Raw genomic sequence first — 72,089 nt, forward strand, 5'->3', positions numbered from 1 at the left:
CCACCCGAAAGCCGATCCTGTGAGGGACTGTGCGAAGAACCTCACACGCAGCTCATCTGATGCCGAGATCGTGCCCAGCTGTGCCAAATATCGGCTCACATGCTCGATGGAGCTGGAACCATCTGATCCATTAAACTTGGAGAAATCAGGGAGCCGATATTTGGGTGGTAGCGGGATCAACTCGTACTCGTTGGGGTACGGCTTGGAATAGCCGATTGTCCTCCTTTTCGGCACCATGCCGAACTGGTCTCTCAGGATGGTACTGATCTGATCCGCGGTGCTGGCTGCAGGAGTCGAACTCTGAAGATTCACCGGAGTGGCATACTTAGCCAGCCATGCTTGCTTTTCCAGCTCTGAGCCAACTGCAGGAGCTGAGCTCTGGAGGTTTGTCGGAGTGGCATACTTAGCTAGCCACGTCTGCTTCTCAAGATCTGTTCCCGAAGTTCCTCCTGTTGTTCCAGAAGTCCCTGCTGTTGCAGTCTGGTTTGTGAGTACCCAGTTACTGCAGTCTGGCACGTATGTGCACGTGTATCCGTGAGGGATCTCCTTGGGCGCCTCGTGCAAGAACTGGTAGTCACTAGGGTCACCACCGATCTTGTAGACGACGTATGCCGGTGAATTCGGCACTTCTCGTGCTGCCAACGCGAATGGCAGCGGTGGACGGGACTGGAGTGGCATCTCTCCTTGGTAAGTCCCGAGAGCTGGTCCTGACGGAGAGTACTGATGCCTTATGATTTCCTGGATCACCCGAAGAGCGACACGCTCCAAAGTGTTCACCAGGCTCTCAGAATGGCGGTGCAGCGAGTGAGCTACCATGAAGTTAATCTCCTGATGCAGGGACCTGGTGTGTTCTTCTGACGGGGCGGACAGGTCCACACCATCGAGCGCGCCTTCAGGTGAGAACCCTTTCCACCTGATGCCATGTGAGCGGGTTCTGTGAAAAGAGCCGATGAGGTCGGCTTCGAGGATTGCTTTGACCTCGTCATACTTCTTCTTGAGCTCCTCGGTCAGATCCTCGTACGTGACTGGAGTGCCTTCCACCATCTCAGATGTAGATGGCGATGCGGTTGATGTCGAAGATCGTCCCACCGGGCGTGCCAGAATGTGTTGCGGTCAGAAACCCACCGGCGAGCAGCGACGGGCAACACAAGTAGAGCCGGGAGGCTCCCAGGACTGCGGCTGGCCCTGGTCCCTCCGAGCGACGGCCCGCAAAGACTCGGCACGCACGTCCGATGCTGGTGCAAGGGCGTGCCACCTGACCTATACCTGGTCAGGAAGGTGATGGATGTGCCTCGCTTAGTTTCCTGCATGGAATACACGTAAACATTAAATACGAGCCTCGATCGGCTCTCAGGTTGTCCTGTGAATCGGCTCAAAGAGCCGATCCACCCATGATCCGTACGAGGTGTACGAATATATGGTGGTCCTGCTTGATCAAAATAAAGCTAAAACGACCTACTACGATTTAGGGTTTTCACCACATAATCGGAACATCCTACTCGTGATTGAGCCTGGCGGCCACGCACGGTGATCGTAAACCGACCCTAGACAAGGCCTAAAAACCAACACGAGGTTGATCCCCGAAACATCCTGTCTAGGGCTAGCAAACTACACCCTACGCGCCACTGGATCCTTCAACCCGTTTGTAAGGCCTAACTATGCGGATATTAAACTAATCCTTGAAGAACAAGGAGCAATCATAACGGATCGGATCTACTAAATAATGATCAAGCGGGGTGCCGCCCTTACACCTAAGATAAGCGTAAGGGCGGCTAGACGTATAAGGGTTGCACGACGACGGCATATGATACGAGGAACAATGCTAACCCTAACACGTCTAAGATAACTACGTTGCTCGCCATCAAAAAGGCTTCAGTACGAGCAACGCATGAACAGCGGATAAACGTGTACTGCCTAGATCGCAAGATGCGATCTAGGCAGCATGATGCTTACCCGGAAGAAACCCTCGAGACAAGGGAGTTGGCGATGCGCCTAGATTGGTTTGTGGTGAACGTGATTGTTGTTTATTTCATAAACCCTAGATACATATTTATAGTCCGTAGACTTTCTAACGTGGGAATAATCCCAATCGGGCACGAGCCAAACTCTATCTAATCGATACGTATCCTACTATATTACAAATACACGGGCGAACTAGCCCAAACTTTGCATATAAGGCCGATTCATGTATTCCTTCCATGTATATTCTTCAAGCCCATCTTGATCGCGGCCCACCTCTGACTCGGTCAAATTCTGGTGATAACAGCATCCCCAAGCTTAGAGCTTTCACTCTTCTTGATCATATTGTATCATCCTCCTCTCTTGACCCTTGAAAACTTCCTCCACACCAAACTCAAAACAACTCATTAGAGGGTTAGTGCATAATCAAAATTTACATGTTCAGAGGTGACACAATCATTCTTAACACTTCTGGACATTGCCTAAAGCTACTGGAAGTTAATGGAACAAAGAAATCCATCCCACATAGCAAAAGAGGCAATGCGAAATAAAATGCAGAATCTGTCAAAACAGAACAGTCCGTAAAGATGAATTTTATTGAGGCACCAGACTTGCTCAAATGAAAATGCTCAAATTGAATGAAAGTTTTGTACATATCTGAGGATCACTCACGTAAATTGGCAGAATTTTCTGAGTTACTTACAGAGAATTCAGCCCAGATTCGTGACAGCAAGAAATCTGTTTCTGCGCAGTAATCCAAATCTAGTATGAACCTTACTATCAAAGACTTTACTTGGCACAACAATGCAACAAAACTAAGATAAGGTGAGGTTGCTACAGTAGTAACAACTTCCAAGACACAAATATAAAACCAAGTACTGTAGTAAAATAAACGCATGGGTTATCTCCCAAGAAGTGCTTTCTTTATAGCCATTAAGATGGGCTCAGCAATTTTAATGATGCACTCGCAAGAAATAAGAGTTGAAGCAAAAGAGAGCATCAAGAAGCAAATTCAAAACACATTTAAGCCTAACATGCTTCCTATGCATAGGAATCTTGTAAATAAACAAGTTCATGAAGAGCAAAGTAACAAGCATAGGAAGATAGAACAAGTGTAGCTTCAAAAATTTCAGCACATAGAGAGGTGTTTTAGTAACATGAAAATTTCTACAACTATATTTCCCTCTCTCATAATAACTTTCAGTAGCATCATGAGCAAACTCAACAATATAACTATCACATAAAGCATTCTTATCATGAGTCTCATGCATAAAATTATTACTCTCCACATAAGCATAATCAATTTTATTAGTTGTAGTGGGAGAAAATTCAACAAAGTAGCTATCATTATTATTCTCATCATCAAATATAGGAGGCATATTGTAATCATAGTCAAATTTATCCTCCATAACAGGTGGCACCAAAAGACCAATATCATTATAATCATCATAAATAGGAGATAAAGTATCATCAAAGAAAATTTTCTCCTCAATGCTTGGGGGACTAAAAATATCATGCTCATCAAAACTAGCTTCCCCAAGCTTAGAATTTTCCATATCATTAGCAACAATGGTATTCAAAGTATTCATACTAATATGTTCCATGGGTTTTTTAATTTTTGCATCAAACCATCCATGTCTTAACTCAGGAAATAGCTTAAAAAGCTCCATGTCATTGTCCATTATGCCTAACTAGTGTAAAACAAGAAACAAAAACATGCAATTGCAGGATCTAAAGGAAATAGCTTGGAGTACTTACAACGGAGCCGGAAAATAGCTTAGTAGCCGAGATCCGGAGTGTGAGTACCTTTTACCTTTCCTCCCCGGCAATGGCGCCAGAAAAGTGCTGGATGTCTACTCACGCTTCTTTTCCTGTAGACAGTGTTGGGCCTCCAAGAGCAGAGGTTTGTAGAACAGCAGCAAGTTTTCCCTTAAGTGGATCACCGAAGGTTTATCGGACTCAGGGAGGAAGAGGTCAAAGATATCCCTCTCATGCAACCCTGCAACCACAAAGCAAGAAGTCTCTTGTGTCCCCAACACACCTAATACACTTGTCAGATGTATAGGTGCACTAGTTCGGCGAAGAGATAGTGAAATATAGGTGGTATGAATGAATATGAGCAGTAGTAACGGCACCAGAATATAGCTTGATGCTACAACTGGCGTGTGGTTGATGGTGGAAATATTGCAGGCAGTACAGATGCAGTAAAACAGTAAACAAGCAGCGATAGCAGTATTTGGGAACAAGGCCTAGGGATTATACTTTCACTAGTGGACACTCTCAACATTGATCACATAACAGAATAAATAGATAAATGCTCTACTCTACACTCTCTTGTTGGATGATGAACACCACTAATTGTGTAGGATTACACGAACCCTCAATGCCGGAGTTAACAAGCTCCACAATATTCGATATTCATATTTAAATAACCTTAGAGTGCATGATAGATCAACACGACTACACCACGTACTAACATAGCATGCACACTGTCACCATCACACTATGAAGGAGGCATAGATCACATCAATACTATCATAGCAATAATTAACTTCATAATCTACAAGAGATTACAATCATAACCTACGCCAAGTACTACACGATGCACACACTGTCACCATTACACCGTACAGGAGGAATAGAGTACTTTAATAACATCACTAGAGTAGCACATAGATGAATAGCAATACAAAACACATATGAATCTCAATCATGTAAGGCAGCTCATGAGATTATTGTATTGAAGTACATAGGAGAGAGATTAACCACATAGCTACCGGTACAGCCCTTAGCCTCGATGGAGAACTACTCCCTCCTCATGGGAGACAGCAGCGATGATGAAGATGGCGGTGGTGTCGATGGAGAAGCCTTCCGGGGGCACTTCCCCGTCCCGGCGGCGTGCCGGAACAGAGACTCCTGTCCCCCAGATCTTGGCTTCGCCATGGTGGCGGCTCTGGATGGTTTCTCGTACCGTGGCTTTTCCGTATCGATGTTTTAGGTCAGGGACCTTTATATAGGCGAAGAGGCGGAGTCGGAAGGTCGACGAGGCGGTGACACACTAGGGGGCGCGGCCCACACCCTGGCCGCGCCGGCCTGTCATCTGGTGGGCCTGTGGCCCCCCTCTGGCGGCTCTCGGGTGTTCTGGAAGCTTCATGCAATTCTAAGATGCTGGGCGTTGATTTCGTCTAATTCCGAGAATATTTCCTTACTAGGATTTCTGAAACCAAAAACAGCAGAAAACAGGAACTGGCACTTCGGCATCTCGTCAATAGGTTAGTTCCGGAAAACGCATAAAATCATCATAAAGTATGTATAAAACATGTAGGTATTGTCATAAAACAAGCATGGAACATAAGAAATTATCGATACGTCGGAGACGTATCAGTGCCTTCCAACAATCACATACCATGAAGGAGTGTCTATTTTATTTTAGTTTTATTTAGTGATGACACTCCTCCCCACCTTTGCTTTCTCAAGCCATGGCTAACCGAATCCTCAGGTGCCTACCAATCATTCACATACCATGGAGGAGTGTCTATTTGTGATTAATTGGGGCTGGGAACCCCGTTGCCAGCTCTTTTTGCAAAATTATTGGATAAGCGGATGAAGCCACTAGTCCATTGGTGAAAGTTGCCCAACAAGATTGAAAGATAAAACACCACATACTTCCTCATGAGCTATAAAACATTGACACAAATTGAGAAGCATTTTGAATTGTTTAAAGGTAGCACATGAAGTATTTACTTGGAATGGCAGGAAATACCACATAGTAGGTAGGTATGGTGGACACACATGGCATAGGTTTTGGCTCAAGGTTTTGGATGCACGAGAAGCATTCCCTCTCAGTACAAGGCTTTGGCTAGCAAGGTTATTTGAAGCAAACACAAGTATGAACCGGTACAGCAAAACTTACATAAGAACATATTGCAAGCATTATAATACTCTACACTGTCTTCCTTGTTGCTCAAACACTTTTACCAGAAAATATCTAGACCTTAAGAGAGACCAATCATGCAAACCAATTTCAACAAGCTCTACGGTAGTTCTCCACTAATAGGTTTAAACTACATGGTGCAAGAACTTAATCATGATCTACTTGAGAGCTCAAAACAATTGCCAAGTGTAAAATTATCCAAGACAATATGAGGCATTTTTTGTTTCCAACCAAATAACAATAAGTATTGTAGCTTCCAACTTTTATCATTGAACATTAAAAGTAAAACGAAGAACAAGTGTTCATATGAAAAAGCGGAGCGTGTCTCTCTCCCAAACAAGGATTGCTAGGATCAGAATTTATTCAAACAAAAACAAAAATAAAACATACAGACACTCCAAGTAAAGCACATATGATGTGACTGAATAAAAATATAGTTTCAATAGAAGAAACCTGATAAGTTGATGAAGAAGGGGATGCCTTGGGCATCCCCAAGCTTAGACGCTTGAGTCTTCTTGAAATATGCAGGGATGAACCACGGGGGCATCCCCAAGCTTACACTTTTCACTCTTCTTGATCATATATCATCCTCCTCTCTTGACCCTTGAAAACTTCCTTCACACCAAACTTCTCATAAACTTCATTAGAGGGGTTAGTACTCAAAAACCTTGAATCCACTTTTAGTCCTGTAGTGACACATTGCAAGAACTCAATAAAATATTAGCTACAGCTCTCCACGTCTAGAAAGCCTTGCTTAAAGTCCACAAGAGACAATGCAAAAAACAGAGACAGAATCTGCCAAAACAGAACAGCCAGTAAAGACGAATTTTAAAGAGGTACTTCCGTTGCTCAAATCAGAAAACTCAAAACTAATGAAAGTTGCGTACATATCTGAGGAACACGCACGTAAATTGGCAGATTTTTCTGAGTTACCTAAAGAGAACACAGCCCAGATTCGTGACAGATAGAAATCTGTTTCTGCGCAGAAATCCAAATCTAGTATCAACCTTCTACTAGAGACTTCACTTGGCACAACATTGCAATAAAATAGAGATAAGGAGAGGTTGCTACAGTATTAACAACTTCCAAAACACAACAAAACAGTAGAAAAATAAACACATGGGTTATCTCCCAAGAAGTTCTTTCTTTATAGCCATTAAGATGGGCTCAGCAGTTTTAATGATGCACTCGCAAGAAATAAGAGTTGAAGCAAAAGAGAGCATCAAAAAGCAAATTCAAACCACATTTAAGTCTAACCCACTTCCTATGCATAGGAATCTTGTACACAAATAAATTCATGAAGAACAAAGTGACAAGCATACGAAGATAAAACAAGAGTAACTTCAACAATTTCAGCATATAGAGAGGTGTATTAGTACCATGAAAATTTCTACTACCATATTTTCCTCTCTCATAATGATTTTCAGTAGCTTCATGAATAAACTCAACAATATAACTATCACATAAAGCATTCTTTTCATGATCCATAAACACATAATTTTTATCAAGCTCAAAAATAGTGCGATTAATAAAACTTTCAAACCCACTTTTATCAATAATATAACAAGATGATTGATCAATCTCAAGAGATATGGGACTCATAGATAAAGTCAAGAACTCAATCCCATTTTCATTAGTAGTACAATTAATATTATCAAGTAACATAGGACCATCATCTAGAGCTTTATCATAAACATTTGCTACGCAAAACTCTTTAGTACCATGCATTTCGACATCAGGCACAAACAAAGCATTATCATACGATTTATCAAAGTAGCATGGATTATCATAAATAACAGTAGCATAATTATTATCATTAGTTTTACTCATAGGTACTATTTCAAGAGAATCCACAGGAACATAACATTCATCCACCTTCGGTAAGCATGGAGGACAATCAAATAGTGTAAGAGATAAAGAGTTACTCTCATTAGAAGGTTGGCATGGGTAGCTAATCCATTCTTCCTCCTTTTGTTCATCACTCTCCTCTTCTTTTTCATCCAATGAGCTTTCAGGTTCATCAATTTCCTCCTCTTTTTCATCCAATGAGCTTTCAGGTTCATCAACTTCTTCTTCCACAGGTTCCTGCAAATTGTGAGTGCATTCTTGTGCATTAATGAGTCTCTCTTTATAATCAATGATATAAGGATTATCACTGTAGCTTTCTATGCAAAAATTAAGGATAGAAGAGACATAATCTTTAAGTTCCTTACAAACAACACAAGTTTCATAATTTTTAACAATGAAGGATTCGATCTCAGAGGCTCCCATAAATAAAACAAATTGTTCTACCTCTTCGAACCCAAGATGAATATAGTTATTCCAATTGTAGTTCTTAATTAAAACTTCTTCACTAAAGCCACATTGAAATTTCAGATGTTTAGTATCCTCTTTAGAGCAACAATTTATATCATGGCGTTTAAGCAAAATTTTAGCAATTGTATTCAATTTTTCTATCATAGCACTCATTACTTTACCAGTTCTTGATTCTCTATAATTATTATAATATTCTATAAGCTCCAAGTAGGTTGTTGGTTCTCCCATAACAGCAGTTTTTAATTTTTAGGTTTTTCAATTTTTTATGGATTTTTGGGTATAAAATAAAACAAGACAAAAAGAAACTAAGCAAAAGTAAACTAAGAAAAATAATACTAGACAGAAATAAACTAAGCACAAATAAACTAGACAAAAGTAAACTAAGCAAAACAAAATAAAAGAAAATAAAAACAGAGAGAGATGTAGAGTGTACTCCCCAGGTGAACTTATGAGTAGAGCTATGCCTCCCCGGCAACGGCGCCAGAAAACAGTCTTGATAACCCACAAGTATAGGGGATCGCGATAGTCTTCGAGGGAAGTAAAACCCAAATTTATTGATTCGACACAAGGGGAGGTAAAGAATACTTATAAGCCTTAACAACTGAGTTGTCAATTCAGCTGCACCTGAAAAAGCACTAGTAACAGGGGTGATGTGAAAGCAGCAGTAATATGAGAGCAATAGTAATAGTAACACAGCAGCGGTGCCAGTAACACCGGAGCAATGGCACCGGAAAATAGTTGATACTACTTCCAATGACATATAGAACAAGTATATGATGATGAGAGATGGACCGGGGTTCCCAGCGATCTACACTAGTGGTAACTCTCCAATAACAAGTGACAAGTGTTGGGTCAACAAATTACAGTTGGGCAATTGATAGGATTGAAAGCATTAAGATAGAACATCAAGATTATTAATTATGTAGGCATGTTTTCCATATATAGTCATACGTGCTCGCAATGAGAAACTTGTACAACATCTTTTGTCCTACCAGCCGGTGGCAGCTGGGCCTCTAGGGAATCTACTGGATATTAAGGTACTCCTTTTAATAGAGTACCGGAGCAAAGCATTAACACTCCGTGAAAACATGTGATCCTCACACCTACGCCTTCCCCTCCAGTTGTCCCAATTTCTGTCACTTTGGGGCCTTTGGTTCCGGACATAGACATGTGCATACAACTTGTAGATACAATCTAAGCAATAAGTATAGATCTTAAATCTAAGATCATGTCACTCGGGCCCTAGTGACAAGCATTAAACACAACAAGATTGCTGCAACAATAACTTCACAAACTTTATAGATAGACTAATCATAATGTATCATCCATCGGATCCCAACAAACACAACACCGATTACATCAGATGGATCTCAATCATGTAAGGCAGCTCATGAGATCATTGTATTGAAGTACATGGAGGAGAGAACACCAACTAGCTACTGCTAGAACCCGTAGTCCATGGGGGAACTACTCGCGGAGCATGATGGAGGCGATGGCGTTGATGGAGATGGCTTCCGGGGGCACTTCCCCGTCCCGGCAGGGTGCCGGAACAGAGACTTCTGTCCCCCGAATTGGAGTTTCGCGATGGCGGTGGCGCCCCTGGAGTCTTTCTGGAGTTTCGTCAAAAGGTATCGAGGATTTAGGTCGCGAGGGGTTAAATAGGCGAAGAGGCGGCGCAAAAGGGTTTCTGGGGGGGCCCACACAGTAGGGGGCGCGCCCCCCCCTTTGGCCGCGCCGCCCTGTGGGGTGGGGCCCCCTGGCTCCCCTCCGACTCTCCTTCGGTGTTCTGGATGCTTCCGGGAAAAATAAGATGTTTGGCGTTGATTTCGTCTAATTCCGAGAATATTGCCCGAACAGCCTTTCTGGAACCAAAAACAGCAGAAAACAGGAACTGGCACTGTGGCATCTTGTTAATAGGTTAGTTCCGGAAAATGCATAAAAACATTATAAATTGCGAGCAAAAAATGTAAGTATTGTCATAAAACAAGCATGGAACATCAGAAATTATGGATACGTTGGAGACGTATCACGGGGCGGAGAACACCAGAGAGAAAAGAGCTCTCCGGCAGGCTGAGATCCGCCGGGGAAATTCCCTCCCGGAGGGGGAAATCATCGCCATCGTCACTGTCATCAAGCTGGACATCATCTCCATCACCATCGTCATCATCTACATCATCATCACCGCCGTCTCCACCGCTGCACATCGTCACCGCTGTAACAATTTGGGTTTGATCTTGATTATTTGATAGGGGAAACTCTCCCGGTGTTGATTTCTACTTGTTATTGATGCTATTGAGTGAAACCGTTGAACCAAAGTTTATGTTCAGATTGTTATTCACCATCATATCACCTCTGATCATGTTCCATATGATGTCTCGTGAGTAGTTCGTTTAGTTCTTGAGGACATGGGTGAAGTCTAAATGTTAGTAGTGAAGTATGGTTGAGTAATATTCAATGTTATGATATTTAAGTTGTGGTGTTATTCTTCTAGTGGTGTCATGTGAACGTCGACTACATGATACTTCACCTTTATGGGCCTAGGGGAATGCATCTTGTACTCGTTTGCCAATTGCGGGGTTGCCGGAGTGACAGAAACCTGAACCCCCGTTGGTATATCGATGCAGGAGGGATAGCAGGATCTCAGAGTTTAAGGCTATGGTTAGATTTATCTTAATTACATTCTTGTAGTTGCGGATGCTTGCAAGGGGTATAATCACAAGTATGTATTAGTCCTAGGAAGGGCGGTGCATTAGCATAGGTTCACCCACACAACACTTATCAAAACAATGAAGATTAATTAGCCATATGTAGCGAAAGCACTAGACTAAAATCCAGTGTGTCCTCAAGAACGTTTGGTCATTATAAGTAAACAAATCGGCTTGTCCTTTGTGCTAAAAAGGATTGGGCCACTCGCTGCAATTTTTACTCTCGCACTTTACTTACTCGTACTTTATTCAACTGCTACATCAAAACCCCCTGAATACTTGTCTGTGAGCATTTACAGTGAATCCTTCATCGAAACTGCTTGTCAACACCTTCTGCTCCTCGTTGGGATCGACATTCTTACTTATCGAAAATACTACGATACACCCCCTATACTTGTGGGTCATCAGTCCACAGTTCACTAGTGGTGTCTCTCCAATAAGAAATAGCATGTTGGGTGAACAAATTACAGTTGGGCAATTGGCAAATAAAGAGGGCATAACAATGCACGTACATATCATGATGACTACTATGAGATTTAATTGGGCATTACGACAAAGTACATAGACCGCTATCCAGCATGCATCTATGCCTAAAAAGTCCACCTTCGGGTTAGCATCCGCACCCATTCCAGTATTAAGTTGCAAACAACAGACAATTGCATTAAGTATGGTGCGTCATGTAATCAACACAAATATCCTTAGACAAAGCATTGATGTTTTATCCCTAGTGGCAACAGCACATCCACAACCTTAGAACTTTACATCCTTGTCCTGCATTTAATGGAGGCATGAACCCACTATCGAGCATAAATACTCCCTGTTGGAGTTACAAGTATCAACTTGGCCAGAGCCTCTACTAGCAACGGAGAGCATGCAAGAACATAAACAACACATATATGATAGATTGATAATCAACTTGACATAGTATTCCATATTCATCGGATCCCAACAAACACAACATGTAGCATTACAAATAGATTGTCTTGATCATGATAGGCAGCTCACAAGATCTAACATGATGGCACAATGAGGAGAAGATAACCATCTAGCTACTGCTATGGACCCATAGTCCAGGGGTGAACTACTCACACATCAGTCCGGAGGCGATCATGGTGATGGAGATTCCTCCGGGAGATGATTCCCCTCTCCGGCAGGGTGCCGGAGGCGATCTCCTGAATCCCCAAGATGGGATTGGCGGCGGCGGCGTCTCTAAAAGGTTTTCCGTATCGTGGCTCTCGGTACTGGGGTTTTCGCGACGAAGGCTTTAAGTAGGCGGAAGGGTAGGGTTGGAGGCGGCGCGAGGGCCCCACACCATAGGGCGGCGCGGGGCCCACCCTGGCCGCGTGGCCCTGTGGTGTTGGCGCCTCGTCTCCCCACTTCGTATCCCCTTCGGTCTTCTGGAAGCTCCGTGGAAAAATAAGACCCTGGGCGTTGATTTCGTCCAATTTCGAGAATATTTCCTTTGTAGGATTTCTGAAACCAAAAGCAATGAGAAAACAACTAGCTCTTCGGCATCTTGTCAATAGGTTAGTGCCGTAAAATGCATAATAATGACATAAAGTGTGTATAAAACATGTGAGTATCATCACAAAAGTAGCATGGAACATAAGAAATTATAGATACGTTTGAGGCGTATCACTGGCCCACTTACTTATTGGGCTAGCCCACTTGATACAAGAGGGACCCCACTCACTAATTGGGCCGGCCCTCTTACTTTAAGGTGGACCCCACCAACTAACTGGGCCGGCCCTGTAACAGAAAAGTGGGCCTACGTGCTTATTGGGCCAGCCCATTTGGTAAATGGGCCGGCATGTTAGCAGGAAAGTGGGCCCCACAAGCTTATTGGGCCGGCCCGCTAACTCGTTGGGCCAGCCCACCTGATTTGCGGTGGACCCCACATACTAACTGGGCCGGCCCGTTAGCGCGATAGTGGCCCCCACAAGCTTATTGGGCCGGCACACTAACTTGTTGGGCCAGCCCAATTGCTTTTGTGGTGGACCCCACTTACTAACTGGGTCGGCCTGTCAGCAGGAAATTGGGCCCCACATTTTTATTGGGCCGGCCCGCCAACCTGTTGGGCCAGCCCACTTGCTCTATGGTGGACCCCACTTACTAAATGGGTCGACCCGGTTACATGAAAGTGGGCCCCACCTGCTTATTGGGCCAGCCCCGGTCCAAACTAAGTTAGCTGGCCCGGCCCGGAAACTAAATGGGCCGGCCCGCTTAAGGCGTGGCAGGCCTCGTGTGGGCCTACCATCTACCATGGGGTTTCTGCCGATTAACGCCGTTAACTGCCAGTTAACGGCGTCTGCCACATGTCAGTTTGCATGACGTCAGCAGTCAACGGGCTCCCGAAAACGCATCTGCAACGGTCCGATTTTCCGTGGTGGAAGGGCGCCCGAACGCGACAGAACGACAAAAATGTGGTAGGACTTTGCCTGACGCAGTTTGGACCACAGAACCCATATCGTCCGGTTAGGCCCATAGGCGACGAAAAATGGCCCTTAGTGGACGATTTTGGGACGTTGTCTATTTGAATTTTTCTTGTAGTGGTCTTCGATACGCAATAACTCCAAATTCTGAAATAGCATCATCGTCCGGTAAGGATGATGTTTAAAAGATTGGCAAGGATGCAATAATTCATAAGTACTAGATGATTCCCCGCGCGTTGCAGCGAAATATTCAGTGAATAAAATTCAAGTGTTAACTTAGATTTCCAAATATCCATGAAAAACTTCTATTTTTTATCGAAAAGGTAAATCAAAGAAAAAATTGGAATGACCCTCTCAAGTTATTATGTAAATAACTATATTGGTTTTAATAAAAATGGCTGAATGCCTTGTTTACTAATTTTGAACCATAGTGCTAGATAGAAATATGCATCTTTCACAAACAAATAATGATCTTACCTACTAATTCAAATGGATTTTCTGAAGAGATGGAACTATATTACTTTAAACAAACTCGAACAACTTTGACACAGAGGAGCACTGGTGACAATATAGTGTACACATCAGTGTGAAAATACTTCTAATATGTCAGCAACAAATTAATTTTATACTTTATAGGCAGAGAGACGTTTCACCTTAAGTTAATATTATTTGAGCCCATATATAAAGCGCTAGCTTTAAAATGTTTGGCGAATGCTCTGATCTTCAAGGTTAAAATGAATTCATCCTTCTCAACTGTAAATAAATGTATTACAATTTTTTGTTGTTGGAAGACTGATCTAATACGCAAAGAACCTAGTACCTGCAATACAGAACAACAAAAGGAGAATTGAAAATCATCTTCAGTTTGGAGATGAAGTTAACAACGAATAGCAGTATTACTCTGTAGTGGATTGTCTAAAAAAAGAAACGCTTTCAATAGCTACTTACTCACTTCTTGTGAAATGAAATTTGTTTACAACTTGCCCACACCTGAAAATTTTCTGAACATTGTACTATTAAAGTATCCAGCACATGGAAAAGCAAAGATGAAGTTCAACAGCTACTTACCCACTTCTTGTGGAATGATGATTTGGTTTAGTACTTTACTGCATCTGATTGCTAAACGTGGTAGTATCCAATATGTACAAAAGCCAACTCACTTATTTATAGTTCCAGGAACTCTGAAATTTGGGTTCACCATACCATATGTGGTAGAAGTATAGCCACCTAGAGAGATATAGTGATTGACGGTCACCAGTGAACAAACGGGATAGGATGAAGCAAATTGGGAGACGGGCTGGAGTAAGGAAACGAAGTAGACAAAGAAGCATGGAAAAAGGTGAGATATATAAGAGAGAGAATACAGAAGGTCTAAGTAGGAGGGCAGACTTGTCGACTTCATCTCCGTGACGTTTCCAGAATATGAGCCACTCAAACCATTTACTCAAAGAAAGTGGATATATAAAAGTAAATAATTAAATTGGAAGACACGAAAAATAATACAAAGCAGGCTGATGTGGAAAAATATGTGACATGGAGCTCTTGGTGAGGTGGATGTCTTGCATGTTAAGAGGCCCACCTAATGACTTGGATAGCTTGCATGTTGAGGGAATTCCTTCAGTGGGTTGCTCCAATTTAGATATTATAGATGAGATGCAATCATTCTAAGCGCGACCTAACCCCGATGATTTAGGATTAGTGAGTTGTGATGATTAGTTTCGGGTGTGTTGCACTTTTAGATTGATTCACAAACAAGATTCTTATTAAGGTTTTGTTGTCTTAGAATCACAAGCAAGTGGTAGAATGCATAGTAACAATCATATACATTAAAGGATAGTAGTTGTATAATAAGTAGAAGACAGTTGTTAATTTTAAGTCCTATAGTGTATGGTTAATGATTACTTGTTATATACTTCAAAAGAATAACTTTTGAAGAACATGTTCTTTAATAGAGAACAAGTATGATAATTGGGTTTGTGGGTTCTATGGTTTACTATGGTTCCAAGTAGTTTCTGGAGTAAGGATTAGATGGATCTCAACAAAGTTGGATTCATCAACAACTAGGGCTTGTATGGTTTTAGTGAAGCATGAGTATCTTAAGCAATTAATTGCATATGGGTGCTATCAAGGTAGGTATACCTTGTTGTAATAGCTAGCTAGGGTTTATAGGCCCTATTAGGTAAAGTTGATGACTATTCTTTATTTTCTTCAAAAGAATAACTTTTGAAGAACATACTTCTTAAGTATTAAGAAGTATTTCAATTAAGGGTGAGGTTGTGTAGGTTTGCTATTGGATCCACTAAGTAATGAATAATTGGCTCCTAAATAGGATGGTTCATAATTATGAAGTACTTGTAGGGTTTAGTGGACTATGGTTATGTAATGATAAATATTGGTCATAGATGCAATTGGAGTTCATCACAATGGTGTGATGCTAATTAAGGTGGATTAAGGATGAGATCCTTGGTGATAGGGACTAGGTTTGATCCTACTAGATCATCTAGAATCTATTAGGATGTACACATGGAATACCATTTTATTAGTGATAGGTCTCTATTATTTTATGAAGACATGACAAGTATTTGATTGCTACTATGGATCTATGAATGTCAATAAAGTATCATGATCCCATATCCTAACCTAGGTTTAGGGTTAGAAGCAAATTAGGGTTCACATGTAATAATGGAGCTAGGGTTCCTAATGGCATTAGGGTCTTAGGGTTCACATGAAATTATGAAACTATAAATTTATTTATAATGGAACTAGGGTTTCATATTGGTGATAAATTCTTAAATTTATAACTTGACGATGAAGTTGAATTATAAACAACTTTGGTATAAAAATAATAGTGGATTTGGCATTCTATTATTTTTAGAAGATTGATAATTAGGATAAATTCCATTTAGGGTTTAAATCCCACTATTAAGGATTTAACAAGATAACAAATAAAGAAAATTAGTTTTAATGTTTTATTTATTTATTTACAGGTGTTTTTTACTTTATAAATTTTCTTAATTATTGAATTTTGATTGTATTTAGAATTAATAAAAAAGGCTTAATTAATAAGTATTAAGTAATTAAATTTTTATTTAAAAAAATAATTTCATATTAAATTTTATTGGATAGAGTTTTCCTTTATAAGAATTTTGATATCTTGTTCATATTTTTATGAGTTAAAATGAATTTTCTAAATTCATTCAAAGTTACAGATATTTTCTTGATTTAAATTAGAAATGTAAAAAACTAAAGTCACCCAGGCTACTGCTACCCGCATCCACTGACCGGTGGGACTATGGTCATGTCAGATGCCACACAAGCATTGACCAGGTCAAGGTCTACGGTGGGGTCACTCGCCACGTCACCCCGCCGGTCAACCACCGTCGGCCGGGTCAGCGGACGACGATGACGATGATTTAGACCACGGGAGGACGGTCTGGTGGTTCCTTTCGACGCGTCTTGACGTGTTCAGCATGACGGTGGTCTCGCCGCCAAGAAATGGTCATCCGAGAGACTCCGGCGAACCCTACTGCGGTGGCGCTCGCCGGCTAAGTTGCTAGATTGAGCTACGATTGATTAAATGACGAGATAAAAGATGCTACGGACGCGCAATCTTTCCAGGGTGGCGTTGGTGTGGTCGCTGAAGGCAGGGGTGGTAGGAGATGAGCTCACGGACATGATTTCCGAACACCGGCGAAAGGGAACGGGCGAATTCGCCCAATTGAGCACGGTGTTTCCCTATTCCTTCTACCAGGATGATCCCCACACTCGTGCGCTTCTCACGGACTACCTCTCGGTCCCTGGGGTGGCCTCCTCCGACGGGTCGTTCTTGACACCGGCGAGACAGTACGGGGGCTTGGGAAGAAATAGGAAGCGACGGAGAGAACGAGAGCGAGATGGAGACGGCGCAAAGATTATGGGCGTCTTTGTGCTCCTCTACGTGCTTTTTATAGGACGACGCGAGCTCGGCATCACTGTCACGGCATCGACGACGGCGCAGATGCGTCGATGACAGCGAGCTTGTTCCAGCGCGAATCTGGATGCTTTCGGATGAGGATGGGTGCTTCGAGGATAAGGGCAAAGCCTCGGTGGCAGTCAACAATGTTCGGGAGGTCCACATCGACGGCCGGCGACGTGGAGACGTCGTGGTGTCGAGCATGCCTGCGAGGAAGAAGACGAGTTCGTCTCGTCGCTCCTTTTAACGTGAAACGGTACTCGGGCTTTTTTGGGTTGGTTTGGTGGGCTGCTGCTGGGTCAGTTGCTGGGCTGCTGCGGTCTGGTAAGCTCCCTCTCCATTTTTTCCTATTTTCTTTTTCTTCCTTATTTTCTGTTTTTTTAATTTCTCTTTTGAATTCAGATTTGCATTCAATTCTGTTTTTAATTCAATTTTGAATGTTTTTCTATTTTGCAGGTATTGCTTGTTTGAATTGTACAAGGATCAGCCCCAAAATTCCTCAAACACTATAGTGGTGTATTAGAAAATTAATATGGGTACTATTACATTGGTTTAATTAATATTATTGGTATTTGAATTTCAATACCCCTATGGACCTGAATTTGAATATTATCTTTGGAAATATTCAAATTGTTTTCCAAATGATAGTTTTCTTACTTAGTGATATATAGAGTTTTATTTGGTATTACCTTGCAAGAAACGATCTCAAGGTAATACTTATTTTATGGATTTCAAATAAGAAAGTGATTTAATGACATGATTTCATGTGCTAAAATGTCTCTAAGTATTTGACCTCATATTTAAGAATGTTGTCACTTGCCTATTATTTTATGTGCATAACTATGTGCTAAAGATTTGGAAACTCTGCTTGAACTCCTTCCAAGTTTAGCATTAATTATGTAGTTTAGTAACACCTTAAAATGGCTAGAGTAGGTATTCCTCTCATCATGGTTTGGTCTTGATCTATAATGATAAGTGGTTGATCCCACATATGGTTTAGCACTAGGTTATTCTTAAGTTCCATATTTAAGCATAAGCTTTAACTAGTGAGCAATTCTAGGGTTCTAATCATGTTCACCTAATGGCACATGGTTTGGAACTTAAATGTGGTCTAGGTTTTAATCTCTCCTATGTATGATGATATAATTACTTAGGATTTAGTCTCCACTATCCATGACAAGACAGTTTACTTACTTAATAGTTGTGGTTCTCCTTTATTTACTAAGGACTTGAGAATTGATTTTATCTTCTACCAAAAGACTTCTAGTATTATCCTTAATCTATCATTAAAGTAGCTAAATTGGCTATGGTACTTTTTATAGTTAACTTTGGTTCTAATGATGAATGGTTTCTCACCATATAAAGTATAGATTTTTACTCTAAGGTTTTCTTATGTACTTTAATTGAGGAATAAGTGGAATATAGATGTGGTAGGATTATACTTATGATCACCAAGTAATTCATAGGTTAAGATTGGGATATAATCCTAGGGTTGGTTACTTGTGATCTCCCTATAATTTCATGTGGTGAATGATATCTACTTATCATGTAGGGTTTAACTTATGGCTTATTCTTCTATTTCTCCATAGCATGGTCATGAAATATACATGATCAACTTGTTCTTAATATCTCTACCTCAAGTTCTTAAGGTTTATGATCATTACTCAGTTTGTAATGATCAAGGGTTTGGCTTTTTAAGGTATCTCTCAAGAATTAGGTTTCTCACTTCCAGGATCAAGTGTTGTCTTGATCAACTAAGTATGATACCTTTCTTATACTATCTTGGATGGACATGGCTATGGTTGCCTCAATAGATTATATCCCAGGAGAATTCCTGAGATAATAACTTAAAGTTCTATTTAAGTTATGAGGGTATAATCATCTGGATATATGGATAGTTCTCTCCCTCAAATCAAGTGTTGGCTCATTAGCTTGGGTGTATCATCATAGCTTGAGCTCTCTTATATAGGAATGGATTATTCTAGGGTTTATGGTGTACTCCTAATATCTCCTTAGGTATCTAGGCTAAGACTCCACTTGGCTATCTTGGTTGGATTAGTCTTATCCTTATTTCATCGACTCATGGATATGGTATTCCATTTGATATTTGGTTATTTCACCACTCCAAGATGAAATGGTTTATCTCCTAATCCTTTAGTTCCAGGTTGTCCTTGATTCTTAATTAGGTAAAGTTAGGATTGGTATGCATGGTCTCTCATTTGGGAAGGACTTTAATACTAACCTAAGGTTAGACTCCATATATAATGATGTGATCATCAATCTCTATGTTTAACATAAATGGGTTCTCTCCCTAGGGAATGTCTTGAATAACATCCTAGGGTTTCTCTTAAAGATGATGGTTTGATTACATGAATGTATATCCAAGGTTTAGCTCAAGGTTTATCATTGCTTCTCTAATAATATAGATTCTCACTTTTCTAGGTTTGATGTATAATAAATTGTAATAGAGAAGAATAGATACTTATAGAGTTGATCTCCTTGTCATGTTTCCCAAAACTAGGTGGAATGAATATCATGAGATTCATGGTAGGAACATAGATTGGTTTAAGACATGGAAAAGATAAGTGAAGAATGGTTTCTCCAATTATTGTTACTTGATTTCCAATTAAATGGATGTTCAAAAGTGATGGCAAGGGATACCATGTTATGATCTTTAATAAGACCAAGTAGTTGATCCTTGATTCATATGTTCTTGTGTTGGTTTTAATTCCATTTGATCTAACCTCTTAGATCAAATCATCTTTACCCAAATCAAGGTTTTAGCAAAGGTCACATTGAGGTTTGTAGGACTTGACTTGATGAGCTACTTCAATTCCACCAAGGTCAAGTGAAACTTCAGTTACTGTGACTGTTTTACTTTAAAGCGCGAAAATTCCCCGGATTTTCTATGCATGAATGCAATGCACACATATGTTTCCTCTATTTTTGTAACCCCAAATCCTGGGATATTACACGTGCCCACCTAGCATCTGAATCCTCCTCCGCCTCCTCCTCCTCGTCCTGGCCATCGTGGCCAACGACGTCCCCCTCCTCATCCTGGCCGTGTCCTCGGCGACAGCCTCCCCCTTCTCCTCGCCGTCCTCGGCGACAGCCTCCACCTCGTCCTCCTCGCCATCCTTGGCGACGGCCTCCACCTCCTCCTCCTCGCCGTCCGTCGGCGGGGAGCTAGAGCTGCTCGGTGTGGCAGCTCTATCCAACCAATGCCGCCATCCCGTTGGCTTTCCCTCGCTGTCGGACACCGACGGTAACGATAGGTTGCTCATGGCTTCCTAGAGATGAATGGCGCATGCCGGTTGGCGATCCTTAGCGCAGATGCAGGGTCTTATTGAGCGTGAATTAATGGTGGTGCATATACCGGAGAGTGGTGTTGTTGCTCTTCCGCGGCGATTCGACGCTCCACTCCGGCGGTTCGCACGTCCATCGACGCGGTCCGCAGAGACGCAAGCATGCCGCATATTTGGTCGCGTTTCGCAGATGGCCCGATCACTTTGCGTCGCCCCACTGGAGCAGTGTACATACATTTTCGGTTCGCGCGAACACAAACGGTGGCTCAGATACCCTTATATGCTTTGTGCTTATTATGTCGTGTTTCGCATTGCACGTGTGGACAGTGTTTTCGCACTGTTGAGGGCGGGGTTTTGACGTTGATGCGGCCGTTGCACTAATTGGCTGTCCGAAGAATTTAACTGGCAGTGCAAAGAATTGGTTGGCGGTCCAAAGAATTGCTGAGATGGACTTTTCTACTGTTCAACCTGATGCAGAGAAAAAGTCTGCTAGCGATGCAAGAGCAAGAGGTCGTTCCCCGGCGAGATGGACGGGAGTGAGTTTGACCGGACGGTCGTCGTGGAGCGCGCCACCGGCGCCGGGAAGGAACGACCACCGCAGCATGGGAAGGGAGGGATCTTTCCATCTTTCTTTTCCCTTGTCCCCCCTCCGTTGAAAGTTGAAACGACTTGGCCGTACTATTAGCCCGCGGTCGTCCGTGCCTATCCAAGCAAGCTTTCCCCACTCAGGAGGCTATATGCTTGGGGATTTGACACTGACAGTATAGTTTCCCGAACCATCCTAGAACTTTCTTTTTTGCCGCCGGTCCAACTCGCTCGATAGAGACCTGGCTCTCTCATGCTCATGCATGTTCTCGGTACATGGAACACTGCAGACTTGTGCGACTAAGGGCATCTCCAGCGGCGTGACGCATTACGGACGTTCAAAATGTTTGTTTGCGTCGCGGTGGACGCGAGACAAACCGTTTTTGTCCGCGCGTCCGTTTGCACCTGGAGGTGGCTCTAGCGGCCCGATGCATTTCCGCGTTTGCATCAATTTATGAAGTTTTCAAACAACAAAAAAAGAAATCAACGAAGTCATAGTTATTACATTTAAATTTTTAATTGTCTACATGAAAATAAGGTAGTCTTTCTCTACGCATGATCTTCATAGCCAGCCAATGTCCACTGATGCTCAATCAGATTTTTCTGTATCCGTTTGCACACATTCTCGTCAGTGATTTCTACATTGATATTTAGATACTCCTGCTAAGATGAAGCCGCATGGAGTGGCGCAACTAGCTCACCTTGAAAGTCCTAGTGGTTCTCATTGCGACCATCAGGACGCTCGTTCTCAACGATCATGTTGTGCATGATCACGTATCATGTCATTACCTCATGCATGGTCTTCAGGGACCATGTTCTTGCCGGGTGACAGAAAATTTCCCACTGAGCTTGGAGCACACCAAATCCGCGCTCCACATCTTTCCTGCAAGCCTCTTGCTTCTTGGCAAACCTCCTCGTCTTTTCGGAGTTTGGATTATGGACAGTCTTCACCGACGGCGACTTCTGAGGTGCTACGGCGGGACGGCGGCGGGTGGGGTTGGGGTGGTGGCGTCGCACTAGGGCAGCAAAGACGGGGAAAAGAAGCAAATTGAAGCGGTCAATTTCGCTGTCCCTGACATGCGGGGCCGGGTAAGAAATGGAGGACGCTCCGCGCGACCGCCGAGCGTCCGCGGAGACGCAAACCTGGCGCATATTTGGATCAGGTTTCCGTCTCCGCGAACGACCCGGTCACTTTGCGTCGCCCCGCTGAAGCAGACCCCAGACGCATTTCCGGTCACGGCGGAAGAAAACGATCGCTGAATGACCATTTGCGTCTCGCCGATAGAGATGCCCTAACGGCCTCGTGCGTGATGCGATAAATAGTGTGAACCCACACCGTCTATTCTCCGCGCCGCAATTTTCTACAGTTACCAGCAGATCGTGTAGTGCACGTGCGCGCGGACAAACCAACTTACACCAGATGCTGGCTCTATCCTCTCTACACATTTCCAAACCATCTCCACCGCTCGATCTAACCAAACAAAGACTGTCTATTTCAGTTCGCGCGCAAAGAAGAGCAGATAAATCTGACCATGCGGCCCGACCTAAACGAGTCAATCTAATATAACTTAACTACTATATTAAACGTCAACACACATCTTTTTTCTCCTAATTCTGAATTGATTTTTGGATTAACAGTGGTTTAACACGTGTGTGCTTTTGTGGTCTGATTTCCGCACTCTCTTTTTTGTGTACGTTTCGATGCTGTCTAGCAATTCCATCGTCTGTTAGTACAGCGTTTTGGTACCTTGGTCGTGTGGCCGTAGCCACGAAGAAGCTAGGCGGTCAAAGCGCTGCTACGACTATCATTTACCTCGTAGACGTAACTTCTCTCTGGATTTTCCCCTCCACTCTCGATTTCTTTTTTTTTGCTGCCGCCCCCGACCTTCCCCGCACGCGCGCCGCCCATGCCGCCATGGTGCCGCCCCTGCAGATCCCCACTATCACGAGACCACTATGAGGGTCCCCATGCTCCGATCTCCTCCTCACCTGGCCCGCTCGCCGCCCCCGTGCTTCTTCCGAGGACGTCCTCCATGGGCTTTCTCATGGGCGCGTGCTCTGGAGACGGCATCCCTCTGCTCTTCTCCTCACCGTTGTGGACCTCTGCGGGCGTAGAACATGGGGAGGAGGGCCATCTTGCCGAGTTCCATAGGCCGGCCATGGTGGCTGCCTCACCAGCAGCACCTCTGGCCATCGGCGCACCGACACCACCTCGAACAGCGGAGCAAGGAGGACGAGGATGGCGCGCCACAAGGCCTCTGGTCGATCTGGGTGGGGTGTGGTTTCCCCTCCGCGATAGAGAGATCCAGGTAGCGCCGTTCCATCGGCCTCCTCTTTCTTCTTTTCCTCTCTTGGTTTTTCTGCAGTTACTTCTCTTAATTGTCCTTCGATGTGTTAATTTTTTGCAGATCGTGCCCTGTCTGGGTGTGTTCGCTCCCTCTAGATGGACGCTGAAAGGGTCCTCTTCCTCCGCGCTCCAGCCGGGGTAGACTGCCTGTCTGTGGCTGTGGGAGGCGTGCCAGTTCAGCCAACTCACGTTCTGGTTTGGCTCCTCCGCCGTCGCGCCGGCGGCATGATCTTTGATTGACATCTGGGGTGATACACGATGGGGTGTAGAGACCGCATCAGTCTCTTATTTAGACGCCATGTCCTGGGATGGATGCAGTATTTAGACGCCATGTCCTGGGATGGATGCAGGCAACGCAAGAGGCAACAAAGCTCTATGTCAATCACATCAGCAACATAATTAAGTAAAATATGTCTCTCTCTTTGAAATATTGCACTTCTAATTCATGATGTAAGATTTTCTGATGTTTCAGGATTCAGATTATGCTCATGAAGCACTCAAATTAGAGGAATTAATCTTAATTGCTTTTGAAGTGCTCTAAGTTCTCTCTCTAATTTTTTACATAGCATTGGGGTCGTAAATTATGTCAGTGGTCTTAGTCAGGGAGGTTATGTTCAAAAAAAATTAACCTGTTCTACCAATATGCTGTTAGACTGCATCTTCTATTTGGATGTGTGTGCTCTTTTAAAAAGCTAAGCCAATGCAGGCACCAATTCAGTGCTATCTTGCTCTCGCTGGTGGGACAACAGGCTCGCAAGCTCTCTCAGTTGTGCACAAGAATGCTTTTTCTGCAGGTTTATTCTTCAGGGACATGTCCGATCAGGGAATTTTGAGGTGATTAAAGGCGTCCTCACTGCTATAAGGTGTCATTGACTAAATGTTCTTTTTGATATATTGCCCTTAGGTGTGTCATTTTCTTGCTGCCTATTGCAGAATAAAGAACCTATCATTTGTTTCCCAATTTTATGAAGCTGGATAACGTTTGTACCTATCTCATTAAACATGCCATTGTGTAAAACGTAGTTTTTTAAATCTATGGGTACATTTAGATAATTGTACACCTATTACAATGTAATATCATATCATGGTTTCCATTTTTCACTATATTAGGTGATTGTTGTTTGGAATGGCGAAACCAGAATCATTATTAGTGTTATTCAGCTCGCCAAAGTGCAGGATTCTCGCGCTATTAGCATTACAATTACAATGGACAGGTATGCTCTTATGCCAATTCTACTATTCATCAAATTGTATTATTATTAGGAATATAGAAGCCATAGCATATAGTGTGTATCATCCTGCTAATGGCTTTCTCCTTGCACACGACAGCATTGTCAGTTGTACAATCCCATTATAATTTAGTTCCCGGATAGAACTGAGGAAGTAACACTTGAGTTCAAGCCTACTAGAAATAAATTGAATATTGCAATTATTAGTCTTAGAGCATAGGTATGTATAGAAGTGTACAACGACGTCGCCATATAATTATTCGATCCCTCCATTAATATAATTTTTACCTTTCTAAGAGACAATGGGAAATATTCTGTAGAATTTCTCAACCTCATGATCTACTAACTAGGGAGGTATTCATACAACAATGATACGTACCAAGTCAAAGCTTCGGAGAATTTTTAACATAGCTACAAATTAATTCGTCATTTATATTTTGTTAGTTAGGTATACATTTTAGAAAAGGTGACCTAATGATTCATTCCCCTAATTAGCTCTACAATTTAATAATTTAATGTTGGAGCCATTAAGAAGCCTTGAGAACAATTCAAAGCTTGCATTACATTTTGTCTAGAGATTCAACAGTTAAGTACACAGTTTGTTTGAATCAAAGTATTTCAGTAATTTTGGAGGATTGGAATCCATAGAATATTTCAGATGGGAATAGTTGGGTTTATTGCTCAGATTTCCATAGGATCTCTCACATATTTCACTGGATACTATTTCACTATATTGGAGTTTTTATATTACCCAGAATCAGAAAATTTCTTAGTCATTCATGATCAGATCTAGACTGTGTAAGGGACTCAAGTTCGGTAACCACCCTTAAAGTCAGACTCCAACTTGATTGGTTTATCGAAATATTCAAATAGATCAATTCATTGAATTGTCACCAAATAAAATCTTGTGATTCTTAAAAATCCAACTGGTCTTTTCTCTTAGCCTACAAAATATTTCTTCTTGGATTGTTCTTTATGCTATCATACATATACGTCAAATTGGACCAGTTTTCTTTTGTTGCGTCGGACAGAGAGAAAAAAGTACATGATTTTTCTCCATGTTAACTTGATGTTAGGTACACTATTATCATATGTAGGCTCCTGCAACTTTTTATTTCCGGTAGTCATTGCTATTGCAGTTTCGCATGAAAGTGAAATTCCTATCAAAATATTTGCCTAGGTCCATAGAGTGTATGATTTTTATCCATATTTTGATATTCATACTGGAGCAAAATTCCTTTCGGAGTTTTCCCTTACTTTGTCCGTGTCAACAAACAATTCGAAATACCTCGACTTTTCCAGAACAGGTCCGAGTCAAATAGTAATTATTCGAAGCACTTCTTTTTTCCATTACACTATTTCGGAAACCTAAGGACTCGATCGTATGGATATGGAAAATACAGGATTTCCGATCCTAGCGGGAAAAGGAGGGAAACGGATACCCAATTTAAAGTGAGTAAACAGAATTCCATACTACACACTGTTTTAGTCAAAATAGTTGTCTTTTGTACACTTATGCGGGACTACAGTATAGAGGTAACAAAACATGCACACAGTGAGAGTGATTTCTACTTCATAGACTCTCTCTTTCCTTGTGTAAGCAATAAACTACGCATATTAGATGGAATTCTTTAATTCAGTTGTATGAATTGATGCAGACCTGCACTTTAGTTCTCCCTTAGTAACTTAATTAGGGATAAGGGATACAATGAGATCAATTGTATAACTTAATCTTTTGAAGTGGCATGAAAAAAGCGTATAACCGGTTCTTAATCTAAGTAGTAAGTTTATCGGGGAGGTTTACATCTGTGTCATTTTGGAGTGAATAAATAAATGAGAACCTGCTGTGTATCTTCCTTAAGTGCATGAATTCATAAGATAAGAAATTAACTTACTACTGGTATTTTTGCATCGTTTAATCTGATTTCTTATCTTATGTGATTTGTACGGAAAGAGAGGTCAAACAAATTTATATTGGTTCCTTTTTTCATATTAAGCTCATTTGCAAATTGTTGCAGTATTCACTTGAATTACTTTGTTTCAAATGTTAAATTTATTGCTATAACTGGTAGAAATTATCTTCTTTTTTCTTGCTTCTCTTCTTTGATCCTTGTGTCCAGGCAGACCAGGACTGGTGCTACCTTCTACGGGCATACTGCGAAGTACGATGCTTAAATCTTAATTTTTGTTTCATTTTCATTCTTGGAACCCTTGCTTTTTTGACTGTTGTTCTTTGGAGCATTTTCTATTTTGGTATGGGCCACTCTACGTTCGTGGGGTTCAGTAACTACATCTTATTTGACAAACTATTTAGATAGCACCTCAGACATGTTTTTCAACGAGTCCAAAGTTCTGAGGACGCGCGTTCAGCGCAGTGGCTTGGCTTGGCAGTGGCCAGCCAGCCCGCCTGGGATCGATCCCCGCAGGGGACGATTTTCAGGTGTCTCACCGGGGCTTTGCTCCAGAATAAAATCCCCTCCACACATATGTGCCACAACTACTAGCTCCTAGGGACACTTAAATTATGTGTGCTGTGTGTATAGTTCTAGGGTCTAACTTGTGCACTAGTGGTGTGCGTGTGTGTGGTGTGAGTGTGGTGTTGAGTTAGTGCATAAGTTCAGATACTACAACTGTAACACAGATCGAGGGGTCTAAAAAAAAAAAAAAAAAAAAAAAAAAAAAACGAGTCCAAAGTTCTGATGGTTTCAGGCATATGATTAAAAAAAAAATCTTCAGCAGGAATTAGTGGATACTTTGCACACAAGATATGCTTTAAAATTATATATGATCATTGGGTCATTGGGTCATTGGGTAAGCATTCCTGTTGTTAGCTTTCTGCTAAAGTTGCAATTTGTATGAACTGAATCAAATTTGCACACATTGCCAAAACTGAACCTGAAAGATAGTCATGCATAAAGAGGGTGACTACATAGAGTGTATGTAGAAATGCACCACTGGTGCAAAATAAATACACATTACTGGAACCATTAGTACATTGTAAAAATCAAATGGAGTGGGAAATTTCTAGATGTGACCAGGTCGTGTGCCAATGCTTATTCCTATGTATCTTATATGATGATAGTGGTCCTTGGCTTATAATTTACTGAAACTCCTATGTACCTTATATGATGATAGTGGTCCTTGGCTTATAATTTACTAAAAAACTTTGCTTGTGCACTCATTGCATTTAGTTAGAAAGATTGAGTGTATAAATTGTTCTATAAATCATGAAACAATACCACATTCTTTATTCATACTTTCCAAATTGTACAGAATACAGAAGAAACACAGAGTGAGCCATGTGATCAGAAAACTGATACAAACACATAGAGAGGTCAGCACAGAGAATAAGAGAAACTACCTAATTTCTCAGAGAATAATTTAGACTCAGATTCATTTTTAAGGTTCATATACATATTTCTTGTAGGCATATGTACTATAGATCCTACCAAGTTCACAAAAATATTTGTTTATCCTGAAGTTACACTCATGGTTACAACTTTTCAAAACAACAAGTTCACAGAATTGTGGCTTATTATGAGGTTACAGATTCTATACCAACTGGTTGATTCCGATTAATATCATAGTATTGGTATAGCCTGAAGTTACACTAATAAATATTAAAAGTACCATGATCAGTAGATGTTCAGATAATTTGCTAGCTTGACTATACTGGTGCATATCTCAGCCAAGTGAATCGAAAGTATAAAATGTGTGTGTGTGCTTCCAACTTTAGTCACTCCGCCCTGAAGTTGAGGCCCTTATTCTTGGCTAGATCTGGAAACTAAAGATGGCCTTTCGAAAAAGGCTTTATTCAGTTACATGTAAAGGGAATTTCTAAAGCTATAACACTTACTTGGGCTGGTGCAACTGTTTACGTAATTTGTGATCTTGTTTTACTATATGGACAATATTTCGACCTTTGTTACATCTTTGTGCACCAGATGGTGGCTCTTCATCTTGAAGCTCTATGGTTGTCTGATGAATATTTGTAAGCTGCATCTTCTGTAGATGGGTAGTTAGTAAGACCCAACTATTAACAGTTGTGATTTAAACATTCTTTATATGATCCAGAAGAAGGAAATTTAAATGGGTAGTTAGTATAATTTTAAGACCCAACTGTTAATACGATATTATTCCATTGTTTTGTAGTGTGCATGTTTGGATTAAGATCTGGATCACTTCTCCTGCTTGAAAACTATAGGAGGTTGGTTCGAGCATCAATACATGCCCTTTGATCCCGCTGCTGCCCCTGGGTCAGCGAGTGGCAAGCTTGAGCACGCGGCGTCTGGTCGGCTCTAGGGACCTGTAGCCACAGAGTTTGCTGAAGTCCCGCCCAACAGATGCTCGCGGCCCAGCATTCCCGCCGCGAACTTCCTGTTGATCAGCCGTCCTTCCTAAGTTTTTTTTTGCAACTGGACCGTGCATCATTATGTTTGTTCTCAACCCAGTTAGCCTATTCATGTGATGATCTCCAAGCCCATATCAGCATGACACCAAAGGTTCAGTTTTATACAACTTCAGAGTTGTGGCCATTTTGCTGTGAGCTGTAGCACTTGAGCATTGGTTCTAAGAAGTATTTGTGCAGTAATACGATATTGATTGTATGTAGTTTTCTCCTGTGATGTACCTTATTTTTCTTGAAGCATAGATTGTATGTAATTTTGTTCAGTGATGTACCATCATTTTTCTTAAAGAAACCGTAGGCTCGGTACACACCTTTGAAATTGAATCACAAGATCGACTATTGTTTCAAGTATAGTCTTAAAAATATTACACCAATCACATTGTAAGGTCGGCGCGGCGTGCCGCCGCGCCCATCCATTACTAGTATATTTTGGTTGTGATTGCATCGGCGTGGATACGTCGCACATGGGTCGGATGTCCTCCCACGTCCACCCTAGGCCCGCAAGCCAGTGACTCAGGAAAAAAGTTAGGAAGTTCTCGTTACATTTGGTCAAATTAACCATCTTACCGAAAAAAGGTCTAATCTCACCTAAGGCAGATGTATCTACTCATCGTCGCGCACCCTAGTATGGTTGGGGCTAGTCGCAGTTGTGCGTCCAACTAGCCACCGTCCTCCGCCATGGCGTGGCCGGATGGGCCGGCATCGTCGCACCCCTTGCGCGCCCCCAGAGCTCCACCTTTAGCACCCGACAATGCTGGGCCCTATTCGGGTTCATGAATCCAGCCCTATCATCCTCCCGACAGGCTCTATCCCTCTCCTGCTCCTCCTTCCACCGATGCCTTGCCGCGTTCATGATGGCGAACCAACTAGCTCGGTCTCTCGCCGCCAGCTCCATCGCCGACTCCTCCTCCATCTTGGGGTTCTATGTGTCCAGCTCCGCTTCGCCTCTACCACCGCCATGGGCGTCGCGAAGTGGGCCGTCGCCGGGGATGGTTGGCATTAATCACCGCGTCGCCATTGACGGTGGGACAACAAATGTGCCGATGGGTTTGCCCCGACCCAAACCGGCAAGGGGAGGATGCAGCCCCATATTTTTGTCATCGAACGACTCCAACGAACGAAAGCGGAAACAGTTTTTTGTCCGAAATAGGTCGAGCCCCAAGAGATTCCCTAAGGACATCTCCAGCTGGCCGACCTATTTTGGACAACACGTGTTCATCCCTGGTCAATTTGGGTCGGGGGATGAACCAAGCTGCGTGATCTATTTTTCCACCTCCATTCCGATGCATAAGGCTTACATTGAAAAGTCAAACCACGTAAAGTTTGACCAAGTTTTATCAAAAATCATTAACATGCAAAATACAAATCAATAACAGTACATATATCTCATGAAATATATTTGTATATGGTATCTATAGAATATCATATTTGTTGATAGAATTTTATGAAAGTTAGGTCAAACTTTACTTGCCTTGACTTTTAAAAAAACCTTATTCATTGTAATGGATGGAGTATATAACATACCTTTTACATAAGTCTTAATGAAAAAGGTACATAAAACAACAAAATTCAATAGAAACCCTAGCTATTTAGGGTTTGCACCCCCATTGGTCATACGTGTCCTCCTCGTTTTTGACGGTGTTTGATCATCGGCGGCAACCACAACCATGGTGCGTAGGCTACGGTGGCCAATACATCTCCCACGATGGACGTGGTGTAGGAGGTGCAGACGCTGGCAGCGATGGCACTAGCACTGGAGAAGGCCATGAATCCTATGCCGACTAGGGATCAACTTGGCATGGTGGAGTCATTGGCGACGTGGTAGGCCACCCATGTGCCAGCGTGGAGATCTGTAGGGCCACAACGAGGCAGTCCTATCCAGATGTGTCTTCCAACTCGGACTCCTCGATGGCACACCTAAGGGCTTCTTCCTCTTCCAGACTGGGCGGCTACGGTGGGGCCTACTCCTCCAACTTGATGGCCACCAGCTCATGCATGTAGGTAAGGAGGAAGAGGTAGTTAGCTATGTCGTTGCGAGCCTCCTCGCCAAGAATGTTGCTGTCGCCCACCTGCAGCTCCTCGAGGACTTCCTCGTTTTTCTCCCACTGGTTGTCGCCTAGAAGGCGGCGCGGCACCACAATTTGTATTACCGATCGAGGAATACGTCCCACGCACTAGAGTTGGGGCCGTAGGCAGGGTCCTACCTCATAGCCAATGGGAGGAGGGGCCACCGTTGGTGATATTTTTGGTGTTGTGATGACCCTTCCCATGGCACGGGAGAAACTGAGATCCTCGCAGCATTGTGGTTAAAATTGCCAGGGAGGTTGACGTCAGGCTAAGGCAATGGCTTCCTACCTTGTCTCCTAGTGCTCGCGGTGATAACCCCCAAGTGCAGGGGATCGCCGCAATACAATTCGATGAGTATTTAAGTGTCAACCCCACTGGGGGCTGAAGGTAAACTATCTATTCTCTTAAGCCCTATAACCCACTTATATGGCCTTCTATGCAAAATTAGGATCTATAGTGTGTGTATATGTGAAGAGGTTTCTACTATAAAACTACAAATGCTGAAAAATAAAATGCAAGAAGTAAAACTAATGCAAGATAAGTAAAGTGATATGAAGTGTAGTGATGTCTACGCACGCTTCTATTCTTGTAGACAGTGTTGGGACTCCAAGTGTTGTAGAACAGCAGCAAGTTTTCCTTAAGTGAATCACCAAAGGTTTATCGAACTCGGGGAGGTAGAGGTCAAAGATACCCCTCTCAAGCAACCCTGCAATTACGATACAAGAAGTCTCTTGTGTCCCTAGCACACCCAATACATTTGTCAAGCGAAGAGATAGTGAAATACAATTAATATGGATGATTGTAAGTGGTAATTACAATCTGAAATAAAAAATGGCAGCAAGCAAACATGTAGCAGAACTGGTTGTAAACGGTGTTTCAAAGCTTAGAAACAAGGCCTAGGGATCATACTTTCACTAGTGAACACTCTCAACAATGATATCGTAATTGAATACATAAATATCATCTCTTCACTATGCTACTCCTAACTACTCTCCATTTGGATAATGAAGACCAATTCACTGCGTAGGGCTATAATAGCACTCCTTAAAGTTCACATTCCACACTAGGGATACCCCACTCTGTCACTCTGAGCATCCAAAGATAGTACTAACAAACACCACAATTTCATAGAGACATCCAAATCAAATATAACTCATGATAAATATTTCAGTAAAATTTAGCCTAAGAGACACACACGGTGCGCACATTGTCACCTTCACACCATGGGACAAGGTATCTCCGGAGATTACATAATAAAACCACTTGAGTAGCATAATAGATGAAGAGTAACATCTACTTATTCAACTAGATTACAAAGCTCACGATCACATAGAGATCACACCATGGGAGAGAGAGATAAACCCAATGTACCACTTAGTTACCGGTAAAGCCATCAGCCTCGGGGGAGAACTACTCCCTCCTTATCATGGGAGTCAGCAACAGCGATGAAGATGGCGGTGGAGTCGATGGACTGGGCTTCGGGGTCGATTCCCCTTCCCAGCAGGGTGACGGAACAGAGACTTCTGTCCCCCGAAACTTGTCTTCAATGGCGGTGGAGCTACAGAACTTTTCGTGGGTCAAGGCTGATTGATTTAGGGTTTTCGTGTCGGGAGGCAATTTATAGGCGGAAGGGCGAGGTCGGTAGGCTCCCAGGGGGGGCACACCATGCCTAGGCGTGGCCAGGGGTGAGCTCGCGCCTAGGGGTGGTGTGCCCACCTCGGTGTCATCCTCCGTCTCTGCTTTGGACTGCGTCTTTGTGTCGGAAAAAAATAGAAGGTTTGGCTTTTATTTCGTCCAATTTCGAGAATAATTCCTGTACAACTTTTCTGAAATACAAAAACAGCAGAAAACAGGAACTGACACTATGGTATCTTGTTAATAGGTTAGTTCCAGAAAATGCATAAAAATGCCACGAAGTGTAAACAAAACATATAGCAATTGGTGTAAAACAAGCATGGTGCATCAAAAATTATAGATACGTTTGTAACGTTTCATGGAGTAAGAGGAAGTAACTCTAGGGAGTAAGTGTTTTGGAAAATTATTATTTCATTTGTGTGGTTGTCACAATTGGTGAAGCTTAGTATAGTTTTTTTTAGAGTTTCTTCTAGACAGGAGCCATAGATAGGTGCAGCCATTGATATGAGCAATTGCACCCCTAGTTATTGATCCCAAGGGAAGTTAAGAGCAAACAAGAGAATTATTAATCCATTGACATGGGTATGCCATATCGGGTCCTCAACATTACCATCCCTGGTACAAAGCCCGGGAAGGAGTAGAAGAAAGCCCACAAAGAAATCAAGATGAAGCCGAAGATAACACGTTAGGAAAGCTAAACCCATATCTGGTGAACCGATGTATAGTGTAACTCGACCTCGAGGTGGACTCTGAGACCTAGCCCGCTATATAAGGGCTAGGCAGAGACATCGAGAGGAGATAGATTCAATCAGAGGAAACACCTTGTAACCCTAGTTCGACATAATACAATCTCGGCGATTTGCCCTTGTTCATAATACTCATCGGCTGCCTAGTTTGGCTGACCGGTTTGTTGATTCACTAGTGTCCTGCTTCCTAGAAACCCAAGTTCATCATCATGGAAACAGACAAGGTTAACCCTTTGTTGGACATAAAGTCTAACCACCACTGGAAGTTTAAAGGTCCCCATAGTTATACCCCCCGTCGAGTAACCATAAATTAATATAACATGAATCTAAGAATTGGGACGAAAATCTCTTCACTTCCCCCATATATATCCCTCTGTAGCCGTCATTAGAACTTGGATTTTGATTAGATTAAAAGTTAGCCATTTGCTGCAACTACGTGTACTTCTTTTGGGGCCAACGCCCAGAACAAGACCGACTATTCGAAATCCCACCATTATCAATCAAGCTTTCATCTCTGTTCGCAATATTCTGATTGCAACTTTAGTTCTTACTTGTTCTCGATTTCAGGTAGGAATTAAGACCCTCGTTGGTCAGACTGATCGTGCTCCCGCAAGATCAGTAACTCCCGGAGATTGTCCTAGCGATTGCATTGGCGCACGAGCTTTGCATTGTAGTTGGATCGTCAAGCACGAACTCCACCAACAAATCGAATTATCCTCGTCTCATCGAAAGATCGGCCACCTTTATAAATTGGTATCAGATTTTGGGTTGCTCGGTGAGATTTTACAGTTTTCCTAGTGTAGATTGCATCGCCTTCTTACCTAAAACCCACGAAAAAGTCAAAAAAATATTAGGTTTAGATCATCCGTCCCATAGCCCCTGCCAAGCCATTGAATGATCATTTCAGTTTTTGCTTTTTGAGTCTTCGTCTGCAATCGTCGTGTCGCGTGCTGGTCTTAGCGCCTAGAGTCGTTAGAGTTTCGAGTTCTGGTCATAGTAGTCGCATCGCCGCCGCACCATCTCCTCTTGCAGTCCTCGCCATATCACCACCACCATATACTTCCGCCACATCTACCATCAACTCCTTGTTGTGCCCCTTTTCTTCCCATCATCGTAGGGTCTTCCTTGATCTTCGTTTCAGAGTTTTTTCGGGTTTTAGATCCGTTTTCTTGGTCAATTTCGCGTTTTCCGTCGGAATCCTGATAGCAGTCTAGCTGCAAAACAAAACATTCTGGGCGCCCGACCATAGAGACCTCTATGGTCTAGCGCCAAGGTAGATTCCGCAAAAAAAAATTATGGGCGCCCTGCCATAGAGACCTCTATGGTCTAGCACCAAGTTGAGTCCAAAAAAAAATTAAACTGGGCGCCCAACCATAGACACCTCTAGGGTCTAGCGCCAAGTTGAGTCAAAAAAAAAACCTGGCGTCTTACCGTAGGTGCGCCAGTTTCGCTGCCTCTTGCATCTTGTGCCGCGTTGTGATCTCGTTGGTGATTTAGGCTCGCGTCTCTAATACGATCTAGCCTAGGACCAGCACAGTACCTTCATTGAGTGTTTACTCAATTTGCATCGCTGATTTGATTACTGTGCCACCATATCACTGTACTTTGCCTTCCCAGAGCTCTACAGATTTCTCCACGTGCTTTGTGTCGACACCTAGTAATCACTTTGTGCAATTTCGGGGAGAATCTGATCGTTGTTGGTTGCCATATCGCCATCCTCCTGTTTGGTAAGAACTTGTAAGAGCTTTGTATTTTGCTTGACGGACTACGCGTGATACCACCATATTTATGTAGTTTGTCGGCATATACACTTGTGCTTTTTGGGTACTAACCATGACAGGAATTGAGGACCAATCCATCGACCCGAATACCATGATGACTACGGAGATGCATGTGCGACCATTTACAGGAGATCATGATCAGGTTATTTGTTTACCGGTTTATGAGGGTAGATATAATACTGATGCTTATTTTGATTGGGAGTTTGAAGTCGACCATATTTTTGGATGCCATGATTTTACTGACCATGAGAAAGTAAGAACTGCTGCTAGAGTTTTCATGGGTTTTGCTTCCATTTGGTGGGATATGACTTATAAAGAAACTATTGATAATAAACCTACTACTTGGGGAGATTTAAAATTTTCTTTGCGACATAGATTTGTGCCTCTTTCTCATCAACTAGAAATGATCTGCAAACTTAAACGGTTAGAACAAGGTAGTAACACCGTGCATGTTCACTATCAGGAATTTAAATTTTACATGTACCGTTGTGATATAAAAGAATTCGAGGAAAACACTAGAAACATGTTTTTCAATGGCTTGAACCCTGATATTAAGGTTATGTTTAAATATATTCCTCGTTCTACTATTGGTATATATGTTCGTGCTTGTGCTTTTGAGAAACACATACAGGAGAAAACGGTGGACCATTTAAACTCCTTCAAGTCATGCACATTAGCACCGGTTGTTTCTCCCAACGTTCCATGCATGAATATTATTGTGCGAGTCGCCCAGCCACAAACTTGTGACACGTCGCTGCGAACATTTTCTAAGTCGGAGTCACAAGGTAAAAATAAAGGTACTGATTTTATCCCTCCACATGAGATTGATAAATGCAATGTTGATATTAATATACCATGTGTTGAGTTCGCTGATGATTTGGCCACACCGCCTATATTAGAGGATCATACTACTGATTTGCAAGTATCATGTGATCATACCACTGAGATTGATGTTGTTGTGAGCGCAATTAGTCCTGTTTTCAATTCTTCTTTGGTGCGCGTCCACTGAAATTATTAATGTTGAATTGGATTCTTCTATTGATTTAAGTACACCCACTTAATTGCATGCTACAATACCAAATATTTTGGGTGCTTCTTTTGTGAACATTCAGACATCTATCAATTCGAGTGCCCTAAATGAGTTACATGCTAAGAGATATTTTGGGTTGGGTGTACTGACTCTAGTTATAAGAGACCTATAGATTTGTGTGTACCATGTGCTATTTTTTGTTCCTCTATTGATATGAGTGTACAAACGGAGACTTTTGTTTCCAAGGATGACCATGTGTTAGGAACTTATGTAAATGATATACCAACTATGTTGGGTACACCTACTGTACAAGTTAATTCTTCTATATCTATGAGTGTACAAACTGAAATTCTTGCTCCTGATAATGCACCTTGTGATTTGAAAGATGACTCTAGTATGGATCATATAAAACTGGTTCTGAACAATGAAGTGTTGGCTAAGATTTCTCATGCTAATTCTTTGTTTTCTGTTGTGATGGATCCACCTATATCTTTATCACATGCTAGAAATAAAATTGATGAACTTCCTTGTTTAAAGAGTGTCTATGCCCTCGATGTTACTTTTAATTTGATTGGAGAGTATGTCAGCACCAATGTTTTTATGGTACATAGGATTTTTGCACCATGTGTGATGATTCTTATAGTTCCAATAAAACTGAATTTGTGTATATGCTTTCTCATTTTGATATGACCTCCAATGTTGGTATTCATTCTATGCCAAATAACTTGCTGCAAAATTGTTTAAATCCACATGACGTAGCTAGTAAATTTGAGACCTTACATTTTGGTTTACCAACTTTGGGATGGTTTAATGATGAGCATTACAATTTGAAAGGAGTTAATATGTGCTTCACTTATATCTGCAAACTGAGTTGTGATGAATGTTTAATGGGGACTAATGATCTTCTAAGCTTCTACAATACTGCAATATGTACAAAATTAAATGGGCGACATGATTTGACATGATTTGACATGATTTATCATCCGAACCCCCTCCAGTATTAAGTTGCAAACAACAGACAATTGCATTAAGTATGGTGCGTAATGTAATCAACAAATATATCCTTAGACATAGCATTGATGTTTTATCCCTAGTGGCAACAGCACATCCACAACCTTAGAGGTTTCTGTCACTCCCCCAGATTTAATGGAGACATGAACCCACTATCGAGCATAAATACTCCCTCTTGGAATTACAAGCAAAAATTTGGCCAGAGCCTCTACTAGCAACGGAGAGCATGCAAGATCATAAACAACACATAGATAATAGATTGATAATCAACATAGCATAGTATTCCATATTCATCAGATCCCAACAAACACAACATGTAGCATTACAGATAGATGATCTTGATCATGTTAGGCAGCTCACAAGATCCAACAATGATAGCACAATTAGGAGAAGACGACCATCTAGCTACTGCTATGGACCCATAGTCCAGGGGTGAACTACTCACTCATCACTCCGGAGGCGACCATGGCGGTGAAGAGTCCTCCGGGAGATGATTCCCCTCTCCGGCAGGGTGCCGGAGGCGATCTCCTGAATCCCCCGAGATGGGATTGGCCGCGGCAGCGTCTCTGGAAGGTTTTCCGTATCGTGGCTCTCGGTACTGGAGTTATTCTCGACGAAGGCTTAAGTAGGCGGAAGGGTAGGTCAGGGGGCGCCACGAGGGGCCCACACCACAGGCCGGCGCGGCCAGGGCCTGGGCCGCGCCGCCCTGGTGTGGCGTCGCCTCGTCGCCCCACTTCGTATCTCCCCCGGTGTTCTGGAAGCTTCGTGGAAAAATAAGATCCTGGGCATTGATTTCGTCCAATTCCGAGAATATTTCCTTACTAGGATTTCTGAAACCAAAAACAGCAGAAAACAGCAATTGGCTCTTCGGCATCTCGTTAATAGGTTAGTGCCGGAAAATGCATAAATATGACATAAAGTATGTATAAAACATGTGGGTATCATCAATAAAGTAGCATGGAACATAAGAAATTATCGATACGTTGGAGACGTATCAGCATCCCCAAGCTTAGTTCCTACTCGTCCCGAGTAGGTAAACGATAACAAAGATAATTTCTGAAGTGACATGCCATCATAATCTTGATCATACTATTGTTAGCACATGTAATGAATGCAGCGATTCGAAGCAATGGTAAATGTAATGAGTAAACAACCGAATCATATATCAAAGACTTTTCATGAATAGTACTTTCAAGACAAGCATCAATGAGTCTTGCATAAGAATTAACTCATAAAGCAATAAATTCATAGTAGAGGCATTGAAGCAACACAAAGGAAGATTAAGTTTCAGCGGTTGCTTTCAACTTGTAACATGTATATCTCATGGATATTGTCAACATAAAGTAATATAACAAGTGCAATATGCAAGTATGTAGGAATCAATGCACAGTTCACACAAGTGTTTGCTTCTTGAGATGGGAGGAAATAGGTGAACTGACTCAACATAAAAGTAGAAGAAAGGCCCTTCGCAGAGGGAAGCATCGATTGCTATATTTGTGCTAGAGCTTTGATTTTGAAAACAAGAAACAATTTTGTCAATGGTAGTAATAAAGCATATGTATCATGTAAATTATATCCTACAAGTTGCAAGCCTCATGCATAGTACACTAATAGTGCCCGCACCTTGTCCTAATTAGCTCGGATTACCTGGATTATCACCGCAATACATATGTTTTAACCAAGTATCACAAAGGGGTACCTCTATGCCGCCTGTACAAAGGTCTAAGGAGAAAGCTCGCATTGGATTTCTTGCTTTTGATTATTCTCAACTTAGACATCCATACCGGGACAACATAGACAACAGATAATGGACTCCTCTTTAATGCATAAGCATTCAACAACAATTAATATTCTCATATGAGATTGAGGATATTTGTCCAAAACTGAAACTTCCACCATGGATCATGGCTTTAGTTAGCGGCCCAATGTTCTTCTCTAACAATATGCATGCTCAAACCATTCAACTCATGGTAAATCGCCCTTACTTCAGACAAGACGAACATGCATAGCAACTCACATGATATTAAACAAAGAGTTGATGGCGTCCCCAGGAACATGGTTATCGCTCAACAAGCAACTTATAAGAAATAAAATGCATAAGTACATATTCAATACCACAATAGTTTTTAGGCTATTTGTCCCATGAGCTATATATTGCAAAGGTAAAGAATGGAAATTTTAAAGGTAGCACTCAAGCAATTTACTTTGGAATGGCGGAGAAATACCATGTAGTAGGTAGGTATGGTGGACACAAGTGGCATAGTGTTTGGCTCAAGGATTTGGATGCACGAGAAGTAATCCCTCTCAATACAAGGCTTAGGCTAGCAAGGTTATTTGAAACAAACACAAGTATGAACCGGTACAGCAAAACTCACATAAAAGACATATTGTAAGTATTATAAGACTCTACATCGTCTTCCTTGTTGTTCGACCCTTACTAGAAATCATCTAGACCTTAGAGAGACCAATTATGCAAACCAAATTTTAGCAAGCTCTATGTATTTCTTCATTAATAGGTGAAAAGTATATGATGCAAGAGCTTAAACATGAGCACAACAATTGCCAAGTATCACATTATTCAAGACATTCTACCAATTACCACATGTAGCATTTCCTGTTTCCAACCATATAACAATTTAACGAAGCAGTTTCAACCTTCACCATGAACATTATGAGTAAAGCCTAAGGACATATTTGTCCAAATGCAACAGCGGAGCGTGTCTCTCTCCCACACAATGAATACTAGGATCCAACTTCATTCAAACAAAACAAAAATAAAAACAAACAGACGCTCCAAGTAAAGTACATAAGATGTGATGGAATAAAAATATAGTTTCACTAGAGGAACCTGATAATGTTGTCGATGAAGAAGGGGATGCCTTGGGCATCCCCAAGCTTAGACGCTTGAGTCTTCTTGAAATATGCAGGGGTGAACCACCGGGGCATCCCCAAGCTTAGAGCTTTCACTCTCCTTGATCATATTGTATCATCCTCCTCTCTTGATCCTTGAAAATTTCCTCCACACCAAACTTAAAACAACTCATTAGAGGGTTAGTGCACAATCAAAATTCACATGTTCAGAGGTGACATAATCATTCTTAACACTTCTGGACATTTCACAAAGCTACTGAAAGTTAATGGAATATAAAAATCCATCAAGCATAGCAAAACAGGCAATGCGAAATAAAAGGCAGAATCTGTCAAAACAGAACAGTCCGTAAAGATGAATTTCTAAGAGGCACCAGACTTGCTCAAATGAAAATGCTCAAACTGAATGAAAGTTGCGTACATATCTGAGGATCACTCATGTAAATTGGCAGAATTTTCTGAGTTACCTACAGAGAATTCAGCCCAGATTCGTGACAGCAAGAAATCTGTTTCTGCGCAGTAATCCAAATCTAGTATGAACCTTACTATCAAAGACTTTACTTGGCACAACAATGCAACAAAACTAAGATAAGGAGAGGTTGCTACAGTAGTAACAACTTCCAAAACTCAAATATAAAACAAAAGTGCAGTAGTAAAATCATGGGTTGTCTCCCATAAGCGCTTTTCTTTAACGCCTTTCAGCTAGGCGCAGAAAGTGTGTATCAAGTAACATCAAGAGACGAAGCATCAACATCATAATTTGTTCTAATGATAGATCAAAAGGTAACTTCATTCTCTTTCTAGGGAAGTGTTCCATACCTTTCTTGAGAGGAAATTGATATTTAATATTACCTTCCTTCATATCAATAATAGCACCAACAGTTCGAAGAAAAGGTCTTCCCAATATAATGGGACAAGATGCATTGCATTCAATATCCAAGACAACAAAATCAACGGGGATAAGGTTATTGTTAATCGTAATGCTGACATTATCAACTCTCCCCAAAGGTTTCTTTGTAGAGTTATCAGCAAGATTAACTTCCAAATAACAATTTTTCAATGGTGGCAAGTCAAGCATATTATAGATTTTTCTAGGCATAACGGAAATACTTGCACCAAGATCACATAAAGCATTACAATCAAAGTCATTTACCTTCATCTTAATGATGGGCTCCCAACCATCCTCTAACTTCCTAGGAACAGAAGCTTCACAATTTAATTTCTCTTCTCTAGCTTTTATGAGAGCATTTGTAATATGTTTTGTAAAGGCCAAATTTATAGCACTAGCATTAGGACTCTTAGCAAGTTTTTGTAAGAACTTTATAACTTCATAGATGTGACAATCATCGAAGTCCAAACCATTATAATCTAAAGCAATGGGATCATTGTCCCCAATGTTGAAAAAAAATTCAGCAGTTTTATCACAGGCAGTTTCAGCAGTTTTAGCAGTTTCAGGCAGTTTTTCACGCTTTGCACTAGAAGTGGAAACATTGCCAACAACAATTATTTTACCATTGATATTAGGAGGTGCAGCAACATGTGGAGCATTAGCATTACTAGTGGTGGTAATAGTCCAAACTTTAGCTATATTATCTTCTTTAGCATTTTCTTCTTTTTCCCACCTACCACGCAATTCGGCCATCAATCTTATATTCTCATTAATTCTAACTTGAATGGCGTTTGCTGTAGCAAATGACTTAATATCATTATTTTCATTAGGCATAACTTTCGATTTCAAAAGATCAACATCAGCAGCAAGACTATCGACTTTAGAAGCAAGTATATCAATTTTCCCAAGCTTTTCTTCAACAGATTTGTTAAAAGTAGTTTGTGTACTGATAAATTCTTTAAGAATGGCTTCAAGTCCAGGGGGTGTATTCCTATTATTGTTGTAAGAATTCCCATAAGAATTACCATAACCGTTACCATTATTATAAGGATATGGCCTATAGTTGTTACTAGAATTGTTCCGATAAGCATTGTTGTTGAAATTATTATTTTTAATGAAGTTTACATCAACATGTTCTTCTTGAGCAACCAATGAAGCTAACGGAACATTATTAGGATCAACATTAGTCCTACCATTCACAAGCATAGACATAATAGCATCAATCTTATCACTCAAGGAAGAGGTTTCTTCGATAGAATTTACCTTCTTACCTTGTGGAGCTCTTTCCGTGTGCCATTCATAGTAACTAATCATCATATTATCAAGAAGCTTTGTTGCATCGCCTAGAGTGATGGACATAAAGGTACCTCCAGCAGCTGAATCCAATAGGTTCCGCGAAGAAAAGTTCAGTCCTGCATAAAAGGTTTGGATGATCATCCAAGTAGTCAGTCCATGGGTTGGGCAATTTTTAACCAAAGATTTCATTCTTTCCGATGCTTGGGCAACATGCTCAGTATCCAATTGTTTAAAATTCAATATGCTACTTCTCAAAGATATAATTTTAGCAGGAGGATAATATCTACCAATAAAAGCATCCTTGCATTTAGTCCATGAATCAATACTATTCTTAGGCAGAGATAGCAACCAATCTTTAGCTCTTCCTCTTAATGAGAAAGGAAACAATTTTAATTTTATAATGTCACCATCTACATCCTTATACTTTTGCATTTCACATAATTCAACAAAATTATTAAGATGGGCAGCAGCATCATCAGAACTAACACCAGAAAATTGCTCTCTCATAACAAGATTCAGTAAAGCAGGTTTAATTTCAAAGAATTCTGCTGTAGTAGCAGGTGGAGCAATAGGTGTGCATAAGAAATCATTATTATTTGTGGTTGTGAAGTCACACAACTTAGTATTTTTTTCAGGAGTACCCATTTTAGCAACAATAAATAAAGCAAACTAGATAAAGTAAATGCAAGTAACTAATTTTTTTTGTATTTTAATATGGAGAACAAGATAGCAAATAAAGTAAAACTAGCAACTAATTTTTGTGTGTTTTGTTTTAGTGCAGCAAACAAAGTAGTAAATAAAATAAAGCAAGACAAAAACAAAGTAAAGAGATTGGAAGTGGAGACTCCCCTTGCAGCGTGTCTTGATCTCCCCGGCAACGGCGCCAGAAAATAGTCTTGATACGCGTACAACACGCGTCGGTTGGGAACCCCAAGAGGAAGGTGTGATGCGTACAGCAGTAAGTTTTCCCTCAGTAAGAAACCAAGGTTTATCAAACCAGTAGGAGCCAAGAAGCACGTTGAAGGTTGATGGCGGCGGAGTATAGTGCGGCGCAACACCAGGGATTCTGGCGCCAACGTGGAACCTGCACAACACAACCAAGATACTTTGTCCCAACGTAACAGTGAGGTTGTCAATATCACCGGCTTGCTGTAACAAAGGATTAGATGTATAGTGTGGATGATGAAGTTTGCAGAGAACAGTAGAACGAGTATTGCAGTAGATTGTATTCGATGTAAAAGAATGGACCGGGGTCCACAGTTCACTAGAGGTGTCTCTCCCATAAGAATAAGCATGTTGGGTGAACAAATTACAGTTGGGCAATTGACAAATAAAGAGGGCATGACCATGCACATACATGTTATGATGAGTATTGTGAGATTTAATTGGGCATTACGACAAAGTACATAGACCGCTATCCAGCATGCATCTATGCCTAAAAAGTCCACCTTCAGGTTATCATCCGAACCCCCTCCACTATTAAGTTGCAAACAACAGACAATTGCATTAAGTATGGTGCGTAATGTAATCAACAAATATATCCTTAGACATAGCATTGATGTTTTATCCCTAGTGGCAACAGCACATCCACAACCTTAGAGGTTTCTGTCACTCCCCCAGATTTAATGGAGACATGAACCCACTATCGAGCATAAATACTCCCTCTTGGAGTTACAAGCAAAAAATTGGCCAGAGCCTCTACTAGCAACGGAGAGCATGCAAGATCATAAACAACACATAGATAATAGATTGATAATCAACATAGCATAGTATTCCATATTCATCAGATCCCAACAAACACAACATGTAGCATTACAGATAGATGATCTTGATCATGTTAGGCAGCTCACAAGATCCAACAATGATAGCACAATTAGGAGAAGACGACCATCTAGCTACTGCTATGGACCCATAGTCCAGGGGTGAACTACTCACTCATCACTCCGGAGGCAACCATGGCGGTGAAGAGTCCTTCGGGAGATGATTCCCCTCTCCGGCAGGGTGCCGGAGGCGATCTCCTGAATCCCCCGAGATGGGATTGGTGGCGGCGGTGTCTCTAGAAGGTTTTCCGTATCGTGGCTCTCGGTACTGGAGTTATTCTCGACGAAGGCTTAAGTAGGCGGAAGGGTAGGTCAGGGAGCGCCACGAGGGGCCCACACCACAGGCCGGCGTGGCCAGGGCCTGGGCCGCGCCGCCCTGGTGTGGCATCGCCTCGTCGCCCCACTTCGTATCTCCCCCGGTGTTCTGGAAGCTTCGTGGAAAAATAAGATCCTGGGCGTTGATTTCGTCCAATTCCGAGAATATTTCCTTACTAGGATTTCTGAAACCAAAAACAGCAGAAAACATCAACTGGCTCTTCGGCATCTCGTTAATAGGTTAGTGCCGGAAAATGCATAAATATGACATAAAGTATGTATAAAACATGTGGGTATCATCAATAAAGTAGCATGGAACATAAGAAATTATCAATACGTTGGAGACGTATCAGTCACCCGGGTCAACAGACTTGGGTTTGATGGTGGAGGCGGCTCTCTTCTTCGCCGGAGAGGGTCGGCCTGCGGATGGTGGTGCTGGATCTTTCTATCTGTCATCGCGTTCCGGCGGCGAGGTGGATATGCGTAGAAGCTAGCGACGACTGATGTCGCCGTTGGTGGGCTAGCGTTCGGCTGCGGCGGTGCCCAAGGCGTGTGCGGTGTCTTCGGAAAACGCGATCCGCGCTTGGTGTCTCCAGCGGCAACCTTGGCCAGCCTGGGATGGTCGCCGGCGTGGGGGCGCGGCCTGAATAAAGGCGGCGGTCCTAGGGTTCCTTTTGTGTCAAGATGCTGATCTGACAGAGTTGTGTCCCCATTGATCTGGATAGAGTGACGGGTTCCGGGAGGCGCCGCCGGCGATCTTCCATGGGCGATTCACACCTAGAGATTGCTGGATCGGGTCGAACTCGGTCGTGCGCACCCATGTTTTACTCTAGCCGTTTGGTTTCAGAGGGAGCGCTTCGAAGCTCTGCTGGCTGTTAATATCATGGGGGAAGTTCTCATTCCATGGTGCTGGCAGAGAATGCCATGAATGCCGAGATCTGAGGACTAGCAATGGAGGATCCGTTCTTTAAGGCGAGGAGGAGTTGGCTTGGTGTTTCATGACTTGGAGCAGTGGCATGCAAGTGGGGCGACTTCACAGGAGAAGACCAAAGTCTTATCTTTCAGGGTGAAAATCCAAGGTCTAGCCTTAATTGGTTGTGCCTGACAATGGCCTTGTTGAAGGCATTGTTTTGAGAGTGAGTGATACATCTCCGACGTATCGATAATTTCTTATGTTCCATGCCACATTATTGATGATATCTACATGTTTTATGCATACTTTATGTCATTATTATGCGTTTTCCGGAACTAACCTATTGATGAGATGCCGAAGGGCCAGTTGCTGTTTTCTGCTGTTTTTGGTTTCAGAAATCCTAGTAAGGAAATATTCTCGGAATCGGACGAAATCAACGCCCAGCATCCTATTTTTCCACGAAGCTTCTAGAACACCCGAGAGTCGCCAGAGGGGAGCCCTGGTGGGCCCAAGAGGTAGGCCGGCGTGGCCCAGGCCCTGGCCGCGCCGCCTTACCCTCTCACCGCCTCTTCGACCCTCCGACTCCGACTCTTCGTCTATTTAAAGGTCCCTGACCTAAAACCTCGATACGAAAAAAGCCACGGTACGAGAAACCATCCAGAGCCGCCGCCATCGCGAAGCCAAGATCTGGGGGACAGGAGTCTCTGTTCCGGCACGCCGCCGGGACGGGGAAGTGCCCCCGGAAGGCTCCTCCATCGACACCACCACCATCTTCATCAACGCTGCTGTCTCCCATGAGGAGGGAGTAGTTCTCCATCGAGGCTCGGGGCTGTACCAGTAGCTATGTGGTTAATCTCTCTCTTATGTACTTCAATACAATAATCTCATGAGCTGCCTTACATGATTGAGATTCATATGATGATGCTTGTAATCTAGATGTCATTATGCTAGTCAAGTGGATTTTACTTATGTGATCTCCGGAGACTCCTTGTCCCACGTGTGTAAAGGTGACAGTGTGTGCACCGTGTGGGTCTCTTAGGCTATATTTCACAGAATACTTATTCACTGTTATGAATGGCATAGTGAAGTGCTTATTTATATCTCTTTATGATTGCAATGTGTTTTGTATCACAATTTATTTGTGTGCTACTCTAGTGATGTTATTAAAGTAGTTTATTCCTCCTGCACGGTGTAATGGTGACAGTGTGTGCATCGTGTTAGTACTTGGCGTAGATTATGATTGTGATCTCTTGTAGATTATGAAGTTAACTATTGCTATGATAGTATTGATGTGATCTATGCCTCCTTTCGTAGCGTGAAGGTGACAGTGTGCATGCTATGTTAGTACTTGGTTTGGTTATGTTGATCTGTCATGCACTCTAAGGTTATTTAAATATGAACATCGAATATTGTGGAGCTTGTTAACTCCGGCATTGAGGGTTCGTGTAATCCTACACAGTTAGTGGTGTTCATCATCCAACAAGAGGGTGTAGAGTCTAGCATTTATCTATTCTGTTATGTGATCAATGTTGAGAGTGTCCACTAGTGAAAGTATAATTCCTAGGCCTTATTTCCAAATACTGCTATCGCTACTTGTTTACTGTTCTACTGCATCTGTACTGTTTGCAATACCACCACCATCATCCACACGCCAGTCCTGGACAGCAAAGCACTTTTCTGGCGCTGTTGCTACTGCTCATACTTATTCATACCACCTGTATTTCACTATCTCTTCGCCGAACTAGTGCACCTATTAGGTGTGTTGGGGACACAAGAGACTTCTTGCTTTGTGGTTGCAGGGTTGCATGAGAGGGATATCTTTGACCTCTTCCTCCCTGAGATCGATAAACCTTGGGTGATCCACTTAAGGGAAACTTGCTGCTGTTCTACAAACCTCTGCTCTTGGAGGCCCAACACTGTCTACAAGAATAGAAGCTCCCATAGACATCAAGCACTTTTCTGGCGCCATTGCCGGGGAACGAAGGAAAGCTACACCATTTCCTCCCTCGTCAACTACGCGCCAAGCACTTTTCTGGCGCCGTTGCCGGGGAGGAAAGGTAAAAGGCACTCATACTCTGGTTCCAGGTAACAGTACTTTTCTGGCGCCATTGTGTTTGTGCTCGAAGCTATTTCCTTTAGATCCTGCAATTGCATCTTTTTGTTTCTTGTTTACACTAGTTAGGCATAATGGAAAACAACAAAAATATGAGAGATGTTTATGAACTTTATCTTGAATTAGGACATGATGTGTTTGAAGAGAGAATTAAAAAACCCATGGAACTTTATATGCATGCTAATGGGAATGTTATTAATATGAATGCTTTGAACACTATTGTTGCTAATGCTATGGAAAATTCTAAGCTTGGGGAAGCTGGCTTTGATGAGCATGATCTTTTTAGTTCCCCGGGCATGGAGGAGAAAATTTATTTTGATGATACTTTGCCTCCTATTTATGATGATTATAATGATAGTAGTCTTTTGTTGCCGCCTGTTATGGAGGATAAATTTGATTATGATTACAATATGCCTCCTATATTTGATGATGAGAATGATAATGATAGCTACTTTGTTGAATTTTCTCCCACTACAACTAATAAAATTGATTATGCTTATGTGGAGAGTAATAATTTTATGCATGAGACTCATGATAAGAATGCTTTATGTGATAGTTATATTGTTGAGTTTGCTCATGATGCTACTGAAAGTTACTATGAGAGAGGAAAATATGGTTGTAAAAATTTTCATGTCACTAAAACACCTCTCTATATGCTTAAAATCTTGAAACTGCACTTGTTTTATCTTTCTATGCTTGTTGCATTATGCTTCTTGAATTTGTTTATTTACAAGATTCCTATGCATAGGAAGCATGTTAGACTTAAATGTGTTTTGAATTTGCCTCTTGATGCTCTCTTTTGCTTCAAATACTATTTCTTGCGAGTGCATCATTAAAACTGCTGAGCCCATCTTAATGGCTATAAAGAAAGAACTTCTTGGGAGATAACCCATGTGTTTATTTTACTACAGTAATTTTGTTTTATATTTGTGTCTTGGAAGTTGTTACTACTGTATCAACCTCTCCTTATCTTAGTTTTGTTGCATTTTTGTGCCAAGTAAAGTCTTTGATAGTAAGGTTCATACTAGATTTGGATTACTGCGCAGAAACAGATTTCTTGCTGTCACGAATCTGGGAAAAATTCTCTGTAGATAACTCAGAAAATTATGAAAATTTACGTGAGTGATCCTCAGATATGTATGCAACTTTCATTCAATTTGAGCATTTTCATTTGAGCAAGTCTGGTGCCTCAATAAAATTCGTCTTTACGAACTGTTCTGTTTTGACAGATTCTGCCTTTTATTTCGCATTGCCTGTTTTGATATGTTCGATGGATTTTTCGATTCCATTGACTTTCAGTAGCTTTTTGCAATGTCCAGAAGTGTTAAGAATGATTATGTCACCTCTGAGCATGTATATTTTGATTGTGCACTAACCCTCTAATGAGTTGTTTTGAGTTTGGTGTGGAGAAAGTTTTCAAGGATCAAGAGAGGGAGATGATACAACATGATCAAGGAGAGTGAAAGCTCTAAGCTTGGGGATGCCCCGGTGGTTCATCCCTGCATATTTCAAGAAGACTCCAGCATCTAAGCTTGGGGATGCCCAAGGCATCCCCTTCTTCATCGACAAATTATCAGGTTCCTTCTCTTGAAACTATATTTTTATTCGGCCACATCTTATGTACTTTGCTTGGAGCGTCTGTGTGCTTTTGTTTTTGTTTTTTGTTTGAATAAATGTTTGTGTGGGAGAGAGACACGCTCCGCTGGTTCGTATGAACACATGTGTTCTTAGCCTTTAATTTTCATGGCGAAGGTTGAAACTGCTTCATTAAATTGTTATATGGTTGGAATCGGGAAATGCTACATGTAGTAATTGGTAAAATGTCTTGGATAATTTGATACTTGGCAATTGTTGTGCTCATGTTTAAGCTCTTGCATCATATACTTTGCACCTATTAATGAAGAAATACATAGAGCTTGCTAAAATTTGGTTTGCATAATTGGTCTCTCTAAGGTCTAGATAATTTCTATTATTGAGTTTGAACAACAAGGAAGACGGTGTAGAGCCTTATAATGTTTACAATATGTCTTTTATGTGAGTTTTGCTGCACCGGTTCATCCTTGTGTTTGTTTCAAACAACCTTGCTAGCCTAAACCTTGTATCGAGAAGGAATACTTCTCATGCATCCAAAATCCTTGAGCCAAACACTATGCCATTTGTGTCCACCATACCTACCTACTACATGGTATTTCTCCGCCATTCCAAAGTAAATTGCTTGAGTGCTACCTTTAAATTTCCATTCTTTGTCTTTGCAATATATAGCTCATGGTAGCCTAAAAACTATTATGGTATTGAATATGTACTTATGCACTTTATCTCTTATTAAGTTGCTTGTTGTGCGATAACCATGTTCCTGGGGACGCCATCAACTACTCTTTGTTGAATATCATGTGAGTTGCTATGCATGTTCGTCTTGTCTGAAGTAAGGGAGATTTACCGCTAAAATGGTTAGAGCATTGCATAATGTTAGAGAAGAACATTGGGCCGCTAACTAAAGCCATGATCCATGGTGGAAGTTTCAGTTTTGGACAAATATCCTCAATCTCATATGAGAAAATTAATAATTGTTGAATGCTTATGCATAAAAGAGGAGTCCATTATCTGTTGTCTATGTTGTCCCGGTATGGATGTCTAAGTTGAGAATAATCAATAGCGAGAAATCCGATGCGAGCTTTCTCCTTAGACCTTTGTACAGGCGGCATAGAGGTACCCCTTTGTGACACTTGGTTAAAACATGTGCATTGCGATGATAATCCAGGTAATCCGAGCTAATTAGGGCAAGGTGCGGGCACTATTAGTATACTATGAATGAGGCTTGCAACTTGTAAGATATAATTTACATGACACATATGCTTTATTACTACCGTTGACAAAATTGTTTCTTGTTTTCAAAACCAAAGCTCTAGCACAAATATAGCAATCGATGCTTTCCTCTTTGAAGGACCTTTCTTCTACTTTTATTGTTGAGTCAGTTCACCTATTTCTCTCCACCTCAAGAAGCAAACACTTGTGTGAACTGTGCATTGATTCCTACATACTTGCATATTGCACTTGTTATATTACTTTACATTGACAATATCCATGAGATATACATGTTATAAGTTGAAAGCAACCGCTGAAACTTAATCTTTCTTTGTGTTGCTTCAATACCTTTACTGTGAATTATTGCTTTATGAGTTAACTCTTATTCAAGACTTATTGATGCTTGTCTTGAAAGTACTATTCATAAAAAGTCTTTGCTATATGATTCATTTGTTTACTCATGTCATTTACATTGTTTTGATCGCTGCATTCATTACATATGCTTACAATAGTATGATCAAGATTATGATGGCATGTCACTCCAGAAATTATCTTTGTTATCGTTTACCTGCTCGGGATGAGCAGAAACTAAGCTTGGGGATGCTGATACGTCTCCGACGTATCGATAATTTCTTATGTTCCATGCCACATTATTGATGATATCTACATGTTTTATGCATACTTTATGTCATTATTATGCGTTTTCCGGAACTAACCTATTGACGAGATGCCGAAGGGCCAGTTGCTGTTTTCTGCTGTTTTTGGTTTCAGAAATCCTAGTAAGGAAATATTCTCGGAATCGGACGAAATCAACGCCCAGCATCCTATTTTTCCACGAAGCTTCCAGAACCCCCGAGAGTCGCCAGAGGGGAGCCCTGGTGGGCCCAGGAGGTAGGCCGGCGTGGCCCAGGCCCTAGCCGCGCCGCCTTACCCTCTCACCGCCTCTTCGACCCTCCGACTCCGACTCTTCGCCTATTTAAAGGTCCCTGACCTAAAACCTCGATATGAAAAAAGCCACGGTACGAGAAACCATCCAGAGCCGTGATGTCTACGGGAGCTTCTATTCTTGTAGACAGTGTTGGGCCTCCAAGAGCAGAGGTTTGTAGAACAGCAGCAAGTTTCCCTTAAGTGGATCACCCAAGGTTTATCGAACTCAGGGAGGAAGAGGTCAAAGATATACCTCTCATGCAACCCTGCAACCACAAAGCAAGAAGTCTCTTGTGTCCCCAACACACCAAATAGGTGCACTAGTTCGGCGAAGAGATAGTGAAATACAGGTGGTATGAATAAGTATGGCGCCAGAAAAGTGCTTGCTGGCGTGTAGTTGATGGTGGTAATATTGCAGGCAGTAGAAACACAGTAAAACAGTAAACAAGCAGCGATAGCAGTATTTAGGAACAAGGCCTAGGGATCATACTTTCACTAGTGGACACTCTCAACTTTGATCACATAACAGAATAGATAAATGCATACTCTACACTCTCTTGTTGGATGATGAACACCATTGCGTAGGATTACACGAACCCTCAATGCCGGAGTTAACAAGCTCCACAATTCAATGTTCATATTTAAATAACCTTAGAGTGCATGACAGATCAACACAACTAAACCAAGTACTAACATAGCATGCACACTGTCACCTTCACACTATGTAGGAGGAATAGATCACATCAATACCATCATAGCAATAGTTAACTTCATAATCTACAAGAGATCACAATCATAGCCTACGCCAAGTACTAACACGGATGCACACACTGTCACCATTACACCGTGCAGGAGGAATAAACTACTTTAATAACATCACTAGAGTAGCACATAGATGAATTGTGATACAAAACGCATTGCAATCATAAAGAGATATAAATAAGCACTTCACTATGCCATTCATAACAGTGAATAAGTATTCTGTGAAATATAGCCTAAGAGACCCACACGGTGCACACACTGTCACCTTTACACACGTGGGACAAGGAGTCTCCGGAGATCACATAAGTAAAATTCACTTGACTAGCATAACGACATCTAGATTACAAGCATCATCATATGAATCTCAATCATGTAAGGCAGCTCATGAGATTATTGTATTGAAGTACATAGGAGAGAGATGAACCACATAGCTACCGGTACAGCCCCGAGCCTCGATGGAGAACTACTCCCTCCTCATGGGAGACAGCAGCGTTGATGAAGATGGCGGTGGTGTCGATGGAGGAGCCTTCCGGGGGCACTTCCCCGTCCCCCAGATCTTGGCTTCGCGATGGCGGCAGCTCTGGAAGGTTTCTCGTACCGTGGCTTTTCCGTATCGAGGTTTTAGGTCGAGGGGCTTCTTATAGGCGAAGAGGCGGCGTCAGAAGGTCAACGAGGCGACGACACCATAGGGGGGGCGCGGGCCACCCCCAGGCCGCGCCGGCCTATGGTGCAGTGGGCTGTGGCCCCCCTACGGCGACTCTCGGGTGTTACGGATGCTTCCGGGGATTCTAAGATCTTCGGCGTTGATTTCGTACGATTCCGAGAATATTTCCTTACTAGGATTTACTGAAACCAAAAACAGCAGAAAACAGAGCGGCCCTTCGGCATCTCGTCAATAGGTTAGTTCCGGAAAACGCATAAATATGACATAAAGTATGCATAAAACATGTAGATATCATCAATAATGTGGCATGGAACATAAGAAATTATTGATACGTCGGAGACGTATCAAGCCGCCGCCATCGCGAAGCCAAGATCTGGGGGACAGGAGTCTCTGTTCCGGCACGACGCCGGGACGGGGAAGTGCCCCCGGAAGGCTCCTCCATCGACACCACCGCTATCTTCATCAACGCTGCTGTCTCCCATGAGGAGGGAGTAGTTCTCCATCGAGGCTCGGGGTTGTACCGGTAGCTATGTGGTTAATCTCTCTCCTATGTACTTCAATACAATAATCTCATGAGCTGCCTTACATGATTGAGATTCATATGATGATGCTTGTAATCTAGATGTCATTATGCTAGTCAAGTGGATTTTACTTATGTGATCTCCGGAGACTCCTTGTCCCACGTGTGTAAAGGTGACAGTGTGTGCACCGTGTGGGTCTCTTAGGCTATATTTCACAGAATACTTATTCACTGTTATGAATGGCATAGTGAAGTGCTTATTTATATCTCTTTATGATTGCAATGTGTTTTGTATCACAATTTATTTGTGTGCTACTCTAGTGATGTTATTAAAGTAGTTTATTCCTCCTGCACGGTGTAATGGTGATAGTGTGTGCATCGTGTTAGTACTTGGCGTAGATTATGATTGTGATCTCTTGTAGATTATGAAGTTAACTATTGCTATGATAGTATTGATGTGATCTATGCCTCCTTTCGTAGCGTGAAGGTGACAGTGTGCATGCTATGTTAGTACTTGGTTTGGTTATGTTGATCTGTCATGCACTCTAAGGTTATTTAAATATGAACATCGAATATTGTGGAGCTTGTTAACTCCGGCATTGAGGGTTCGTGTAATCCTACACAGTTAGTGGTGTTCATCATCCAACAAGAGGGTGTAGAGTCTAGCATTTATCTATTCTGTTATGTGATCAATGTTGAGAGTGTCCACTAGTGAAAGTATAATCCCTAGGCCTTATTTCCAAATACTGCTATCGCTGCTTGTTTACTGTTCTACTGCATCTGTACTGTTTGCAATACCACCACCATCATCCACACGCCAGTCCTGGACAGCAAAGCACTTTTCTGGCGCTGTTGCTACTGCTCATACTTATTCATACCACCTGTATTTCACTATCTCTTCGCCGAACTAGTGCACCTATTAGGTGTGTTGGGGACACAAGAGACTTCTTGCTTTGTGGTTGCAGGGTTGCATGAGAGGGATATCTTTGACCTCTTCCTCCCTGAGATCGATAAACCTTGGGTGATCCACTTAAGGGAAACTTGCTGCTGTTCTACAAACCTCTGCTTTTGGAGGCCCAACACTGTCTACAAGAATAGAAGCTCCCGTAGACATCAGTGAGGACCTTCTTTAGGGTGAAAACCCAGATCTTTGATCGGGCGACGATAGCGCTTGTGCACTGTTCCCTTCTTAGAGGTGCCGCTTTTGAAGAAGTTGGACTTATGGTGCTATCTTGGTGGTGTTAGTGTTGTTGTTTCAATGTTTAAACTACCATAGCGGGATTTTTCTTTTTTCCTGTAATTCTTCTTTCTTTTTTGGCTGTGTGCATCCGTAAGGCCGCTAGGGCAATGCGTTGTTGCAGAGGCTGGGTGTAATTGGTATCTTCGATATTAATATATGCTCGTTGTCGAAAAAAAGAATTGGGACATGGTTTTGGTCAAGCTCCAGCTGTCCCTCCTCCTATCATCATGCAACAGTGACAACCTCATGCATTCCCCAACATATGTGTACGCGCATATATTAGTACAAGAGATAATCATAGAAGATAACAAATACTTATATGCAATTATCAACAAAATTATCTCCCAATTGCCAAGAACAAGTCACTACTCGAACAAACACATAGAGGTACAATACATCATGGGAAAATGATTGATTGCCTCACACATTAGGTTTGCCTAGAGATTACAAGGGGTATTTGACGATGGTATAGAGGGTGTTGATGAAGATGATGATGATGACCACGCCGGAGGGGGTGGAGGCCACCGGACGCGATTCCGGCAGCGTCCCCCCCCCCCCCCCTCGCTTGCCCCCAATCTCCACCGACGGCGGCCTGCTGACTCTCTATTTATGTGTTTTTTACCTCCGCCGTCGTACCTCGAGGAAACCCTGGGGGTCATATATATAGGGGTTTTTAGGTCAAACAAAATCCGTGGGCGCAAGATTGCGGCTAGTCGAACGTCCGAGGGAGAAACGAGCCTAGGCGGTGCGCACATAGGGGAAGGGCGCACCACAGGCTCTATATCCCGGCTCGTTGACCTCCTGGTGTCCCACTTTAGCTTAATTTGTTCGTCTCAAAATTTAGGAAGCGGGGCCTCTGACCTTGTCCTTTTTCGAGTCATGTAGCTCCTGCAAAGTCAAAAATACTAAGATAATGTGTTTTCTGCCATAGAGAATTAGAACCAGGAAGAGGGAATTGTTTAGAAAATCTCCGAAAACATATGATACATGGAGATAATATTATATAAGATGCAAATACGTGGGAATATGTGGCAATAAACTATAAATTTCATGCATGCATTTTACATGGATCACGGGGGCACCGCCACGGGGATTTAGACTCGATTGCACTCATGGGGAAGAGGCATAGTGCGTGCGTGCAGAGGTGGAGACAACCCTCAACGGCCGCAGCCCGGCGACAATTCGGCCTCGTATTCGTTGCGGACTTCCTTTCCCCAACAGCCACGACTTCCCCATGGCAACTACTGCTTCTGCCGGTGGTCTAGGGAACAATATGCTCTCGAAGTGGCAATGACTACCATGTGGGCTGATGTGGGGGACTGGTTGGTGTGGCTTCTTAACTTAAAATGGACAAGCAAGTGTCCACCATCAATGTCGGCGCAGATGTCCAAGCGTTCGTGGCATTGATGTCGGCATAGAAGTCAAGCGGCTGACATTGATGACATGTGGGTAGTCTACACATAAAAAGTTCCTTTCTAAATTTGGGCTAGAAATTAGTCGGTTCGGCATGAATTGTTTTTTTATTTCATGAGCTTTCTTTGTGAGGTCGATGAAGGTAGCACATGTGACATCTTTCTCCCAGTACCTCTGCTTATCCCTCTTGGCTAATGCCTCCTCCTTCTCTGCCATTATCACCTTCAATATCTCGCTCAATGCAATTCAGAAGAATCACACTCTAAATCATCATTGGTGGCCGTGTGGCCCTTTGGTCGAGATGGAAGGGCACCACTGCGCCCATCTAGCATACCAATGCTTGTTGTAGTATGTAAGTCGTTGACATAGCACCAATGAAACAACGTTCCACTAGTATTACTTCCATCGGAGTGGTACAGTAGAAATATCGCGAGCCCAAGGCATGTCTATAGAATTACAACTCTGACTCTTTACAAAAGTTCTTCACAACTTCCTAGTTACAATGAAGTCAAACTACAAATAAAACTCCAGAGAAACAAATCGTTGACTAGACTTATCGATGCCTCTACCTATAGAGTTACTTGGCTTGCTAATGAACTTACAATTGGACTCTAGATATTTATAGGTTCTAGGATTAGAGAATTGGTTTCCTCCTAGTCTATGTTTCGACCATGATTGATGTAGAATTTGACTCCAATCTCTCCATTGATTGAGTTTTGCATCTTGAAGTAGTTGACTCCGGCATCTCCGAGTTCCAAGAAATATTCTCCTTTGGTGACTTCCAATCTAAGGTGGGAGTTCAAGAGGGAACATGTGAGTATGAGCATACTTAGCAAGTTCATTATATAGAAATATGTATTCCATGCACTAACAACAGCCACGGACCAGGAAGTCGTAGGCCAATGCAGGTTTTCGTAATCATTTCTTCAAAAGGTTAATTTTATGTTGAGAAGCGATGTTAGTCAGCCTTCATAGGGTATCTAGAACTTCATGAAGTTTCTTTCCTGTCGCATTCAAAGTTCCTACTTGGAACTGGGAGTGACAAGCCACAATTCAATACACTCTACAGAGATGGTTACTTTACCCACAAGCTAGAGAACTTATCCTTGTTGCATAACCGGGCATGCATTCGCGTCCACACTTCCTTGTTGTCGGCCCCAGTAAAAGTTCCAAGCCAATCACTACGCTTCTCCGCGATTATGCATACCCACCCATTTGTAGTTCCATCCTCGGATCCTCGCCGGTCTTCGACACCTTGGTAGTATGTTTCGACCTCTATAATTAATATACCCACGTTGGTCTCCTACCCTCTGGTAGTTTCAACCTCGGTAGCTCTCGCCGGTCTCCTAGAATCCTTCATAGATCACTAGTTGCGTGGGGACCTATGGGATTACCACCCTCATATTGCTCCCAACAAGATAACCATAGGTACGGTACATGATCTAGCTGACTTCTTCGTACCACTACAGATCTTATGGTTAACACAAGTTTTACAGCGCAAGAATCACTGGACAAAATTTGGTGTTAGTCCTAAGTGAATATAAACCTAGTTGCAATGGAACCTCCACCATCACTCAAAGCATGAATCCACCGCCCACCACATAATCATATTCATGATTGTAAAAGTAATGCTTTGATTTTAAATGCAGGAATGATACAAATAGTACTTTCTAAGTAATTTCATAAAAATAATCAAATGACATGAGCAAGCGTTGACCTTGCCTAGTTGGCTACAAGATTATACATGCAAAGACTTTGATTTGTGATAACTGCACATTCTCAAAATAGCATCATTGGCCGGTAAGGACAATGTTTAAAATTTGGCAAAGATGCTATTATGAATAAGATATGATATGCACTCAATTTAAGCATAACCTAACCTTGATGATTTAGGATTAGTGAGTTCTATTGATTTTTGATATTGTGTTGCACTTTTAAAGTAGGTTCACAACAAGGTTTTTATTGGGGTTTTGGTTTGACTTTAGACTAGCTTATAAGTAAGAGAGTAAGCCATGACAATATAATAGTAACACGTGGTTGATTGTAGTTCAATTTGAATCTTATCTTGCCAAGAGTAGTTTCTTGCTTTAAGATCTAAAATAGATGGTTTAATGTTTTCTTACTATGATTCCTAAAAGAATAAATTTTGACGAACAAGTTACTTAATGGTTAATAAATACTTTCAAACAATGATTAATTGCTTCTAGGGTTTATTTTAATTGTTGATTGATCATATAATCTTGACATGAAATTACAGGTTAATATGTTAGTGTGAGACCAAGAAAATAGCAGTTGAGTCGCAGCTAAGAGTTGTAAAGGTTTGAAGATAGCTTGATCATTTATTTCGTTTAGTTGATTTCATATGGTTGGAGGGGGTACTCAATCCTTTAATGTTGATCACATGAACTAGTAAAAGTGAATACCTGAAATAACCATTTCCTTTGTATTTGGAATTTGGGAAATTTTAGTATATCATGCATTTCACTTGCTTGGTGAAGGTTCAAAAGTAGTTGCCAAGGTAGGACTATTTGCTTCAATAATTTTCTAGGGTTTTAGGTCTACATTTCTTACTATTGCAAAATTTGAATTAGGGTGTCACAAATGGTAAAGTTAGGGTTTCATATATTTCATGCAACTTTCAAGATATCCTTGTTGATAAATAATTAATGCTGGGAAATAAGCTTTGAATATAAGTGGATAATGATTTTAACATTTTTTCTAAGTTTTATTATTTTTAGAGAATAATAATTGGGATACAACATTGCTATGATTTAAATATTGATAATTGTGACTAAATGATAGAAGAAAACTAGTTTTAGTGTTTTATTGAGTTTCTAAGGCTTATCTAATATTTCAAAAATATTTCTAATTAGGATTTAATTTTCTTGGAATTTAGAACAAAAGAACATGCATAAACAAGGTATTTAAATAATTTAGTATTGTATTTCAAATAAGTACACAAGATTATAGTGTAAATAGACAGATCTTATTTTTGTGATCATTTTGATATCTTATGTGATTGTTATTTATTTAGTTAAAAAATCTAAGTTTAGGCGATTTTTGTTTAAATAAATAGGAAATGCCATTTTACTTAGATTTTTTAACTAAATAAATAGGAAATGCCATTTTTGAATCTGTATTTATGATGAAACGTTTTATGTACCCGGACATAACCTACCCACAGACACTGACTTGTGGGTCTAGGCCCACTTCAGATGCCTCGTTCGCAGTTGATTGGATCAAACTGGTCAATGGGCCCCTCCGGCCACGTTACCTCGGCGACTCAAGATGTTGGTGCAGCGGTGCACGACGGTGATGGTATTTTAGGGCCCCCCATGATGCCCTACAAGCTGCTTTCAAACACTGACTACATGGCAAGTACAACGGTGTTGTCACCCCTACCTATTGGTCACCGAAAATATCTCCGGCGAGAGGTTTTGCGGCGGTGCACGCTGGCCAACTTACAAAATCTGGCTTCAATTGATGCTAAGACAAAGTAAATGATGTTGGATACACGTGAGCTCACCATAATGACGTTCGCATGCTCGGTGACGCATGGGGTGGTCGGACATGAGCTCACGACCACGGATATCAGCGAGCTTCTGCGAATGAAAACGATGAAATTCGCTTAACTGAGGGAACCTCAGTTTGATTCCTCTCACCAAGTTGATCAGCAAGATCTGGCGCATATCCTCAAACATTTCATGGTCTCCAGGGTGGTATCCATCGATGGTGGCAAGATGAACTCTGACGAGGTACTCCGATAATTTGCGGGGATAGAGAGGATTTGAGAGGATGTCGATGAACAAGAGATTCATGGTGGTTCCGTGGTGCCTTTTATAGCTCCAAGCGCGGTCGGAAACGACGGCGAGCGTCGATTGTCGGGGGGATGACCCCCAATAGGCTAAGGGTATGGCCTAATGGCCAAGTTAAGTGTCGGATGTTGGCTTATCAAGGTAAGACGGATAATCTTGTTTACAGGTAAAGATTGTGTTGACCGGATTGAAGGTCAACCGGCTTGGGAAAGCCGGAATGAGGTACCGGCATAACCATGCTGGCATAAGAGAAACCAGCATAGATGAAGCCGGTAGTATCAAGATGAACCAGACAATGAAGAGCTGGTCGAGAAGAACCGGCATACATGGGAGGGAACCGGATTAGGGGTCCGGCATATGGCCAACGCTCATGTGCCTGCCCCCAAAGTCCACGCTCAGGCTGTGTCGCTATAATTAAGGAACAGTACAGGTGAATCTCATCATGGCGCAAGGCACGTCGCTACATTCCAAGAGCAAAGCTGACCATCCGCTGACGAGAGGTACAGTGGTCAGCGGCGTGGTAGCAGAAGGCCAACTCACATCGATAGAGTACTTGTGACAAGATGGAAGCTCCCTAGCAGGAGTAGATGTGGACTTTGGTCCCTTTGATTGGGGCTTTTGGCCCATGCTGTGGTTTCACCCTTGTAACCTGCCCCCTCCCACTGTATAAGGGAGTGCAGGTGTTGGAGATATGCCCAAGAGGCAATAATAAAAGTGGTTATTATATATATCTTTGTGTTTATGATAAATGTTTATATACCATGCTATAATTGTATTAACCAAAACATTGATACATGTGTGTTATGTAAACAACAATGAAGTCCCTAGTAAGCCTCTTAACTAGCTTGTTGATTAATAGATGATTATAGTTTCGTAATCATGAACATTGGATGTTATTAATAACAAGGTTATATCATTATATGAATGATGTAATGGACACACCCAATTAAGCGTAGCATAAGATCACGTCATTAAGTTATTTGCTATAAGCTTTCGATACATAGTTACCTAGTCCTTTCGACCATGAGATCATATAAATCACTTATACCAGAAATGTACTTTGATTACATCAAACGCCACTTCGTAAATGGGTGGTTATAAAGGTGGGATTAAGTATCCGGAAAGTATGAGTTGAGGCATATGAATCAACAGTGGGATTTGTCCATCCCGATGACGGATAGATATACTCTAGGCCCTCTCAGTGGAATGTCGTCTAAATAGCTTGCAAGCATATGAATGGTTCATAAGATACCACATACCACGGTACGAGTAAAGAGTACTTGTCAGGAGACGAGGTTGAACAAGGTATAGAGATACCGATGATCAAACCTCGGACAAGTAAAATATCGCGTGATAAAGGGAATCAGTATCGTATGTGAATGGTTCATTCGATCACTAAGTCATCGTTGAGTATGTGGGAGCCATTATGGATCTCCAGAGCCCGCTATTGGTTATTGGTCGGAGAGAGTTCTCAACCATGTCTACATAGTTCGCGAACCGTAGGGTGACACGCTTAAGGTTTGATGTCGTATTAGTAGAACTTGAATATGGAATGGAGTTCGAAGTTTTGTTCGGAGTCTCGGATGGGATCCCGGACATCACGAGGAGTTCCGGAATGGTCCGCAGAATAAGATTCATATATAGGAAGTCATTTTATAAGTTTGAAAATGACCCGGTGCATTTATGAAAGGTTCTAGAAGGTTCTAGAAAAATCCGGAAGAAATCACTATGGAAGGCGGAGTCCCGGAGGGACTCCACCTAGCATGGCCGGCCAACCCTAGAGGGGTGGAGTCCCAGGTGGACTCCACCAAGGGTGGCCGGCCACCCCCCTCATGGAAGGGTGGGAGTCCCACTTGAGGTGGGAATCCCACCTTGGGTAGGTTTCCCTACACATGGAATGTTTTGGGTTGGGGTCTTATTCGAAGACTTGTAGTCCAACACTTGGGGGTTCCACCTATATAATGAGGGGCAAGGGGAGGGGGCCAGCCACACCAAAGCCAAGGTGGCCGCACCCCTCATAGTGGCCGGCCACCCCCTCTCTCCAAACCCTAGCCGCCCCCTCTGATACGTCCAAAACGTATCTACTTTCCCGAACACTTTTGCTATTGTTTTGCCTCTAATTTGTGTATTTTGGATACAACTAACGCGGACTAACGCTGTTTTCAGCAGAACTGTTCTGGTGTCTCGTTTTTGTGCAGAAATCCAACTTTCGGGAAAATCCTCGGAATTTATGGAGAAGGCCCTATTTTCCCAGAAAACTGACGGAGCCAGAAGGACAAGTCAGGTGGAGGCCCGAGGGCCTCACACCATAAGGCGGCACGGCCTAGGGGGGGCCCGTGCGGCCCTATGGTGTGGCCCCCTCGGCCGGCCTCCGACGCCCTCCTTCGGACTACTTATCGGCCTCGACCTAAAAACGCACGGGGAGAAGTCAAAGTCGCCAGAAACCCTCCAGAACGCCGCCACATCGCGAAACTCCATCGCGGGAGCCAGAAGTCTCCGTTCTGGCACTCCACCGGGACGGGGAATTGGAGGAGATCATCGCCGCCATCACCGCCAACGCCTCTACATCAACCAGCCATGTTTCCCCCATCCATGTGTGAGTAATTCCCCCGCTGTAGGCCGAAGGGGATGGTAGGGAATGGATGAGATTGGTCATGTAATAGTCATAAGATTGTTAGGGCATAGTGCCTAGTGTCCGTAATTGGTACTTTGATGATATTGTTGCAACTTGTTATGCTTAATGCTTGTCACTAGGGCCCGAGTGCCATGATCTCAGATCTGAACATGTTATTGTTTCATCAAGATATTCATTGTTTATGGTCTTACCTATAAGTTGTATACACATGTCGCTGTCCGGAACCAATGGCCCCGAAGTGACAAGAATTGGGACAACCGGAGGGGATGGTAGTGATGTGAGGATCACATGTGTTCACGGAGTATTAATGCTTTGCTCCGGTACTCTATTAAAAGGAGTACCTTAATATCCAGTAGTTTCCCTTGAGGCCCGGCGGCCACCGGCTGGTAGGACAAAAAATGTTGTGCAAGTTTCTCATTGCGAGCACGCACGACTATATATGGAACACATGCCTATTGATTGCTTTGTACTTGGACACCGTTTTATTATTATCTGCAAATGCCCTGCTATGATTGTTACATGAGTTTCTCTCATCCATGCAACGCCCGTTCATCCATCCCCGTGCCTACAGTATTTTAATCCCGCTGTTTACTAAAATCACTACTGCTGTCTGTGTTACTCTGCTGCTGTTATTTCACTACTGCTACTGCTATAAAACTGTTACTACTGATAAACTCTTGCGAGCAAGTCTGTTTCCAGGTGCAGCTGAATTGACAACTCCGCTGTTAAGGCTTCCAAGTGTTCTTTGTCTCCCCTTGTGTCGAATCAATAAATTGGGTTTTACTTCCCTCGAAGACTGTTACGATCCCCTATACTTGTGGGTCATCAAGACTATTTTCTGGCGCCGTTGCCGGGGAGCATAGCTTTATTTGGAAGTTCACTTGGATTAATATTGTTTGCTGCAAATTCTCCATCATGGGTAAACCTCGCGATTCTAAAATCGCCATATTGCCATCCACTACAAGAAAAGGTACAATTCTGAGTACCTCTGCTACACTTGATTCACCATCTGTGATTGATAAACTTGTTTCACCGCTGCATGCTTCACATGCGTGTACTTCTGCTGAATCTGAAAACTCTCATAATATTGATAATATTTCTGCTGTGCTTGATGATAGTGGTTCATTGGGATCTTTTCTAGATGCTACGATTGCTAGGTCTAGACAAATTGAAAATACTGAAACTCCTAATGCTACTACACCTGTTAATTCACCTGAACTTGATTATTCTAGTGATGATCCTGATGAAGATTATGTGGAGCTTAATGATGATTTTATTGAAAAATGCAATGCTACTACTGATGCAAGAAAAATTAAAAAGTTGCTTGCAGAACATGCTGTTAGATATAAACTGTCTCCTGATCCTAAGTTTGCTACACCTCCGATAAACATTAAGGATAAAGATTATGATTTTTCTCTTGATCTATCTCATATAGCTATTGTTGAGAAAACACCCTTTTGTGGTACTGAAAAAGAAAGTGTTGTTGAACACATGATTGAGTTATCTACTCTAAGTAGCTTGTTTTCTGATGATGTCAAGATGCATACTTACTTTGTTGCTAAAATCTTTCCATTCTCATTAAAGGATGTCGCTAAAACTTGGTATAATAGTTTGCCACCTAATTCTATTAAAAGTCCAAAAGAATTGCTTGATGTTTTCTTCCGTAAATACTTTCCTGCTAGTGCTCAACATATAGCTTTGCAGAGAATTTATAATTTTGACCAGGAAGATGGAGAGAAATTGCCTGAGGCTTGGGCGAGATTTTGCTCTCTAATTAGAGCTCGGCCTGATCATGATTTGGAAAAGCATGATTTACTTGATATATTTTATAGTGGACTAACCATTGAGTCTAGGGCATACCTGGATAGTTGTGCTGGTTGTGTTTTCAGGAAAAGAACTCCAGACGACGCTGAAGAATTATTGGCTAAAATAGGCCGGAATCATGATGATTGGACTACGCCTGAACCAACTCCAACGCCAATATTGAAGAAGAGGGGTATGATTAAATTAAATGATGAAGATATGAGGGAAGACAAGAAGTCTCTCAAGGAGAAAGGTATTAAATCTGAAGATGTGAAGAATCTTCCTCCCATAGAAGATATATGTGAGATAATTTCCCCTTCATCCATGACTGAGGTAAACTCCCTTCAACGCTTTACTAGGGAAGATATTCCGTATTCGAAACCCCCTGCACAATGCTTAGATGAGTTTGATAATTATATTGTTAAGCAAGAAAATTTTAATATGAGAGTAGAGAATCATTTAATGGAAAATTCTCGAGCTATTAGTGAATTGCATGATATTGTAGAAAGAACCTCCAATGATGTTAAGATGCTTGTTAAACATTTTCATATGGTTCAAACTCAAATTGATCAACTCACTAAAGTGCAAAATGACTTGTTGGGGAATAATTCTAAAGAGAAACATGCTTATGAAGTAACAACTAGAGGTGGTGTCTCTACCCAGGATCCTCTATATCCTGAAGGGCATCCCAAAAGAATTGAACAAGATTCTCAACGAATTGAACCTAGTGCTCATTCTAAGAAGAAAAAGAAGAAGAAACATAAAAATGTTGTAGAATCCTCTGAACCTGCTAATGATCCTAATAGTATTTCTATTTCTGATGCTGAAACTGAAAGTGGTAATGAACATGATAGAGATAATGATAAGAATGATGCTCCTGATAAAGAAGAGGTTGAAGAAGAACCTGAAAAGCATGCTAAAAATAAAAAGTACACTAAAGAAGATTTTATTGCTGAGAAACATGGTAATGAAAGAGAACCTTGGGTTCAAAAGCAAATGCCTTTTCCTGCTAAGAAACTGAAATCAAAGGAAGAAGAACACTATAATAAATTTTGCGATTGGATGAAACCTTTATTCTTGCAAATCCCTTTGACTGATGCTATTAAATTGCCACCTTATTCAAAGTATATGAAAGATATTGTTACTAACAAAAGGAAAATCCCCAATGAGGAAATTTCCACTATGCTTGCTAATTTCTCTTTTAATGGCAAAGTTCCAAAGAAGTTGGGCGATCCAGGTATACCTACTATTCCTTGTTCTATTAAGAATAATTATGTTAAAACTGCTCTATGTGACTTGGGAGCCGGTGTTAGTATTATGCCTTTTTCTCTTTATAAGAGACTTTACTTAGATAAGTTGATACCTACTGATATATCTTTGCAAATGGCTGATAAATCTACTGCTATTCCTGTTGGAATATGTGAGGATGTTCCTGTTCAAGTTACTACTAACTGCTTGATATTAACTGATTTTGTTGTGCTGGAAATGCCTGAAGATGATAATATGTCTATTATTCTTGGGAGACCTTTTCTTAACACCGCAGGGGCTGTTATTGATTGCAATAAAGGGAAGGTTACTTTTAATGTTGATGATAAGGAGCATACCGTCTATTTCCCCAAGAAGATTGATAAAGTATGTGGAGTCAATACTATTTTTAATGTGAGAACTATCAAAGTGGGAACTATTGATTGTCCTATATATGAGCCTAAAGAAGAATATCAAACTCTCGTGATTGGATCCATATCAATACAATTCAAGGTAACATGATTGATTTGAGGTTTATTTATTCTTATGCTATGTAAAATTTATTTGGTGGCAAGACTTGATCAACCTTGTTAACAAATACTTTTTATATGCATAGAGGAGGTAAACAACATCTCTTTCTTCCTCCACATGCTCTAGTTGCTGTAGCATTTTTAATTTGCAAAGTTCCTTAGTTAATTGGAGATTTCAAAATTTTTCCTGGCCGGTAATAATAAACTAATTACCCAGAAATGTGCATTTTTCAAAGTTTTCAAAAATTCACAAAAATTATACCGTTGGTCCTATTTTTCGACGAGGCACCTGGGAGCACCAGAGGATGACCTGTGGGGCACCACAGGGTGCCACACCACAGGCCGGCGCGGCCAAGGAGGGGGGCGCGCCACCCTGTGGTGTGGGCCCCTCCTTGCCCCACTATCTCATCTCTTTCTCCCAGCATCTTCTCTCTCCCGAAAAAACTCGCACCAGGTTCCTCTCACTCGCGTTTTTGCTCAAGAGCTCCAGATTTCTCGATCTCTTTGCTCAGCCCAGATTTCTGTCTGAAATTCGGCACATTTGCTCTTCGGTATGTGACTCCTCCGCCTATCCAAGTAGAATTTTGTTTGGTTGAGTATATCTTGAATATTTTGCTGCTGTAGGTAACATGTTTAGTGAGCTTGCATGCTTGTTCTAAGTTGTATAAACTAGTTTTGATGCATGATTAGTACTCTAGCAAGTTCCTATAGTAGTTCCCCTTGATTATATGTCACCAAATCAAATTTTTATATTGTTTGTTGAAAATTTCAGAAAATGGAGTGGAATAGATATCAATTGAACCAACAAGAATTGGAGGTCCAACAAGTTATGAGAGTGAACCGTGAAGAGGGAGTATACCCCTCCTACTACCCATGCGCAGATTTCATGAGAAGGGCGGGAATATTTGAAGATGTTCAAAGTCTAATTTCTCGTGCAGGGCTGAGTAATTTTGTTGAGGGAGAGCCAAGACAATATGCAAAATTAACTATGTCTTTTGTGCAGGACTTTAAGTTCAATTGGTCGCGATCTAACCCCACGGTCCAGTATAAAATTTACAATAAAGCTGTCAACTTGCCATTCAATGATTTTTGTGCAGCAATTAGAGTACCGCAATGGGGATCATGCGAGAAGATAAGGGGATCGCCGCAAGAACTCTTAAGCCTCTTCAAGATGATTTGCTATGGAAGGAGTTTCTCAGAGGATAGTGGTAAAATCACTAGCATTCAGCTCCCGGCTATCCGCTACTTTGCCTATTTCATTACTAAATGCGTTCTTGCTAGAAAGATTGGTGGTAAACTTTCTATCCCGGATTTAGCTTTTCTAGCTGCGGCACTGCAAGGTAGTAGGACTTATAATTTGGGGGCATTGATAGCTTATAGACTTGCCACTAACCGTGAGAAAGGTGGAATTTGTGGAGGTCTCATCGCCTCTCGTTTACTAGCTTTTCATAATGTAGAACCTCATCATCTTGATATTCCATTCCCCATAGAAAAACTTGACATAGCCTCTATGATTAAACATGAATTTGTTTCTGATTCCTCCAACTTGGGTAACCTGTTTTACAAGATGACATTTTATAAGAAAGTCTGAAGAATAACTAAGAAAACTGAGAAACTAGTAAGATTGCCTGCGCCTGTTCTGTCTAACCTTGATTCCAGGGGAGATTGGTCAGTCACAGAAGGTGCACTGGATGCACACATAGAGGGAGGAGGCCATCATGCAAGAGACGACACGGAGGTCGAGGAGCACCTCGACTCATCATCCGATGCAGCAAGTTCCTCGCATCAACATGTTGGACATGCGGAGCCTCCACGCTTTTCTTCTGCACAGGAACTTTACTATGACTACTCCATGAATTATCCACCGGCGAGAAACAGCGATCCTTGTTGGGGTTGAACTCCACTTAGGCCAAAAGCCTAAGCTTGGGGGGAGGTATACCGGCATCACTCATTCTTTGCATATTTTGATTGCTAGATACTTGTACATATTTGTTTTGTTCGTTTGAGTGGTTTTCTAATGAGAGGAAGATGATATTTGGGGAAGTGCTGCCTGAAAACAGATTCTGGACTGTTACTAGAAAAATTCGTGCGCACAGCCAAAACGTTATTTTGAGCTGCCAATTTTTGTGCAGGTTCCCCAGGTTGTTATCTAACTTTCATTAGTTGAACACTTTTCGAGCTGGGCAACGTAAGATTTTTGTAAAAATCAATTTCTGTACTGCTGTCAGGTTTTGGCAGATTTCTGCCATCTCGCTTTTCTGTGTTCCTTTTAGTTTACTATTTCTTATTTTTGCTTTGTTTCTTTCCCAAAACATAAAAAGACCAAAAATATTTCTGTTGTTTCTCTTCACCATTTGTTTGTTTTGGTTTCTTGCATTTGTTTCGCTTTATTTGCTATTGTTAGTTTGCTATAAGAAAACCCAAAAAGATTTTGCTTTGTTTGTTTGTTTCCTCTTGTTCTTGTTCTTAAATTCGAAAACACCAAAAATATTTGCTGTTCTTCTTTGATTTTGTAAAGTTCTTTATGAGTTCAATGGTCTTCGGTGGCTGGAGCGTGGTTTTCATTTCATATTATCCAAGCTGCACAAGTGAAAAGGCAATAATGACGATCTACGACAATTGGATTGTGGTGAGAGGCTGGTATGAACTCTATTTGTTTTCATTTTTGTACATATACTCATCCATGTGAGCATGCTTAGTTGGTTCATGTGAGGTATATGTTATTTGAGAAAGTCTAGTAGTTTATGATCTCTCATGTTTAGCTCCAATTTATTAATATGAGTAGCATGTCATGGATGTTTGCTTGCATTGTTTTATTCATAAGTAAGTATGGCATTGTGGTATCCTCCTCTGAATAATTCATTTATATCGACTTGGCACATGCTCACGCATGCATATGACTGAACAAAAAGTCAATTAAGCCTCGATGATCTATATTGCTTCAGAGTTCTTGTATCACTTTTATGCCTCCGTTATTTATTTTGCCGCAAGCATGATTATGACGATTCTTTGCTCTCTTGATTTGTCGCTCCCTAGTCTATTGCTAGCCTTCACTTGTCTTGAGCGGAACGCTGCTCGTGCTTCCAAACACCTGAAAACCAAGTTGTTCCAAAGTGTCCACCATAAATACCTATGCATGGCATTTCAAACCATTCCAAGTAAATTCTCATGCGCTACCTTTAAAACCTTCAAAATGCTTCTCAATTTGTGTTTATGTTTCATAGTGACATAGGCATCCCAAATGGGCCTGCCGAAGATAGTACCCGGGGTTTACTGAAGGCCCACTACCCGAAGAATAAGAAGATTCGGGAGCCCAAGATATATCAAGGAAAGTCAAGAGTTGTAATAGGAAGTGTTATTTGTAATCTGGCGGGATGAGTTAGAAACCGTCCCGGACTCTGTAACTTGTATAGCACGAATCCCTCGGCTCCACCTCCTATATAAAGGGGGAGTCGAGGGACGAAGAAAGGATCGAATCATTGTCTACAAACCTTAGTTTTCATAATCGTCGAGTACTTTTCGGCTGAAACCTTCGAGATCTACTTACCCTCTACTTCCAACTAAACCCTAGCCTACAATCCATAGGCATTGACAAGTTGATACCTTGTCAATTGGCGCCGTCTGTGGGAACTAGAGGCGTAAGGATCTGATCTCGATGGCACGCTCAAGATCTTCGACATCGTCAACCGCAAGCAACACAATGGATCGAGGTAAACAGATCACTGCTGGTCTTGTCGATTTTGTTCCTCACCCACCCTCCCGTTTGGATGCATATGCGTATCTGGCGGAGCCCATGGAGATGACGTTCGGAAGGTTTCACTTTCGCGTCGAGAAGGAAGGATCGTATCGTGTCGAGATTCCGATTTCGTCGGGATCGTCGGTGGTCGATTCCGATTTTTCAAGCTATGCATCATCAATCGAGTCAGGAGAAGAAGAAACCTCGGCGACACGTTACGTCAGCACCAGAACAAGAGAGAAACTCGCCAAGATCTTCAACGACATGTCGTTTGAGTCATCTGCGGACTCATATATAAGCGATGGCTCAAGCGATGTCGACAGTTACGACTTCATCGACAAATCTATCACAGTAGGCAAGGTCTTCATCAATCTCAACGATGATATCACCAAACCCAACGTAGATCTGAGTACAAAGTATCATCAGATTTACGCCATTGAAGATCAAGAGGAGACATCTGAGGCTTTCGACAGTCTGGGAAATCCATACGTCGATCCCTCCAATCTGTGACAAGGCACTGGGCAACAAATACGTCGGGCCGAGCCGCGAGATAGAGTTCAACTTTCACAAGCAGCGTGGGACAGAGCCGCGAGAGCTATGAGCAGTACAGAACCAATGGCTACCACGGCCACACCGGAGGAATTGCAAGCATATCAATATAGGCTCGCACGAGCTGCCAGGGAATTGGAAAAGCAGACAGCTGAGTTGAACGGGAGAAAGGAAGCGACTTACGCATCCAGCGGGAGAAGGGCAGATCTGAGTCGACAATCTAGAACTTCGGGTGATAGCCACGGGGAGGCTCGGAACAGAGAGGAAGATCAAGGTTACAACACATACCCGAAGCGAGAAAGAGAGCACTTGGTTCAAAACCTCGACATGTCCTTTATGTCGATAGACACAAGAGGAAACATTATCCCTAAGACACCGGAAAGCTGGGTATATGGCGACACAAGCTTTTATCCTCGCGTCTAAACCACCTCCAGGTGATCCAAGGGAAACACTATACAATATGGCGATAGCAGGAGTTGGAGCTATGGGGACAGCGTTCGTTTCAACGCCTCCCGAAGGAACAGCAAGGCAAAATAGTCCACGACCTGCAGCAGCAACGGCGGCAGCCCCTGAAGGACCAAGTGGAGCAAGAGATACGGCAGCACAAGCAAGAGTCGACAGAGCACGACAAAGCAGAAGGGATCATCGGCAATCTCCGGAGCTTAACGACGAAGATATGTGCGGCTTGCCATGCTTCACGAGGAGAGTCCGAAAAACTCGAGTCCCCTCAGGATTCAAGCTACCCGATAATTTCAAGAAGTTCGACGGCCTCCAAGATCCAGAGGATTGGCTAGTCGACTATCTGGAGACGGTGAAGCTGACAGGAGGAACCAGGGCAACAGCTATGCAAAGCATCCAGGTACATTTGAGTGGAGCCGCACGATCTTGGATAAAGAAACTCGCTCCAGGATCCATCGACAGCTGGGAAAGTTTCGAGGATGTGTTCGTCAAGAACTTCAGATCCACGTGCAAAAAACCCGCGTCGTTAGAGGAATTGAGAGCATGTCGACAAAAGCCAGATGAGCCAATGAGAAAGTACATCCAAAGATGGAATATCATCAAAAATTCAGCAGAAAATATATCTGACGAGAGAGCGATAGATGCGTTTGTCGCAGGAGTCAGGCGTGGAGATTTTGTCGAGGATTTGGGAAGGACCAATCCAAAGACAGTATCCGCGTTAATGGAGATAGCAAATAAATGGGCAGATGGAGAAGACGCTGTCCACAACAAACGGCACAGGTCGCCAGAGGAGGACCGTGGTCGAAACTATCAACCGAGGCGAAGATTTCCTCGGCAGTACCAGAACTATGATGCTCCAGGACAAATTTCGGCAGGTTTTCAGACAAATACAGGAGGAAGCAACAGAGATGATTACCAGAGAAGCAATGAACAGCGAGGTGATAACAGGGATGATTCACGCAGCAGGCAAAATAGCGGGCCTAGGTTCCCAAGACCCTTCGTGTCCCCTGAAGAGATGATGAATGGACCGTGCCAGATGCACTTTTTCCTCGACAGCAACGGTAAAAGACAGTCAGGGCACTTGCAGAAAGAGCGTCGAAATTTTCAGGCAATGTTGCGGTGCGCGGCAGCTAACGCGCGGGCAGCACAGAGAAATCCTCGAGAACCTAGAGCGAGATTCACTTGCCGCCTCCTCCCGCGATCTGAGACGACAATCGGCATCAGCTCAGAATAGCGGCAGCACCTGCACCACCACCTTATGTTGATCCTAACTCCAATGGAGCAGTGTCGATGATTCAGAAGGGAAGGCCGTCCAATAGAGCTCAGAAAGTAA

The 72,089-nt window shown here is 42.1% G+C and overlaps 1 long non-coding RNA gene across 1 annotated transcript; it reads left to right on the forward strand.

The window, feature by feature from the left end:
* Positions 1–24,635: 24,635 nt before the first annotated feature.
* On the forward strand, positions 24,636–29,371 carry LOC127341474 (uncharacterized). Its single transcript, XR_007875556.2, has 2 exons — positions 24,636–24,749; positions 28,917–29,371. It is a non-coding gene; the product is annotated as an uncharacterized lncRNA (long non-coding RNA).
* The last annotated feature ends 42,718 nt before the right edge of the window (positions 29,372–72,089 follow it).

This window comes from Lolium perenne, chromosome 3 (assembly GCF_019359855.2).
Source record: "Lolium perenne isolate Kyuss_39 chromosome 3, Kyuss_2.0, whole genome shotgun sequence".
Classification (NCBI taxonomy): Eukaryota; Viridiplantae; Streptophyta; class Magnoliopsida; order Poales; family Poaceae; genus Lolium; species Lolium perenne.